At 40.1% G+C, this 70,714-nt stretch overlaps 3 protein-coding genes across 6 annotated transcripts in view; 2 read left to right on the top strand and 1 right to left on the bottom strand.

Annotated features, from left to right (window-relative positions):
• KLHL41 (kelch like family member 41) overlaps nucleotides 1–14,579 on the top strand; it is a 14,858-nt gene extending 279 nt beyond the window's left edge. The window contains exons 1-6 of the mRNA XM_075180698.1: nucleotides 1–896; nucleotides 2,964–3,121; nucleotides 3,210–3,317; nucleotides 10,928–11,113; nucleotides 12,533–12,679; nucleotides 14,248–14,579. The exon at nucleotides 1–896 is cut by the window's left edge and continues 279 nt beyond it. Coding sequence (XP_075036799.1) covers nucleotides 1–896; nucleotides 2,964–3,121; nucleotides 3,210–3,317; nucleotides 10,928–11,113; nucleotides 12,533–12,679; nucleotides 14,248–14,356 — 1,604 coding nt within the window. The 3' untranslated portion in view covers nucleotides 14,357–14,579. The remainder of the gene's footprint in view (nucleotides 897–2,963; nucleotides 3,122–3,209; nucleotides 3,318–10,927; nucleotides 11,114–12,532; nucleotides 12,680–14,247) is intronic.
• A 3,309-nt stretch (nucleotides 14,580–17,888) lies between these two features.
• Nucleotides 17,889–46,014, bottom strand: FASTKD1 (FAST kinase domains 1). Of its 4 annotated transcripts, none has more exons than XM_075180697.1 (15): nucleotides 45,926–46,014; nucleotides 39,227–39,696; nucleotides 39,071–39,139; nucleotides 38,747–38,872; nucleotides 37,637–38,035; nucleotides 36,772–36,882; nucleotides 32,927–33,058; nucleotides 30,875–31,358; nucleotides 29,609–29,723; nucleotides 28,613–28,741; nucleotides 26,063–26,194; nucleotides 24,580–24,684; nucleotides 23,239–23,359; nucleotides 21,605–21,719; nucleotides 17,889–18,022 (listed from the first exon to the last, which is right to left on the bottom strand). In XM_075180697.1, exons 2-15 carry the CDS (start codon nucleotides 39,553–39,555, stop codon nucleotides 17,933–17,935), a joined length of 2,457 nt encoding a protein of 818 aa, XP_075036798.1. In that variant the 5' UTR covers nucleotides 39,556–39,696; nucleotides 45,926–46,014; the 3' UTR covers nucleotides 17,889–17,932. The 4 variants fall into 4 exon arrangements, with proteins under 4 accessions (XP_075036798.1, XP_075036797.1, XP_075036796.1 ...); XM_075180696.1 differs by lacking the exon at nucleotides 45,926–46,014 and adding an exon at nucleotides 44,557–45,127; XM_075180695.1 differs by lacking the exon at nucleotides 45,926–46,014 and adding an exon at nucleotides 41,687–41,791.
• PPIG (peptidylprolyl isomerase G) lies at nucleotides 45,981–66,403 on the top strand. Its single transcript, XM_075180693.1, has 13 exons — nucleotides 45,981–46,118; nucleotides 48,193–48,261; nucleotides 48,556–48,630; nucleotides 48,825–48,932; nucleotides 49,017–49,061; nucleotides 50,243–50,330; nucleotides 50,877–50,906; nucleotides 50,999–51,144; nucleotides 51,869–52,058; nucleotides 52,396–52,557; nucleotides 56,893–56,959; nucleotides 62,224–62,360; nucleotides 64,542–66,403. Exons 2-13 carry the CDS (start codon nucleotides 48,201–48,203, stop codon nucleotides 66,064–66,066), a joined length of 2,634 nt encoding a protein of 877 aa, XP_075036794.1. The 5' UTR covers nucleotides 45,981–46,118; nucleotides 48,193–48,200; the 3' UTR covers nucleotides 66,067–66,403.
• Nucleotides 66,404–70,714: the final 4,311 nt, after the last annotated feature.

The following is a 70,714-nucleotide window of genomic DNA, read 5'->3' as shown; positions in this document are numbered from 1 at the left end:
AAAGTGAGGAAAAGAAAAAAAATATGGAGTTAGACAATGTTGAGCCAGGTGTAATGGAAGCCATTCTTAAATATCTATATTGTGCCGATATAGACCTTAATGATGCAAATGTCCAGGATATATTCGCATTGGCCAGTCGTTTCCAGATCCCATCTGTGTTCACGGTTTGTGTCACTTATCTCCAGCGACGACTCTCAGCTGCTAATTGTCTGGCTATCTACAGGTTGGGTCTTCTTCTGGACTGCCCACGACTTGCAGTCACTGCCCGTGATTATGTTTGTGATCGATTCAGCCAGATATGTAATGAAGATGATTTTCTCCAGCTTGCCACACACGAGCTAATTGCTGTCATTTCCAGTGATACCTTAAACATTGAAAATGAAGAAGTCGCGTTTGAAGCTGTGATGAAATGGGCTAGGACGGACAAGGAGAACAAAATAAAGAGTCTGTCGGAGGTCTTTGACTGTATTCGGTTTCGCTTGATAGACGAAAAATATTTCAAGGATCATGTAGAAAAGGATGACCTAATTAAAGGGAATCCCGATATACAGAAAAAGATTAAAGTCATTAAAGATGCCTATGCAGGAAAACTGCCTGAGCCACCCAAGGACAAGGCAGTAGATGGCGATGTTGGGGATGAAGACTTACTTCCTGGTTACTTGAATGACATTCCGAGGCATGGCATGTTTGTCAAAGACCTGGTCCTCATGGTCAGTGACACGGCGACAGTGGCTTATGATCCTATGGAAAATGAATGCTTTTTGGTAGCGCTTTCTGAGCAGATTCCAAGAAATCATTCCAGCATAGTCACTAAATCAAAACAGGTCTATGTCATTGGAGGTTTGTATGTGGATGAAGAAAATAAGGATCAACCAATACAGTCCTACTTCTTTCAGGTATGTAGTTCTTTTTCATTGTACCCAAGAGACCATTGGTTTCATCATGAGACTTAGGGGTATATTTACTAAACTGCGGGTTTAAAAAAGTGGAGATGTTGCCTATAGCAACCAATCATATTCTAGCTGTCATTTTGTAGAATGCACTAAATGAATGAAAGCTGGAATCTGATTGGTTGCTATAGGTAACATCTCCACTTCTCCAAACCCACAGTTAAGTAAATCTAGCCCTTAATCTTTGTTCAGGAGGAATGTCATACATGCTTACCTGCTCTGCATTTTTAAGGTAAAAAATAACACTGAAATGACCAACTTACTAAATTAAAGGAGATGCTCAACTTTGGACATTCTGTCCTACACTGTGCTCTCTCTCTCTCTCGCATTCCTGTGTAACAGTCAAATGGAAGTCCTTCTACTACTATTGCTTTACTACCACTGCTGCATCTACTCAATGTAGTTATTGTTAAAGAGATCTAAGTTGTGAACATAGTACCTGGCTGTATAGTTGTGACAGGGAGCCACCTTTGATAATCATTTGAATTTTTACCAGGGCCCCAAATCTTCTAGTGCCTCATATCTTCAATGTGGTAGTTTCAGGGGCAATAATAAGAGAACAGTAGAGTTTTCAGTGCAGTGACACTCATCTGACTGCACCATGGGAGGTGGAGGTACTATTTAGGACTCGATTTCACTATAACGAGTAGGAGACATGTGTGTGCCAGATGTGCCCACCCTAATGTCGGGCCTATACCCTTCTTCTAATGCTGACATTGGCATCTAAGTGATCCTGTGTGTGCTGACCTCCATTGTGGAGGGGCCAATTTAAACTTATTTTGTGGGAAAATGTTTTGTTCCTATCGATTCAAGCAGGAGCGGGTATGGGTTTGGCACAGGATATGATCTGTACACCCTCTGGAGCAGTGTGGCGGTCCTGATCAGTGAGGGAAGGGGTCAGGTGGATGATGTTATGAGCATGAGGGGATTAATGGAGGATGATGATGAGAGGGGTTAATGAAGAATGATGATGAAAGGAGGTTAATGATTCAGGATGAGATGCCAAATATTGATGGAGGACCAAGGTTCATGATGGAGGATGAGGGAATAGAAATGGCGGGGGTTATTTATGGAACATGAGGCGCTAATGATTAGTGGAAGACAAGTGATTATAGGGCTAGTGATGGAGGATGAGTGGTTGATGATTGATAGATGAATGTTCGCCTATAAAAAAAAAAAAATCCTTGAGTGAACGCCCTAATGAAAACACTTATGACGAATATGAGGTTTGGAGTTTTGTTTTCTATAGTAATAGACAATATTTACTCAGTAAAGCTGTTTCACACACAGTTTTTCACCAGCTTTGCAGGGAAGATATTTTATTATATAATATGTTTGCCTGTACATTGTGTTAGTGAAACGGCTATCTGGCCATGCAGCCATCGTGCCACTGCATGAACGGAGCCCTGGCTGGTCGCTAAATCTTTGACCACACGTGTTTGTACAAGTGTGTAAAAGTGATCCCGCCGCCGGGCAGTCAGGCGGAGTGTCCAGATTGGCCTGTGTATGTCCAGCTTTACTTTCACATTTATACCATCACTACTTGTTCACAATAGATAAAGGTAGAAGTTATTTCCACCCATATGTAGACCAAGTCACCTTTCCCCTGACCTCTCACCCCCGCTAGGTCGTTCTGAAGAATCAATTCTTCAGAAAGGTGAATCGTACTAGCCAATGGCTCCTATTGAGAAATGTGATGTAGATTGGAAACTACAGTCAGTGACGGAAGTGATAAAACTAAATGACATCAATATTACTATCTCTACCTGATGATGTATATGCAGATTATATACATTCCCATATTACCTCTAAATATGTATTCTATAGTATACAGTCGAGATATTACATGATTCACAACAAATAGCAATGACAATTAATTTCACCTTCATGCTCCATTATTTGAATCAGAAAGGAATAGCTAGAGAATAACGTAAATATATGATTCATATAAACAGTAATTAATATTATGTAATATATGCTTATTGCTGACGCTGTTGTTCGTCTGCATTTCAGTTGGACAGCATTGGCGGTGAATGGATTGGGCTCCCACCTCTACCGTCAGCCAGATGTCTTTTTGGCCTGGGTGAGGCTGATAATTGTATCTATGCCATTGCTGGCAAAGACCTGCAGTCTGAAGAGTCACTGGATACTGTGTTCTGTTATGATGTTAAGTACGTTGTATATAGTTACCAAGCCCACTCACTCTTTGCACATCTTCCCGAAATGTTAAATGTCTTTATCGTCTTTATCCTGTTTCAGAGCAATGGCTTGGAAAGAGGCGAAGAAACTCCCACTCAAGGTTTATGGACATTCTATAGTGTCGCATAACGGACTGATCTATTGTATTGGAGGCAAAACAGATGAGAAGTAAGTGTGATAAGTCATAGGTCCTGATTCATCAATGCACGTATCTGCCGTGTTTGAGCGTATTGTACACAAAATCACTCTGCGCCTGCCCAGATCTGGGCCATGCGGCCGTGAACGCAGCCCTGTCCGCTCCATATTCAAATGCAAAAGACGCTTACTACAGCCTATGATTTCGGGGAGTGAATGGGTCAGGAAGGGGCGTTTTGCCGCAGTCAATGTACAGTAAGGGCGTGCCAAACTCAAACGCACGCAGCCACGTCCGAATCCAGCTCTGGCCATGTTAAAATTACTTGGTTTTCTGCCGTATCTCTTGTTCCAGCTACAGGGTTAGTCTAAGTCCTGATGAGTAATGATGACCAGGGCCGGACTGGCCATCTGGCAATTCTGGCATTTGCCAGAAGGGCCGAATGCCAGATGGGCCGGTCCGCCCTTCCGCCCTGCACTGAAGCGCCGGCAAGCTGTGGGGTTTTTTTTCATTCATGTCGCGGCCGCGCGATGACATCATGACGGCGCGGCCGCGCGATGACGTCATGACGGCGCGCCCGCGTGATGACGTCACTCGCGGTCGCTTAGAAGCTAGGAGGAGCGGTTCCAGCAGCGCGGTTTTATGCACATGGGAACACACCTGTAAATTACTGTAATGACAGCAGCCAGCAAGCAGGTAATGCATTTTTTATTTTTTGTTAAGAGGTCTGCGGTGTTTCATTGTCAGGAATATTTATTCAATGGTTGATTTTTGTTGAGAATGCTTAATGCTATATGCATCCATTTACATATATATTTTTTCTGGACTGATTTTTTGATTTTTATTTTTCATTTTTCATTTTTTTCTGCAGACAATATTAACTTTTATTATTGTGTGTGTATGTTTTTTTACATTCTGTGTTAATTTATAACTCAGATATTTACAATTATATATATATATATACATACACACACACATATATTATATATGTGTGTGTATATATAATATATATATATATATATATATATATATATATATATATATATATATATATATTATAAATTTATTTTAAATAATTATAGTTTTGTGCATTTTCACGGTGCTCCAGGTGATTTGCACAACAAGGGAATTGATCAGGGTGGGCAGAAGACAAAGGGCTAGGTTTACTAAGCTGCGGGTTTGAAAAAGTGGGGATGTTGCCTATAGCAACCAATCAGATTCTAGCTTTCATTTATTTAGTACATTCTACAAAATGACAGCTAGAATCTGATTGGTTGCTATAGGCAACATCCCCACTTTTTCAAACCCGCAGCTTAGTAAATATAGCCCAAAGTGTGATACAAAAGTTTGTGCTGATGCTTCATGTTGGACTGCACCAGCAACGCCACTTCAGCGTGCAACAATATTGTGCATGGAGCCGACAGCAGGTGGGCCTGTGGGTTTAAAAATTCCAGGGCTGATTTTTAGTCCCAGTCTGGCCCTGGTGATCACAGTCCCGTGTGCGTGCTATAACATGTGTTTGCAATCAGGAGCAACTGTAAAAATGTATTTTATGCTGACTTGGCATTCTTGGCGCCCTTCACCTTTGCCACCATAGCAGCTGCACCCACTGTAGTTCCAACACGGCTTAAACAGGTTCTCAACTTTCAGACAACTCTATTATCCAGGCAAGCTTAATTGCTTTCCTTGCCCTTGGATAAGACGACAGATAAGCTATAATAATAGATCTCCATGAAGGTAGAGTTCCCTTTTAGTAGATGGTCTGTTTGACAAATGCTGTAAACTACAGCGACCAATCAGAGACATTAGATTTTACTGTAGTGAAAGTTAGGCCAGTGCTACACTAGCACTGTGTCATATAATTAGTGTCATATACAACAAGTTACTTTTCTGAAAGCATTCAATTTTTCTTAGTTTGATTGTGTATGTAGATTGCACTTCCCATTAATGTCGATAGGGTTCATTTATGAAAGTGCAAATGTGCAAGGCCACAGTGCTAGCGTCCTTTTGTGATATCACTCACCTAATTTTGACGTTTGCGGTGGTGCCTGGGGCAGTTCAAAATGTTTGCACTGTCCAGATGGAGAGTAGGATGAATGTGCCTAATTTTACCTCAACATGCAAAGATGTAATTTCATTTTGAGGAACAAGAATATTTAAATGATATAAAGAATTGCAGAGCGCACATTTACAGAGGCATTCTGTGTCTGAAGGGAGGGAGCACACCGTTTTCTTACCTGCAAAAAAGACAAGGACATGACACTTAGTGGTGCAAAATCGTGTGCCACACACTGTTGCAATGTAACGCAGTCACTGTAGCTAGCTCCACATGACGCCATATGGTTAGAACATGCAAGCAACAAATCGGTAATGCAGCTAAGCACTTAGATCTGTGGTGAGCAGCGCAATATCATACGTGGCCCTTGGTCCCACAAGAGGGCTGCACTTTACCTTTGCTGGAATCACCAGATTACATTATGAGATCAAAGCACCAACATGAATTGTTCACATAGCTAAAACGGTAGGTAATGTGTAAGCTGGTAATATCTGCTACAAATCTATTTTAATACCATTATAAGTGGAGCAAAAAGGGAGAACTACACTGGCCATAAGTCCTTTGAGGGCATTGGTGGGTGCCTGGGACATTGTTTCTCTCTACTGCCTTGGACTAACTCATGCAAATATCTGCTGTGGATTAGTGCATAGCTGTGTTATTTGCACCTTGTTATTAAATAAGTCTATTGAATAATGCTCAACCATTTGGTCTAGCTCAGGGGAGTATGTTGAGGAACACACCGATTAAAGTGCTAATGATAAGGCTTGCAATTAAAGACCTAGGGCTAGATTTACTAAACTGCGGGTTTGGAAAAGTGGAGATGTTGCCTATAGCAACCAATCAGATTCTAGCTTTCATTTATTTAGTGCATTCTACAAAATGACAGATAGAATCTGATTGGTTGCTATAGGCAACATCTGCACTTTTTCAAACCCGCAGTTTAGTAAATATACCCCCTGATCCACACACAAGAATAACACTGTACCATTATGTGATTCAAGACCTACCCAACAAAAACATGTTTTATATGTTTTAACCTCTCCATTAGTGAAAATGTAACAACTGAATCAGATGACCCTCAGGAAGTAAAATTTGTTCTGGTACTGGTATAAATGACTAAGGACTAGATTTACTAAAACGTCTAAAAAGCAAACGTTGCGGTGTTGCTGTTAACAACCAATCAGGTTCTAGCTATCATTTTCAAGAACGTACTAGCTAAATGTAAGCTAGAATCTGATTAGTTGTTATGGGTAACACATCCACGTTTCCTTTTTAGACATTTCATTAAATCTACCCCTAATTCTCGGTAGAAACTTATTCTACACAGGATATAATTGTTTTCCCACAGATATCTTTTGTCCACGTGATAATTGCTTAGCATTGGATATGCATTAGTTTTTTAACCACTGACTCGGAGTGAAGCGCAGGAGCTATGTTGTATGAGTTTTGGAAAGTTATTATTTTCTTGTGGCATTTACTACTTGCTGTAGACTTGTATGGTTGATATGAAATGAATTGAGGAATTACATTCCATATACTATCAATGATAATATATAATATCTAACATAAGATGTTGTTAATACTACACAATAATTGTATACACTAATTTGGTGTAGTGTGGCTCTTATTATTATTTGTCATTTTATAATTTACTATCAGAAATCATCACACTAACAGACTAATACAGACCAGAACTAGAAGCCACTAAGCGCATAGAACTATTCTTTGTTCATAGAAGAATATATTGTATCTTATGGTGTACATATTGACGTCCTGTCAGTAATCCCACTGAAGCACACAAACAATCAGACTGCAGAAAATGGCAGACAACAGAGAACAATAGCGTAAATTCAACTGCACAGCACATGCAAACAGAGTTTCATCTAAGGTTAAGAAATTATATATTTATTATTGTTTATCTTGACATAGAAATAGCATTAATAATTTTTGTTTTGTCATTAGAAAGAACTTCATTTACTAGGGTGCAGCAGTCTTTTTTCTGCACGTAAGGCAAGTGCTGAGTTCTTCTCACACAACAGGAATAAGCTCCAGCAGCGTTCACAGAGCCAATCTGCAGTCATGTGACAGGAAGGCGGAGCTTATGCTGCCTCCAATGCGCAGGCAGAGACTATATATACTAATGTGGGCCTATGGCATAGTTGCCTACTCTCCCGGAATGTCCGAAAGACTCCCGAATTTTTAGGAGTTATCCCAGACTCCAGAGAGAGCAGGCAAAAATCCCAGATCCAGATTTCGGCGTTGTTGAAGATGACGGGGGCGGGGCTAAACGCGCCATCGTGGCCCTGCCCCCTGCTGTGATTGGCTAAAATTCCTTGATTGACAGGGGCGGAGCCTAACGGTGCCCCACGCGTGGCCACGCCCCCCTCGTCGGACCCCCCTCCCGGAAAGCTGCCTGCAAAAGTAGGCAAGTATGGCCTATGGCTTTGGATATATATACGTATATAAAAACACTACACACCCTCTCTTCACTTCTGTGTTCTCTGCTATGACAAACAGGGAATTGAGGTCATGTCAGAGAAGTAACTAGAAAATAGTCTGCAAAAGATTGTGTGGCCCCAAACCCCCAGGGCACGATACATCCGGTCCCACCCACCGATATCTGCTCAGTCTCAAAACAACACACAATGTACTAATGACATAGCAATTTGACATAGGTACATGGAATATATATATATATATATATATATATATATATATATATATATATATATATATATATATTATACACACACACACATTAATTTTATCCTTAGCCGCTGCTGAATCCCAGTGATAGTGGTAAAAATAGATATACGGCCAGACTGAGATCAAATTATAGGAGCCAAGCCCCCCTATACGGATGCCCCCCCCCCCCCCCCCTAGCAGTCACTATGGCTGTTGGGGCTATAGCTACATCCTTGCAGGCTAGGGTTTCAGCAATCTAGAGGGGGTTTCATATGTGCCAGGTAATGAGCTAGGACAGTAAATTGGCTCTAGTCACAGTCCTTCCTGGCAGCTACTAGATATGGGATGAAACAATTACTCCTAATTTTGTTTCTGCCACCTTAGAAGTTTATGCTATTTTGGGATTAAGGCCTAGATTTACTGTTACTCTAAGGAACAAGCTGGTGAAGTCTGTCAGACGTTTCTTGGTTTACTGCACCTGTCCCAAGCTGGGAAGTCTGGAGCGGACGGAAGAGACTGAGGGTGTCCTCAAGGCGTCTGGTCTATGACAAACCACTACAGTGTGAATACTGCGCTACAAATATATTCTGGTGCAGTCACCCATCACAGGAACAGTTATTAGTCATTCTGTAGACTGAACAAAGAGAATATCTGACTGGGTGTTATAGCACATATGTATTGTATCCATTTTATTATCTGATTGGTTGTTATGGATACAATACATATGTGCTCTTTTATTATCTGACTGGCTACTATTTATACAATGCTTATATGCTATTTTTTGTGTGATTGATCTGTACGAGTACAATTCATGAACCATTTTATTCATTTATTACTATGGGTACAATGTATAAGTGCTTATTACATAATCTTGCAAAATTTTATTTCATCCCCTCACCCACACTCAAAGACATCCCTCCCATCTTCAGGGAGAAGCCCTGCTGGAGTCAAATGTATCCCTGCCTCCTTTAGTGAGAAACCCTGCTGGGGTAAAACTTATTCCCCCTCTTTCAGTGAGAAGCCCTGCTGGGGTAAATCTTATCCTCCCTCCTTCAGTGAGAAGCTCTGCTGGGGTAAAACGTATCCCTGCGTCCTTTAGCGAGAAGCCCTGCTGGGGTAAAACTTATCCTCGCTCCGTCAGTGAGAAGCCCTGCTGGGGTAAAACTTATCCTCGCTCCGCCAGTGAGAAGCCCTGCTGGGGTAAATCTTATCTCTCCCTCCTTCAGTGAGAAGCCCTGCTGGGGTAAATCTTATCTCTCCCTCCTTTAGTGAGAAGCCCTGCTGGGGTAAATCTTATCTCTCCCTCCTTCAGTGAGAAGCCCTGCTGGGGTAAATCTTATCTCTCCCTCCTTCAGTGAGAAGCCCTGCTGGGGTAAATCTTATCTCTCCCTCCTTTAGTGAGAAGCCCTGCTGGGGTAAATCTTATCTCTCCCTCCTTTAGTGAGAAGCCCTGCTGGGGTAAATCTTATCTCTATTAATAACAGAAAAAGAGAGAAAGAAAGAGAGGAATAGTATGTTGTGGGCACTCTTTTATACAAATGGTTGTGATATATTGGTATAATAAAAACAAATAAACTTTATTGTTGATTATATTTAAAAATTGTCACAGCGAAATATTAAAAAAGATGAATGTGATATTGAAACCTGTATTAATTCAGTTAAAAAGATAGAGTACTACCAAGCTGGCTTGCTGCTATTAATCTATGTGATTAGCGGCTAACGAGTATAATGGAGTACACTCAATTGATATAAGTCTATGACTAGGAGTTCCTATAGTGGGTCTCTGCTGCTAAATATCAGCAGGGATCCGTTAATAAGGCTGATAAATAAGCACTATTGGATGGGATGGATCTGTGGTTCAGATAAACTATTTGGTACAAATAAGCCCTTTAATCCCTTAATTGGTGTCTATAAACCACAATTCCTAATTTTCACTCCGATAGATATAACTTAATAATGAGTGAAAGCTGAAGACTCAAAAATGCCTTTCTATTACTTGGTTGTAATAGGCTGGTTTCTAAACACTCCTGTTAGAATCAATCTAAGATCTAGATGCTAACAGGACCTAATCCTGATCTCCTAGCTAAGTATGTACTGACTCTCAGCCTATGTTATTTGTTAATAAAATAGAGCAGCAAGCTCAAAGCTCAGAAGCGAAACGCGCGTCGGCGTTACGCTGAGCTTGCTGCTTGGTAGTACTCTACCTTTTTAACTGAATTAATACAGGTTTCAATATCACATTCATCTTTTTTAATATTTCGCTGTGACAATTTTTAAATATAATCAACAATAAAGTTTATTTGTTTTTATAATACCAATATATCACAACCATTTGTATAAAAGAGTGCCCACAAAATACTATTCCTCTCTTTCTTTCTCTCTTTTTCTGTTATTAATAGCTGATACATAGTATTGGAGCACCTCCCCTATATGATTAAACATTATGTACGTAATTAACCTTCAAGGGGTTTAAAGCTTGGTGCGGTGTAAAATCGATTGTGTTCTGTAAATCTTATCTCTCCCTCCTTTAGTGAGAAGCCCTGCTGGGGTAAAACGTACCTCTCCCTCCTTTAGTGAGAAGCCCTGCTGGGGTAAATCTTATCTCTCCCTACTTCAGTGAGAAGCCCTGCTGGGGTAAAACGTACCTCTCCCTCCTTTAGTGAGAAGCCCTGCTGGGGTAAATCTTATCTCTCCCTCCTTTAGTGAGAAGCCCTGCTGGGGTAAAACTTATCCTCGCTCCTTTAGTGAGAAGCCCTGCTGGGGTAAAACGTACCTCTCCCTCCTTTAGTGAGAAGCCCTGCTACTCCCCCCACTACCCCATCTTTGGCAGGACAGCCAAGCATGTTTACTAGTCCTTGAATAAATGTAAAGGTATTTCTTGAGCTTTGCTTTTTCTCACAATAGGAAATGTACTGGGAGAATGTTTGCATTCAATCCCAAGAAAGGCGACTGGAAGGACCTTCCTCCAATGAGAACAGCCCGCTCAATGTTTGGTGTTGCGGTTCACAATGGAAAGATCATCATTGCCGGTGGTGTCACAGAGGACGGTCTAACGGCATCAGTGGAAGCCTATGATATTGCCAGTAACAAGTAAGTATGAGGGAGTCGTGTATACATATCAGTGTAGTGCTGGGTGCATCGGGTATATCAGTACATTAGGTCCTGGGTGTAGCAATCCAGTTTTAATAAATAAGATTTGTGCTAAGAGGGACCAGTTATTGGTTCTAAAAATAAATACATATAATTTAGATAAAAGGTAGAATTGTATGGAATCCGCACTAAGCTGTTAGTGATAACAAGCAGGGTCACCCGCTGTTGCGCGGGTCCGATTTGTAATGTGTAACAGATTTTTTATATATATTAGTAAAGTATTGGGTAAATAGACCAAAATTGCTATTTAGAAAATAAGATTTGTTTTGTTGTTGTTAGAGGTTTCCTTCCAGCAGTCAAACAATTGTTTACAACCATAAAATGTTGTGTCAATATTTGTCGCCTTGTCGCTATGTTGTATAATAGTTATTTAGTATAGAAAAAGTAACCTATGTAAGATTATATATATTGAGAGAGAGAGATTATCAGTCATCCTTGAAATTTAGACCACACACAGGGATACCAGGGTACTGTATGAAATAAAGGATGGTCAAAGCTGCCAAATCTTCTATAGTTGTTTAGGATAGAAAAAGTAACCTATTAAGACCACGCGACAGAGCGTCTGCTCACAGACACAGGCTCCCAGCATGATGTGTGAAGAGAGAGGTGGGAAAATAAGACTGTGTTTCAAAGCCTCTCTACTCACTACATTATGTGTCATGTGACTGTGGTTACCAAGGTAGTGCAAAAATCATAAATCATTAATAGCAGCCCAAAGAAAAAAGAACAAGGGAAAATGGTAAATATGAAACAATAATCTTCTTATACCCTGCAAAAGTGATTTATGTTTAAAAAAAAAGTCAGATTTTTTATATTGAAAACATAATTTTTTGGTTGGAAGCAATTGTTTGACTGACAACACGATATAACAACGCAACAAAACAACAAATCTTATTTTATAAATAGCATTTTTTGTCTAATATATAAAAACGGCTACAAATTACAAATCAGACCCGCACAACAACGGGTGACCCTGCTTGTTCCAATATAAAATCTAAGTTTGGGTGACTGTACCCAAGACCTGGACATCCATGAAGCCTTTAGCTGTGGACATATGACAGCTGAACTCAGGACAAAATGCTCTCTCTAGCGATTTATCCTGTGGAAAAAGAAATTACACGTAACACAGCTAAGTGTGGATACAGTCACGGTATTGATATGTACAATCATTATCGTTTAACATTACTTTTCTTATTTTGTCAATTGACTTAAAGTGGTTATGAGGAATTTTCTGATGAATTGTAAGGTCTTTATTTATGGATGAGATGGGTCATCTATAAAACATTAAGTGATGTTAGTTGTTCTTCGACCATTAGTCTCATTTTTCATTTATTCTTTATATGTTTGTATTATTTTTAGATGGGAAACAATACAGGAATTCCCCCAGGAAAGAAGCTCCATTAACATGGTCAGTTTAGGGGGCTCTCTGTATGCTATTGGAGGATTTGCAATGGTTCAGCTAGAATCACAGGAGTTTGCACCTTCAGAAGTCACCGATGTGTGGAAGTAAGTCCAACCGATTTGACCACCATGAACATAGCGAGGTCTAGACGCCCAGAACAATGTATACTCTCTATAGATTGCTTGTTAATCAGCTCATACCAACATAACAATGGCTCTGAAAAGCACAATATTACAAATGGGTTTTTAAATGTTGCTGAACACTGTGGTTTTTCTATCCCATTGTCCGTTTCCCGTGATATTACTTTGTGTCCTGTGCAGGCACCAGTCTCTAAAGGGTTAGGAGCTATGTCTGACAATCTTCTGTGAACAACTATAATAATTCCAGGGCTGTATACTTCATTATATAATTATTATTCCTGAGAAATTTTTAATGCAAAAGATATTCACATTTTTACTGTTTTATTGTTGGAACTGCAGATTGTTTTGTTTTTCTTCTCTTTGTGTTACTTTTCACTACACACAACAGGTAATTAGTATTATCACTTAGTCCGAGCTTGACTATATGGGTGAATGGCCCAAAAGATGAGTGAGAGCTAGGGGTAAATTTATCAAACTGCGGGTTTGAAAAAGTGGAGGTGTTGCCTATAGCAACCAATCAGATTCTAGCTGTCATTTTGTAGAATGTACTAAATAAATGTTAACTGGAATCCGATTGGTTGCTATAGGCAACATCTCCACTTTTTCAAGCCTGCAGCTTGATCAATTTACTCCTTAGGCTCCTCTAGCAACAAAGTGGACCTGAACACACAGTGACTCGCACTCAATATTGGAAAGGGAAAAACATGAGCCTGATCGTTTATCAATGTAACAATGAGAATATAATACCGCTCTGTATTTTAAAGGTGTTAAATGTAGCCTACATTTAAAAAATGCAATGAAATAATGAAAATAACTGTCCCTTTATTAGTATTTTACAAAAGCGCTACCGTTCAATACTTTTCCACAAGAGAAGGTGTGAGATTATGCTCTCCACAAACAAATCCAGGAATTACATCATAGTATTCCATTTTCCTGATTAAAGAAAAATAAGTTGTTCTAAACAAATGCAGTATTTTTAACTTTTACTATATACGTGTTTCATAATCTTGTCAGAACATAGTTTAGATACAGTTTGTTCAAAGGAGGAAGCAATTTTCATGCACACCAGATTTCCTGTGTGGGAGAATAGTGAAGAAATACAGTATACCATAGTTGATATCCCTTATGGCTGATTAAACACTTGTGCTAACTTAGCTAACAAAATTATATACAATTTTAAATATCATAAAAAATTTTACAATTACATATGGCAAGTTTTACCCTTATCTATGAAATTTATATTTTGCTTTTCATATTTGATGAGTTTGTATTTTACTTTTTAGATGTGGCTGCCCTTCAAGGAACACCACAGGCCTGAGTGCACAAGCGGCAGCCATTGTGTGTGCTGAATCAGCATTTGTGAGAATGAGAACCAGTTCACCAGGAAACGGTGACAGTACTGTGCTGTGATGTTCTTCAGTGATATCACTGATAGGCCACATTCTTAAAATGCTGATACAACCCACAAAATGGCCGCCATCATGTGTTTGGACAACATTCTGATCAAGTCCATTTCTTTATTCTCTCCTCAGGTTTGAAGACGACAAGGAATGGAGCGGAATGCTGAAGGAAATACGTTACGCCTCAGGAGCCACCTGCCTCGAATCGCGCCTTAATCTTTTTAAACTAACAAAGCTGTAAAAATACAACATGGTTTTTAATTATACAACTAAAAATTAAAAAAAACAAAAAACAAACAACGTTTGTACAGAAATTTATAGTTAAACGAATAAAGGTTTTAGAGCCCGACATTTACTCACATAACAGATGTTGTGTCAACGGAAATTAGTAAAGAATTATTAATCTATCTCAGTGTATATTTTTAGGTAGTTTGTTATAGGAAATAAACTTAATTTTGACTTCTTCCTGTTTGTATGCATAATAGCCTCGTATTGATAGACACGTTAAATTAGCTCTTTTGTGTTGTTACAAATGTGCAGAACCACATACAATATCATTGGGCTAAATCTTAAAGGACACCAAGCTCTCGTTTTGGTATTCTCAGAGTTGATATGACTAATAATACTTAGAGTAAGAAAAACAAACTGATGACTAACATATGCATGTTGCCCACGAACCCAGTTCAAAAACATATCTATACAACAAGATGGGAACATTACCTAGGTTTGGATAGGAGCTTAAAAAACCTGGTAAAAAAAAATGTGGGGGACACTGCTACCATGGATTGCAGGGTGGGATCAAGGAGCTGGCATTTAAATAGTTAAATTTTAATATCTTGATAGAAGCTTCTTCCCCCTGCAAACCCTGGTAATTCCAGTTCAACTTTAAAAGCACCAAGAAGGTTAACAACATACTCTCAACAACACAGTGCAACAATCAAACCAAAACACTGACCATAAGAGTTTCAACGAAGTGTCCCCCAGATGAACTCAGAGAAAAGAATTGAACGGCAAGTACAAAAATCCTATTTTCTATGTCGTTCTATCTGGGTGGGGAACACGGTTACCATGGGACATTCAAAAGCTGCCCCAAACCTGAAGGTAAAACTTACCGTCCGATATTTGCATCCCTGGATGCCAAAACCCGAAAATGATAAAACACTGAAAAATATAGAAACAGACCAATTGGCCACCTTGCAAACCTGTTCTGCTGGAGCCCCATGCCGGACAGCCATGGCAAGCACTCACTGACCTAGTGGAGTGCGTGGAGACAGACACGGCTGTTTGTCCAGAAGTAGAATAGATCTGCAGAAAGGTAGATCTAATCCATCTGGCAATAGTCGACTTAGAAGCTGGCCAGACTCTTTTCTGGGCATCATATAAGATCACCAAAGGGTCTGTGTGACGAACACTGGACGTTCTCTTCAAGTAGATACAAAGAGCTCCCACCACATCCAGCAGAATAAGATTTGAATGGCCAAAGCACAGTCAGGACAATCACCTGGTTCATATAAAACTCGACACCACCTTTGGCTGAAGACTGTCGGGTGAAGCGTCCATTCTCCCGGGAGAACATGATGGCTGCTGAGGAAGTCCTCCTATAGATTCTCCACTCAGGGGATGACTCCTTGGGCACTTAAACAGAACTGGAGTGACTAAGGGTTGCAGAGGGGAGGAGCTTCTGTCAAGAAGTTAAAAGTTAACTATTTAAGTATATAATTATATAAGTACCAGCTTCTTGATACCATCCTACAACCCATGGTTGGCAGTGTCCCCGATAGAACAACAGAGAAAAAAAATTAGACAATGCAGAAAACCACCAGACCATATTGAACCTTTATGGCCAACTGTGGACAGTTTATTGACAGACCTATGAACAGATCTTCCCTGACACCACCCTTGACTTACCTGGTTGGCTAAGTGACTGAAAATATTCCAAGTAAGGGAAACTGGCCCATTAACCATTTTAACATCAGCAAGATGCCTTATTACTCTTACATGAATCGGTTTACTACGGGAACATGTTCTTGAGAAAAAAATCATAATTGATTAGATTATTAAGGATATCCTCACAAGGACTATATTGAGATTTGAATTCATGCCGACGAGTGTTTATTGCATGCAAAGTTGAAGGACTCAAAGTATTACATTGTAATATATTATCACCTACTGAGAAGTGTATTATAAATGTGTATTGTCTGCTTTCATACTGTTACAATGACTTTACAACTTAGGAACAAATAGTTGCGCCAGGGGCAAAATACCAACTTAATTTTATTGATTCCTGGCAGTAGTTGATAACTGCAGAGCCCCTTCTTAGATACCCCTGTATTCGCCTCCCCTAACATCCCCTTCCTATCTCCATCATTACGGCAGTCCATCTTTACCTTACAACACAAGGGTAACTATTGCTTATACTCTTTCTTGCATGAATGAGCCTACTCCCAATATAAGTGCCGGGTTGCTGTAGAATAGATTTCCTCGTATCTAGTTTGAGCGAGAGTGTGGACCAGATTCAAAACATTATTGAAAACCGGTTCACTAATGCTCATTTAAAAAAGAGAAAGACAAGACAATACCCATTTGTGCAAAAATATAGAATAAAATAGTAGAAATGGATAAAAACCTTATTACAAATAATGAATATATCCTTCATAATTTAACAGATTCCCCGAACACATACCTGCAAATTAGAATATTCCTATTGCATACACAGAATGGATGCAGTTATTTTGTGGGCTCAACCAACATTCAAGAGAATGCAGCCTATAAATTCCCCTAGTGACATCACATCAGTGAGGCATAAGCCCAATACCTCAGTGATTTCATTAGTTCCCAGGGATATAAAAGGCTATTGTAAGAGACTATTAGATCAGCCCACTGAGTGTCTCTCTGCACTATTAAAGTTATTTTATTGTTTACCAATAATCATTGTCTATGCGATTTGTGCGGTTCCAACTCACAAAGCGATTTATTAGCAAAAGAATAACGGTTAAATAAATAAGTACAGCCGATACATACGCCGCGCCCTGCTGGATCCAGTTTACAGTCATTCAATTCTGAAGTCTGTGGTCAAAGAGACTGTAAGCTGTTTCCAGAGAGCAATATATATACATTTGGTGTTACAGTAAATACAATACAGATGACTTGACATGTTTCCATAGGTACAGGCTTCAGGACAGTCCAGTATAGTGTAGTTCATAGGTCAGTTCAAACGACACCCTCCAAGGGTGGGGTCAGCTCTCCAAGGGTGGGAGTCAGATGCATACTAATCTTCCCGCCGAAAGCTAGTTCAAACTGGTCTATTTACATTATACAAACGATACCATCCTGATCATTAATTCCCTATATTCCATAACTAGCATACACGAAGTACGATCTTATAGCTGATGGAACCGGATCACTAAGGATAAATAGGGGATTAGAAGGACCTTAAACATATGTTTCATGTAACTTGAACCTTGGATCTCACTAAAGTACATATAACATTATAAAACTATAAACTCAAAAACATTTGTCATAAACGACTGTGGGTTGGAACAGTTATAAAAATGAACTATGTACAAGTGAATGTGTAAGTGTATGCGTGTGTTATTTATCATGTGATTGCGTCACGACACGTGGCGCACTGATCGCAATCGCAATCGTAAAACATTATCAATATACTTTCTTTCATCCAATTATTCGACTTTGACAGCACGATGTGTAGGTTAAAGTTCATATGGTGGATTTTCCAGTCAAAAAAAAAAAAAAAAGAACAACATTATAAGTCATTCAGTAAAAATCAGTTTTTATTGGCAAAAAAATATACATTTTATCAGTAATCAGTAAATATCTTCTTCCTAAGGTAAGCTTTCTGGGTCTCTTCTGATTCTAATGTCTTCGATTTCCATTCATAGAAAGGGATCTGTAAAACACAAAAATGTCTACTATATAACTGTATATATTTACGGTAGCATAAATAAGTAGGCAAGAGGTCTACCATGGTAGGAGACGACAATATGGATGGTCACTATCCGTCATTCATCTTCTGTTTGACATTAAAATATCAGTGATCAGGCAATGACAAAGTGCATCGATGGCCTACATACAGCGGAGGCATTTTGTGGGTTGAATCAATATTCCTAAGAATACAGCTCATCTTCCTACCAGGGCACTGTCCTGGTGATTCAGCGTTGTGCACAAAGTGTTCAATCCTATGGCACATTCACTGGATCTACTGGCTTATATGACAAGGATGCAGCAAATCATATTACTTATTATATAAAGCAATAGTGTGGTAAGAAAAAAAACAACAGACCCCATGGGACGAATGCTAGTAGTTACATAATTTTCTTTCAACCTATATACCTCCCAAACGCGATACACGTGGAAAAACCTGCAACTCTATCTAGAAGGGACTACGTTTCCAGTACTTGTGAAGGACGACAGACCTGATCGACACCCCCATCGAGTTAGAAGAGATGCTGACAGCTGGACATATATAAGCTTTGTTAGAACGGCAACCTGCTGCAAATATTACACTCATAAATCATCCTATCAGATAGGTTCCCTGCACCTTCTACATGTGAAGCAATAATTATAGTAATTGCTAGGCCCAACACAGACTCTCCCTCCTGCATATCACACAGGAATATATCACTTCAGAACTCCAATATAAAGATACAGGCCAAGGTCCTAACACTATTATTTTTCTGTTATAGCATTAATAGTACATTCTAAGCAACCAGCTTCATGCTTGGTAGGTCTACATGTATTAATATTAAACTTCTTTTTATAAAGTGAAATAGGCAATAGAGCGGTTTTGGGATTAAATGCAGCCAAATCTTTTGATACAGTACAATTGGAGTACCTGTAGGTGGTAATGTGTAAACTTGGGATTGACCCTACCTTTATGAAATGGGCAGGTGTCTTTCATCCCAGTTCACAGTACTAGAAAGGGGAGCCCATTATTTCCTTAATACTACCCATGTCATCAGGCCCATTGGAAATTCTACTGATGATGGTGGATGAGGTCAGGGGGTTGCGATGTGACTGGTGTCATAAAAGTAAAGAGGTATGCAAAGGATACCCTGTATGTTTTGTGTGACACTAATACCAGTTTGTAGGTTGCCCTTGAAATACATAAAACCTCAAATACATTCTCTGCTCCGACACTAAACTGGACTAAATCAACATGGATGCCCACTGACCTGCTTCCAGCTCAGCTGGATGGTGAGGCGCTACAAACTGTATGTCAATTCATGTAATTAATAAACCTAAGTCATGGTATAAAGCTTTCTATATCAGGAATGGTGAAATTAACCAAAATGGTACTAAAGCCTTAAGTGTTACATATAGTTCAAAACTGTCCAGGGTTGTTGCCTCCTAAGTTACCTATTAAATTTCCTTATCATATCATTTAAAAGGACATTATTGGGCACAAGAGAAAGTCCATATAGATTTAGCAACATTGCAGAGCTCAAAAGAAAGTGGGGACCTGGTGATTCCTAACATATAGTATTTACTATCGTACCACCTATAGACAGACCGATCACCAGGTAGGAAGCTGGATTCAAGAACAAACCTTATGGTGCATATTGTGGGAACAAGTTGCGTTGTTATCATTTTACGTCTTAATTCCATTCCATGAAGCAGGTGTATCATACCCTTACCATGTCTATCATGTGGGCCAAAGGAAACTGGGTGCTAACCAACTATTTATAACTATAGATTAGTGAAATTAAAGGGTTTGTGTCTAAAGGTGATAGTCTAAATAATGCAAGAAGGGTTTAAAAACAATATTCTGAGGTCATTTCAAGAACTTAAAGCTGAACCTGCCTAGACAACAATTTTACATATACCTCCAATTTAGACACACAATCAGTCACCCAATAAAATGGCTGAATACTTCTTTTTAACTGAACTTGAAGGTTAGTTCCCTTGAGGGGGTAGAACAACTTATATTGTACTTACAACGATTTTATGACAAATGAGCCGGTAGGCCGATCTACCAGAAAGGCTTAAATAGGAGCTGGTGATTGACCAGATTCCTGAAGGACAGTGGGCCGATATAGTGATGAAACACTCATCATGTTTGCCTAAACCCAGCACATAAACCAACACTGCACAGGACTGATTTCATCCCAGGAAAACACCAAAAGACAAAATATTGCATCTCAGCCAGTGCCGAGTAAGAGGTGTTATGTATTGCATCAAAGTTATCTGTAACCCAAAGTACATTATTTCTTTGCTGGGTCACTGAGCTAGCAGGGAATAAACGTAATATCACAGCTGTGTTAACTGTGAATAAACAGTTACTTCTACCTGTGAGAAAACATGGGATATAAGTGGACGTCTGCAGACTCACCCACTGTTCAGGAACAGAGAACAAGGTTGAAAAATTGTTCTGTACATAGGAACAGGCCCGGCGCTCCCATTAGGCAAGGTTAGGCACTTGCCTAGGGCGCCGGGCTCTGGAGGGCGCCTGGAGGGCGCCACAGAATTCTAAAAGACTTTAAAACTGTGCGGCGACCGCTGAACATACCTGTCACGGCCGCCGCACAGCATTCAGATGCACGGGGAGGGGGGGGGGGGAAGAGGCTATTTTGTCACCACCGCCGCCTCTCTGCTCCGTCTCCTCCCCTCCAATTACTAGTGTCAGTGAGTGGAGGGGAGGAGACGGAGCAGAGAGGCGGCGGTGGTGAGACAAGGTAAGGAGAGGAGGGAGGAGGGGGGGAGGGTGGCGATTTTTGCGGGGGGGGGGGGGGGGGGGGGGGCGCTTTTTTAAAAATGCCTAGGGCGCCGTGGGCCCTACCACCGGCCCTGCATAGGAAATGTCATATAAAGTCCTATACTTTGATATGGGTGATGGGGAGGGCAGAAAAGGGTGACATGGCTCAGGTGTAGCAATTAAAAAGTTAGTGGTTGTCATTATCATGCTAAATATCCTAGATCAATAGAGGGTTACTAAATACCAATACTGAGCTTCAACAAATTTGTGTCAATGTTACTTTCTTTGTACTATAGTTTATTTTATTGTTTTTCTGGGTGGAACAGTTTTTTTAACAAAATATTTAATATACATTCATTATATACCAGCTTTCTATTAGCATGGTGGGAATATTTTGAAAGCTATCAATATCAATATTAATTAGGACGTACTTCTCATTGGGAGCAAGCTTCGACAAAGTCGAGTTACTGCAAGAAACCTATCAGCGTTTGGTCAAATGAATTGGACTATTACATGTCGGCCTATCACGTCAGTCAGTTTCTACTAAGTCTACCAAAAGTGTTCCATTGCCCTGGAGTTACAGCGTCCAAAGGAACATACATATTTATATAGAGGTGTACAGGTTTTTTATTCTTGTGGTTTCTTGTGAAGCTGTAAATTCAGCTACTGGTATGATTACGCTTGTTGTGAGAATAGAAGTTCCTGAGCTGAACTGCACTTCAAAAACACAGACAACAAACATTTCTATTACAATGTAAGAATTATTCTGAGCTGTACCTGAACTACATGATACCCCAAAATCTCCAAATGCCTTTTCATCATCACATAAGGTCCTTTTAGATGGGAAGAATATTTCAAGGTCGTCCTGTGATTAAGTAATATCACTGCAAATCTATAATAGCAACACAAAGAGTATTTAAGTGCACAACTGTCAAGGTTAAACAATTAAAGATTCAGGTTCTAAAATAGAATCTTCGCCAGTGGTCATATACAACACTAAATATATAAGAAGCACAGAACCTGTGCTACTGTATCCTCTATCCTACTAATACAATCTATAAAAGGCACAAAGAAAATAACACCGCTTGGTCCAAATACATGTGGGTATATCAGCAATGGTTATATCAATACAATAAAACTGAACAAAATAAAATAAATACAAATCGGATCTAATGACCGAATTTAAATTATAAAGAATTGACTTTCAAAATGCAATAAAAATAAAACATTATTCTTTAACCTTCCCTTGAATAACATACAACACATACATAATCAAATATATTCAACATAAAATATACTGAATAAATATAAAAATACACACTCACGAATATATATTGTATATTTATATTATGTTTTCTTTGTGCGTTTTACAATTGTAAGGATTGTTATGACTAATTATAATATATATATATATATATTTTTTTTTTAACTAAAGCGTTTAAGCTCCCAGGTTTTGTCCTGAACTCGAGGTGGTGATCAAATGATAAGGCAATTACAGAATTAAAGTTATGGAATGTGGAAATGCATATTAATAAGTAGGATTGACTGTTCTGCTAAAGTAAATTTCACATACCCAGTCGCTAGAACCAGTTTGATAAAGGACTAGGCTAGTTCATTTGAACCATCAGAACCCAGGTCTTATAGGCTTCAAGAATTTTGTTCTCAACTACATTAACCTTATGACGTCTAAGTACATTCCCCAGGACCGTGAATTGACTAAGTAGGGTAAAGCAGGGCCCAGTGAAATGGTTTGTGAGGCCAAGTATTACACAGATCATATGCAGACAACCAAATGCTCGTTCACTATGAAGAATATGCATCTATAAATATAACTATTGTACGAATACAATTCTGTTTGCTTATACTTTAACAATAAAATCAGCACTGATGATGCCCAGGTAGTTGGTTGTAAAATGAAGTAACTGAATGGTAAAAAGTGGAAAGATGTGGATCATTCTCCTTTAAAACATTTTTAAAGACTAACTCCATCTAAAACATAAAATTCTATAAACAAAACATTAATGTAGAATATTACTAGGGTCCGGCATGACCTCAAAAAACCTCTGGGTCCCCTGATGTCAGGACAACCTGCTCCTTGTACGTTAAACTCTCCTCAATTACCTAGTACTGTCCAGACTGAACCTGCTCTTACCAAATGTTGTTCCAATGCTTTGCCCGCAATAAAAATATTTGGGGGGGGCGGATAATGGGAAGAATGGCTCATCACCAGTAGAGGGCTGCATATTTTAGAATGGGGGGGAGGGGAGGGGGGCTGGCAAGATGACTCAGCAGCCTATTTGGAACATTTTAAAGGGAAAAAAATGCAGGTGACCCAGCCCAAGGTAGCCCAATACGGGGCCGGCCCAGAGGCAGATGCCCCCCTGCCCATCCTGTCCCTGATCATCACTGACCTTTGAGCTCCTTCTGGTAATGGCTTGTTTTCCTGTAGCGGATTGCTAAGCTCATGTTCTTCACTGTTCTGCTCCAAGTACTCGATTGGCTTTTTATTGTTGTCCAGGATGTATTCAAAATCTACAAAAACATGATGTTAGAGGTCGCGTCACGCTGTGGATTTCTATCAGCGATTATGTCAGTAACAATCAGAGCTGAAAATTCTACAACTATGCTCCCATATATACATACCTCCCAATATCAGAGGTACCAGACAGGGTGTGTGGACATGCCACAAAGGGGCGTGCTAACCTATGTGATGATCTAGTCTGCCCCCTATTCACCGCCCCATCCCTGCAAACACCCATACAATGCCACACACATCAGTGAATGGAGGATAACTCCCCCAACTGTTCCGTCAAAACCGGACACTTGGGAAGCATGTGTATACAATACAGTTTAAAAGGAGGAAGTCACACCAGCTATTTTCAACTGCAATCTCCCGAGTGATTTAGGTTATAAAATACTAATATTTAAAATCAATGGTATCTGACAATCAGAGCGTATTTACTGCTGATAAGCAGCTTTTTTTCCCCTCAATCACCTGAAAAAAAAAAGAACTCAATATTCAGAGTAGAAATTTATCTGTGAGAAAAAAAAAAAAAAATTGCTCATAAAAATTAGATGAAAAACCAACAATGCCACAGTACCCTAAAAAAAGAAACAAAACTGTTAGGTACAGCGGGATCTCTTCTAGGTCTCATCTGCACCTCAGCCCGCTGACATTAGATAATTATTACAAGTGAATTCTTATTTCTGGGGTGTAGGGGAGAGACCTAGATAGGGTCAGCTCTTAATGAAGGAAGTCACTAGTGATGTCACCAGGTTACCATAGCAACCCGAACATAGCAGTTCCACTGTCTTATTTTCATATTGTCCCCATCTTTTTTTCATAAGCTCCCCATCTTTTCTAACTATTTCAGTAGGGATGACATAAGTTGCATGCATCATGTGGCAAATGCATCACAAAAGGTTTCTCAGAAAAGATATCATGGATTACAGCAACCATCTTAATTTTATAGCCCTCTTAGACCCTTCCGTGTCTGCAGAATGCGCTGACCTTTTTTACCTTTTCTTGAAATATATTTTACATTATGCTTTTTTTTGTATAAATTGAATGAGAGCATTTTTAGTTGAGTAATATTTCAAGCTGCCAAAGAATGTAGGTGTCCCTTTAATCAGACTCTGCAAGGCCAACTCATCCCGAGATAGCAAAAACGCACCTTTCCAACACTCTCTGTTGTGGACTTAATACTCAATATATATATATAAAAAAAAATCATTATATACCAAAATCTTACCTATAGAATAACAGTATGGCGTCATCACAGACATTTTTGTATAACGGATTCCTCCAAGAAGTTCTCCCAGTAAGTGTTGAATCTGTGTGTGAGTGGAACTTATCTCTGCAGGAAGAAACCATAGATCTTATGGAATAGCCGGCTATGTTATTCTGCTTGGAGACTGTTATTTGCAAAACAACAACATGTGTATGCCAGGCGAATACACAGGTACATGCCCCATTACGCGCGCTGGAAGTGCCGCCGTACAGACGCTTTGCACAACCATCTGGGACACTGTAGCTGGTGACAGGAATGCCGACAATCCTCACTTGGACCATCCCATTAATTCATTACAATATTACCTTTTTACACTTTGTTGGCATTTCCTAAGTTACAGGAGTAAGGGCACATCAGGGATCGTTATTTCATGTGTCACAATTGTGCAAGTTAATGTTTTAATTACATTACTGGTTAATGTATGCATATAAACGGACTCTGGTATAAACTTCACCTGGATGATGCAAATGGTATCCAGGGGAAAATAATGGCCCAATCCCAAATTTGCCACCTCCAAGAACATGTAAAAATCAAGGTGTTTTGCAGCCCGCAATTGGCTCAGCGGACGCCGGCCCTTCTCGATATGCATCGTATCTCCTTAGAATTCTACACCCACATAAGAAATTCTCTTTTTAGCATTAGAGAACAGTTTTACAGATAGCCAAAAGGAATCCTCAATTACATAATAGGTTCTGGATGGCGCTCAGCACTCCACTGCCGGGATAGGTAGAAGGGAAATGCAGTACAAATACAGCGAAGGCAGTGGACTAAATCTGACCCCTTGTGGTACCGGCCTGAGAAGGAGCGGCTCAATACCCCCTGGATATTCATGTCTTCACAGAACCCGCTAGGCGACTCCAAGCTTCCGAAGAGACATGGGATAGCCGGCGATGATCCATGGGCCTCCAGCAGTCAATATCCCCTCCTCACTTTATCTGTGGCTGAGGCAGGGTACAGAGATGAGGATAAGGGGCCGTGGTGGGAGCAGGTGGAAGGAGGGGGATGTTAAACAAACAAAACCCTGCTATGCTCTACCGGAGGCTATCCCTCTAACAGTACAATATAATACATTATATATAAATGAAGCACAGAAGACCCGGCACCTCCTATGCACGGCACTGGGAAGAACTGAGAAGGAGCAGGTGAGCTATAGGGTGGTGGAGGGGTCAGGTCTCCAGTATTAACATATCACCTATGTATCCTCCTGAGATGGAGAAAACTATTTTTGGAAGATATAGCAAATATAATATATAGTCAGTATTTTTTTTTATATATTATGAATCATAATTTAATAATTCATGGTGACAAGTACACTTAGTAACTTTTAATATCATGACAATGTAACAAGTACAGGAAGAATGGGGACTAGCTATGATTTTTGGAGCCATGGGTTTTAGCATTAGAGACAAGAGAAATATGTAGGAGAGAGGGATCGGTCACTCACCTCTTCTCTGCATCTGTTCACAGAACGAGGAATGGAACCAGGGAATCAGATATTCTGGGTGCTCAATACAGACTGCACGATTTAGCTTCATAAGATGCAGTCTTACGTTCATGCTAAGAATAGGTGGGAGCGCTGAAATATACAAGAACATTTGCTGGTTAAATCCAGTGAAGTCATCCATCTCTTGTATCTCATGCTTTAGGTGAATGAATGCAACCACTTAATGACTAAGGCTGGGTACACACTACAGTGTTTTTAGCTGATTATCAGGCCAATCAAACAATAAAAGACCGTTTGGCCCGATATTGTATTAGTGTGTACACTTCAACGATGAATGATTATTGTTCCAAAGAACCTTGTATCGTTTTATTTGTTTTTTAAACGGAACTAATAATCTTGTTCAAGGATGTTGTTCCAGTTCTGCAGTGTGTATGCACTCAGGGCCGGCAGTGTCCATAGATCACTATGGAGTGTGCAGAGTCACCATCTTTTCAGTTGATGGCTATGACAAATGAAGAGCACAGATCTGAAGGTAAATCTTGTAAAACGTGTTTAGTGTGTACACATGTATCGGCTGCTGATCGGGGCTCTTCCAGTTGTTGGTAAAATCATTAACTATATCTTATCAGGAGAAATTTTCTGTACTGTGTACCCAGCGTAAGTTCACGTTGGCAACTTATCTTCTAGGGCATCTTTGTTTTCTAGAACCCGGTACAATGACAGCACAGACCACGGCCGGCCAAATGTGCTACAATGCTGGCCAGTTAACACAGCATGTGTGCACCCTAAAATGAGCCCAATGTTATGCGAGTCCATTCATTAGGATACGAAGCAACCTGTATCATGTACGGCAGTAATTCTATGATGTATCTGCTGTACTGACACAGCTGGTAACTTAGTAGTGTTGGGTAATTGTGACTGGATCACTGTTAAATAACTTGTGGTAGAAATTTATTTAAAGCGAATAGCGCAGGCCACTTATTTTATGTAATTGCATTTGCACTTATTTTTTGATATTGTTTATATTGTGGGATAGGTAATCGTTATTTCTGAGCCCGGGGAAGAAATTCGTCTCTTGTCTAACTTTGCTATAGGAAATGCCTATTTCTGATGCATATATCTGACACAATGAGCCTGTGTTTACCAAGCCTTTGGTGTATTGTGGCTTGGGAAACTGTCTTGTTGTGAGTCCCTTTTGTTGTTCTGTGTGATTATGAATTCCGAACGGTCTGATGAAAGGCCTGTGTTAATCACATCTTTTGAGGTGGGAGGTTTAACTTGGAGACAGGAAGGTTTAATTTAAAACGTGCTGCCACATTTCCTGCATCTCAAACATGCAGGAAATCACAGCAAGGTTTTTAAGAATTTTAAAGCTAAGTATAAATACTAGTGGCTTTGCAATGTATGTAAATTTATGTTTGTATAAATAGAGTATATCCTGATGCTAAAAATAGCATGTGTCTGAAAGGTATAAATGCTCTGACCTGTACACTGAAATGTATCATTCTTCTGACTTCATCTGACCTGACCACTGATACCCTAAATCAGTGTGACTGTCCTTGTCAGGACACTTGAGCAAATAAACCATCTTGCTTCAAAAAAAAAATTTAGCATCAGGATATACTCTTTTTATATAAACATAAATTTACATACATTGCAAAGCCACTAGTATTTATACTTAGCTTTAAGATTCTTAAAAACCTTGCTGTGATTTCCTGCATGTTTGAGATGCAGGAAATGTGGCAGCACGTTTTAAATTAAACCTTTCTGTCTCCAAGTTAAACCTCACACCTCAAAAGATGTAATTAACACAGGCCTTTCATCAGACCGTTCGGAATTCATATTCACACAGAACAACAAAAGGGACTTACAACAAGACAGTTTCCCAAGCCACAATACACCAAAGGCTTGGTAAACACAGGCTCATTGTGTCAGATATATGCATCAGAAATAGGCATTTCCTATAGCAAAGTTAGACAAGAGACAAATTTCTTCCGCGGGCTCAGAAATAACGATTACCTATCCCACAATATAAACAATATCAAAAAATAAGTGCAGATGCAATTACATAAATAAGTGCCCTGCGCTATTCGCTTTAAATAAATTTTTACCAAAAGTTATTTAACAGTGATACAGTCACAGTAATGCACAAGAAGTTGAAGATACACCAGTCCATATAAGTATGGTAACCAGGGGATTTGTTAAAGAATAGAGGGAAAAGCAACTTGTTGTGATTTACTGTGCAATCATCATGAAAGACCAAGGTGAAGTTGAGATCATGACGCACACCGTACATGGTATAAAACCTCGCTGTGGCCACACTATTGGTTACATATAATCATGGAGGTGTCATGAGGGTTCACTGGACAAACATTTGTTTTGAATTTTATGAAAATGTTAGAAATCACCATAAATTTTCCTCATGGGAAAATCAGCTGTGTAACTGCACTGCCATAGAGGTCTAGTAATCACCCACAAAGCCTCTAATGATTGCAGTACGCACAAACACCGGACACAATGTTGTATGACCATAAAATACGATAGACTTACTGTTCGCAGAAGCATCCAGTTTGCTGAGGAACGGAGCATTGAATATAGCATTCATTAGAGCTTTTGGAAAGTACACAGACAAAGCAAAATTGTAACCAACCAGCGTCAAGAAGGAAGGACTGAATGAATCTGTATGAAAACAAGTAAATAAGAAATATATGATTAAATTAGTTTATGGGTCAGTGTGTCCCTGGTAGATACTTAAGAGGTGTAAAATTTTGATTGATTGATTCTCAAATCAATGAAAAAAAATCCTATTTCTGATTATGCAGAAGGGGGTGTGAGCAGAAGAACCAATAGGAAGCTCCGATCGGTCACACTCCCCTCCACAGACAATTAAAAGTGGTGAACGGATTTCAGGTTAGTTTGGCCTAAAATGAATGCTTGAGCGGTTTCATATTGAAGACTGTTGGACACAACAATATTCTCTCTACAGTTTGATCAGACCCTCACATTACTACAATGTGCTGTTAAAGAACCGTGCTACTTCTACTATCTAATACTCTGAGACCTCCCACGTGTCTTCATTCCCTTCTTAAAGTAATGACACTGCTGTCACATTTAGCCCTGTCCTTACTAAAATGATCACACAAGAGAACAGAATGACTACCTCCCAGGAGATTAGTACACACGTCTACTGAAATACTCTGTGATGCTGTGAACATACTACCACTCCAACAGTCTGCTCTAGACCCACAACATCAAAAATGACACGTAGACAACCAGAATTGTCAGATTCAGAATCAGATTGTAAGAAAACACAAGGTGGTTCATCAAATAAATTGCATACACATTATATAAACTTTCAAAAACACATGTATCTGGAACAAGAGATATAATATATTTTTTAAACAATGGCAGATAGTGCAAAGAACGTAAAAATGATAAAGATATATTACTCTTATAATTAACTATGCACAGAACTATAAAACCTTCAAAAAATTAATTTTAACACAATGCATTGATAATAAAATGACATTATAAACATATACTTACCCAAATGATCCAGTACATGTTGTATGCATATATTAAAGAACTCATTTTCCTGAGAGGGCTCATACTTCAAAATACTGAAAGGACGAGTAATTAAATAAATGGAAGACGGATGTATCTGGAAGAAAAATAAATAGATGTATGTTGATATTACTGACGGATAAGAGAAGTAATATTGTCAGTTTAAAATGACCACTAAGCCCAAGATGTGTGATTAAGTACCAGTAAAGAACACAGTATAATCCCCTGACCTAAACCTAACCTGAAGGACTCTGTGACTGACACAAAGGGGAGATGAAGTCAGGTCACGAGATGAACCTCATTTTGCTCATCATGCAAAAGCACTTGCTCTTTTAGCAACCCCCCCCCCCTGAAGTTTAGATGGCAAAATGGTAGTGGCTAACCAAATTAGGGGAGTGTCTAAGGGGGAGAGCCTATGGGGGGGGGGCTGAGGGTCATGTGCCTGGGTGTGTCATCATGGAGACACTATAAAAAGTCTGCGCTGGTTATGCATCTTTCTATCAAGGAAAGAAAAGTAATAAAACGCCCTACTGAAGCAACGTATATGCAATTCATAAAAAGTCATTAATGAAGCAAAAAAATAAATTATATATATATCTATCTATCAATAAAAACAAAAAAACATATATATTGGGTTTGGTGTGCTTTTTAGGGGAGCTATATTAAAAGTAAGGCACCGACCAGATTTGGCCAAAAAGTTCCTAAAGTCTCTCTGTAGTAGAAACGCAGTTCATGGTCCTCTATAGATAGTATAGGGCCCTTCTCATCTATGTAAAATGCATCCAGGTGTCTCGGGTTCCTGCTGGATAGACATCTATAACACCATGGATACGTCCATGCAAGACAAGAGCGATTTACATAAATTAGAGAAACTTGGTTCCATTGGCTAGAGTTCAAGGAGACTCATTCCTACTGTACCCTTATAGAGCATGAATAACTTCTTCTTTGTATTGTATAAGACAACTACACCGGAAACATCTGGCCAGATAGGACCATCTGTTTCACCTTTTTTTTTTCCCATTTCTTCAACACAAATCAGTGTTGTGGTTTTTCTATTTATCGGTCTAGCCCCGAGGATCCTCACCCCTTCCCCCGATCTGATTTTTTATTAAAGGACAATTTGAGGATTGTTTTTCTTCATATTGTTTCCTGTGTATTGATTTATGTGTAGGACTATTCCTCAATAACTTTAAGAAAAAAAAGTAATTCAGAGAAGAGAATCAGTATTTTAGTTTACGCAACCGTTACCTTTGTAATATCCTCCTGGATCACAGCAGTAATTTTCTTGAAAAATGAGTCTCTTAGAGTGTTCGTCTGCATAATGAACACAGAAAGCTTGGTCACGTTTTTCCAGGTGACCTGATGGAGCAAACGCTGGCAGCTATCCAGTATGCCCTCTCTAAGATCTTTCCTCATCCAATGCATGGTCTCAATGCGCCTAAACTCATGTAGAAGCAGGTCAATGTTCTCCATTTTCTGAACTCTCTGGAGCCCGTATTGGTTCAGTTTCTTGAGGAGCTGCCTGTAGGTTTCAGATTGATACTTAGTAATGTCAAGTTTTTGTAACTGTGCGAGAAAAATAGCTATCTTCTCCAAACATGGTAAGGTGCATTGTGGGATTACAGCATCAAGCTTAGAAACGATAGCGTCATCCACTTGGTCAACGGGTAACAAGGACAGGGCTCTGATCACTGCCGACACTTCAGGGGGTTTGAAAGTTGACATTATATTCCTGCAGAAAGAGTTTCAAGTGTTATTAAGCAATACTAGATTAACAAAGGGACATAAAAAGGTATATATTTTATATATATATATATATATATACATTGTTGTTATTTTTATTGCCTTTGTTTCACTTTCTCTATCCTCTGGTTTGCACTTGTGAACGCTGTATCTGCCCTCCTACGTTAACAACTTGTATGTTCTCTGAATAAATAACACAGCCTACCTACTGGTTTTATGTTGTTAACAATGGGTGCAGCTGTGCGAAGAAGTGTTTGAAACCTCAATACTACACTAAATTTCTTCAACTTTGGGGTATATTTACTAAACTGCGGGTTTGAAAAAGTGGAGATGTTGCTTATAGCAACCAATCAGATTCAAGCTGTCATTTTGTAGAGTGCACTACATAAATGACAGCTAGAATCTGATTGGTTGCTATAGGCAACATCTCCACTTTTTCAAACCCGCAGTTTAGTAAATCTAGCCCTTTGCCTTAGAAAATCTTTGGATGGTGTGCTTCAAAATGTAAAGTTTGGTTAATAGGATTTTTATAGGCAGCAGATATTTATGTAGTTATTGATGTACATGTAAGTTCATGATCATTCTCAGTTCAAGGCCTATCTACAAGTCCAGTCACTGACACCAACTACAATCAGTCCTTATGTTACAGATATATGGAAAATTTTGTAGGAATTGACCATGTTCAGTGGTGCAGGATTTAAATACAAAGCTGATAATATAACCACATATCTCCTTTACTGCTATATAAAAGATTTTCATTAATCAGACCAGGTTTATTTTTAATAAATGTCTTGAAATACATTGCATAAGGGGTGTGTAGGACCTCAAAAAATAAATTTAAAGCTACACTACCACCTAACGTGACGAATTTTAAAATGGCTGCACATCGGGGGTGCGAACTGGAGAACCAATGCGAATCTCAATGTCTGTGATTCCAGCAGCTCATTGGTTTCTCCCACTCACACCCCCCTCCATATAGACACACAGCCCAGTTCTTCAGGCAGGGCTGCAAGATTAGCAACGGAGCTTGGGGCAAAATGGCGGCACCCTGGGTTCTGAGGAGGTGGGGGCGGAGCTATAATGCGCCACTGCCTTTCAAGATGGTAGCATATTTTTGAATCAACAGCATCCTGCTGGGCAGTCCTCTTGTAGGGTTCTTATAAGGCTGCTTCATATGCAGCAAAATTGACATTACTACTTATGGAGGGGCAAATTTTTACAAACAGACAACAGGTATCTGTCGTATGTGATGCTTAATTTACCATTAATTTGCTGTGGGATGACAAAGGGAGGGGACATGCGTCAGAGAATTTACTTGCCTTTTCACTGATACGCCGACAAACTCAATCAATGAACGATTCTGAAAAGAGTAAACCCTATTCCTTTAGTTTTTTCCTGCTTTCTCTAATAGCCTAAAAATTGAAGCAATGGATCTCACGAATATATTACCAATTAATCTACACAGTGAGAGAGGCATGTAAACAACAGGGGACTAATAAAGCTTTATGTTTTGAATGAGGATATCAATCTTCTCTGACAAAAGAATAGTAAACTTGCCTTTTTAAATGCATTTCTAGTTCTTTATACAGAGATGCATTTTGGTATTGCAGCTGCACCAAGCCCTCTGTTATGTGATGTAGTTGTACTGGTTTGCAGATGGACAGTTGTTTTTGCAGGAGTGAGGCGATTCTAAGGAAAGATGGAAATAAAAGATGTAAGAACATGAAAAATATTAATATATCTCACTATAGTTTATTTACCCCATTATTTACTGCTAGTATAGAGGGATGAATACATTTATAGACAGCCATGAAAGATAACCTTACCGCTGCCAGTGTGACAGAGATAATACACTTCACATTTGTTCATACACAGTCACTACATCTTACTGAGCAGTTTCATTCCTGTCTTTCTACATCAAATTCAACGCAGTCAGACATTACTAGTAGAGCCAGCATCAGCCTCTTCTCCATGCAGCATTCTGACACATCTAAAATCACCTCACAAAACCTGAGTGAGAGGCCGACTGCTTTCTTTTGTGTCATAAAAAAAATAAAAAAAGAAGAAGAGTATTTTAATGCTTACGTTCAATCCGTTTCTCTGGTGCCATCTGGAGGACACTGCTACCATGGGGTTGTATGAGGTGGACACGGGAGCTGGCACTTAAATTGTTAATTTAACAATTGACCGAAGCTCCTCCTCTCTGTAAACCCTGTAGCTCCTCAGTGTAATGCAAAAGCCCCAAGAAAGGGAACCCTAAGCACAGGAAACGTACAACCAGCTAAAACACGTAAAGGGATAGAATCAGAGAAACAGATTGAACGGAAGTATAAATATCCTCTTTTCTCTTTCATCCAGTCTTGGGGACACTGCTATCATTGGGACGTTCCAAAGTAGCCCCCTAGGGGACGGAACGCTCTATCAAATCAGCACTCAAAACCTTGCAGCCTAAACTCGTGACAGAAGATGCAAAAACATTAAAAACTGTGAACAGAGGACCAAGCGGCTACCAGGCAGAGCTGATCCACCTAAGCCCTGTAAAGTGCAGCCCAAGGTGTTCCCATAGATCTAGTGGAATACACAGCGATTCACCCAGGAGCAGAACTAACAGAAACAAACAATATATAAAAATCACTGCGTCAGCATATACATAAAGAAGAAGTTTGTGCACAATATAGCTGTATTAGGGTTAAGCTCACCACCTGCCAGCGTCAAGGCATCTCCTGTAGGCGAGTCCCTAAGCTCAAGTTTCTGAGCGCCGGACAACATTTTTCTTTTATTTGCACATTAGTCTTATTTTTCCTTGGCTGCCGTCTCAAATGATTTTATTCACTTGTCCACATTTCATTAATTTAAAGAAGCGTGCCTTTTGCTACTCACTGTAGCCTGGCATCTTCCTGCAGTAAGAATATGGCAGTTTGCAATGGCTTCTATAATTAAGCCCGCAAACTGCCTTCTATATTCCGGTGTTGGCTGCCTTGATCTGCAAGCAGACCAAATCCCCCTCCACTGTGGGGTACTTGGTCTGGTCCGCGGAGATATTCGGCACCAATTTGAAACCACAGCGCTCTATGCTGTCACTGAATGAGAAGCAACCAAGACCGAGGCACCCTTAGTTTAAGCTCTCACTTACCACCCCTTTTATGTCTGTAAGTGGGAATAAAATTCACATAACTCTATACAAAATAAAGAAAAATGAAGATAAAAAGGAAAAGAATATACATTGCAGAGAAGCCTTAATTAAGTCCAACTCATTGGGTACTACAAGGGTTGCAGAGAGAAGGATCTTCTGTCAACTGTTAAATTAACTATTTAATTGCCTGACCCCCCTCATACAAGCCCATATTAGCAGCGTCCCCAGATTGGATGAAAGAGAAACATAATTAAACAAAAAAGTAAGTATAACAAAACATAAATTTAACACAATAATATCAAATGTTTTTAATTTGTTTGTAATAAAACAACTACTAATTTATTGGTCTCATACCTTTATACAGTCACGGAAGATAATTCTAATAGCCTTATATTTCAGGGTACGGGGTGCATTATCTCATAAATATTCTTGTGGCTGCATTTCACTTCAAATAACTAGTTACATTCATAAACAGAAGTCTAATGCTACAAAAATAACCCACAGACAACAAAACAATCAAATATACACGCACACATAAGATACAAGCATGGAGAATCTGGCACAAACAAGACAATTGCACTAGTTCTCTTTCACCCCCTAAAGGTGCCTGAATTCTCAGAAGATGTCACTCCAGAAAATTGGTGTTTAATTTGTAAATAAAAACCATGAGTCCCTCTCTTTCATTGTAATATATATATAATAATCAGTACTGCTCTTAACTCATAAAATCTTACTATACCTGAACATTTAGTGGGTGCGCATCAGTGTAATACTTTAATTAGGATAAAACTCCAAGTAAAAATATGCATTAGCATTCCTTAGGTGCACATATCTCATGAATCACCCATGTAAGCAAGCTATGCAGCCATCTGTCAGGGTTCAGACCAGAACTCTTTACTAAGACTCCAAGGGGTATATTTACTAAACTGCGGGTTTGAAGAAGTGGAGATGTTGTCTACAGCAACCGATCAGATTCTAGTTATTTATTTAGTACATTTTACAAAATGACAGCTAGAATCTGATTTGTTGCTATAGGAAACATCTCCACTTCTTCAAACCCGCAGTTTAGTAAATATACCCCTTGAAGTCTTAGTTCAGTGGTTCAGTCATGACAGATGGATGCATAGCTTGCTTACATGGGTGAGTCTTGAAATGTCTCCAATTCAATCCAGGGATTTAACTGTTGGGCTACAAGGGGTAAATGTATCAAGCTCGAAGCTTGAACAGTGGAGATGGTTGCTATAGGCAACAATCAGATTCTAGCTATCATTTATTTAGTACATTCTACAAAAGGATGGCTAGAATCTGATTGGTTGCTATAGGCAATATCTCCACCTTTCAAACCTGCTGGAAACTCGCAGCTTGATGAATTTACCCCTTAGAATCGTTTTCATCTGACCGACACATCATGAGCTAGATCAACATATGGCATCAATACTTTTTATTGCAATAAAATTAGCACAATTGTGCCTCCCCTATATTTCCATAGAATTCATATATATATTATATATATATATTATATATATATATATATATATATATATATATACACACATACACACACAGTATATCTCTCGGATTCTGCAGCACTCTGGATTGTCTGCACAAGGTAAATGAAGAACACATAAATGTTATGCGAGTGAGATAATGACTGGACTGTACATCCTTGTCCAAATAAAGACTTGTTTCAGATAATGTCACTTTTCCTTGGGCCAAGTGAAGTCGTGCTCAGGAAATTATTATGTATGCCCACACAGTCAGTGGTGTTGTACACAGGAGACCCACAAATTAAACTTTCTATTATAAATCTAAAGCAGGTGGGGGATCTGTTATACGGAGTGCATGGGACTTACACTAGTAAATATTCCCTAAAGCAGTAACCCCTATCCTTTCTAACTCGTTTTAGATGGTGGGTAACAATGAGGTGCTGACTTGAGGTATCTTTGGTTAGTAGATTAAGGGATTCTCCATCATTTGGAGCACCATGCCTAAAAAAAAAAAAATCACTAGGCTACAATTAACTACAAACCCTGCATTTCTCCACCTGTACTACCCTTCTTGTGAGCCCCTGAATGTCGGATTGTGATCTTGTGCGAGTATGACATCACAGGACAACAGCAATTATTTACTTTCTAGATTAGTAACCTTCTGGATAACATGGATTTCATATCTGCAGAACTAAAATACGGTTCTCCCATTTTATGATGTACATAGGGATCAGCATTTTGTAAAAAAAAAAAAAAAGTATCACTATAAATAAAAATATTACTTTTCGATGGGGGCGGGATTGGTACATTCCATTTCTGCCATTGTTTTCAGAATAGCAAGTAATTGGCTAAGGTGCATTTCATCTGCAAAGGCCAGTAGCTTGTCTTCAAGTCTGCGGAGAAAACAAAATATAGGATTTAACAAAAAAAAAAAATTTAATTTCCAATATTCATGTTACGGATGTCACATACATTAAGTAATAGCAAAACACATATTTTAAATCCGTGATGGGCAACCGGATATACATTGGGGGCCACGTGGTACAGTTCTCTAATAAACGGTCGCATATTGCCTTTATCTCAGTAATAAGTTAAAACAATACATCATCATTTATTTATATAGCGCCACTGATTCCGCAGCGCTGTACAGAGAACTCACTCACATCAGTCCCTGCCCCATTGGAGCTTACAGTCTAAATTCCCTAACATACACAGACAGACAGACAGACAGACAGACAGACAGAGAGAGAGAGAGACTAGGGTCAATTTTGATAGCAGCCAATTAACCTACTAGTATGTTTTATGGGGTGTGCGGAGGAAACCGGAGCACCCGGAGGAAACCCACGCAAACACGGGGAGAACATGCAAACTCCACACAGATGGTCATGGTCGGGAATTGAACTCATGACCCCAGCGCTGTAAGGCAGAAGTGCTAACCACTAAGCCACTGTGCTGCCCCATATTTACATTTAATAAAAGAAAGAGACACCTAGCTGTAATAACATATCAGCAGGAATTTAAACTGACAATAAAGCAGGAAGAATCTGTGGGCAGTAACTGCAGGATCAGAGGGCTAAGACTATCGAAAGCATGAATAAAATTGTTTGCTATGCACCACAGCATATTTGTATTTTCCACAACACCTACCTTTTATTTGTCTCTTGTGATGCCATACGGCTTAAGGCAACAAAAAGTTTTGCGAAACTGGTAGCGTTATCGCACTGGTCCACCATCGCCATCAGCTTCGCCTTTGCCATTACTAGAAAGTCTGTGTTGTAAAAATGGAGATTTTGATAGATTGCAGAAATGCTACACAGGTGCTCTTTATCAAACGCATGTATATTCTGTTTGAAGAAGTGGTCGCATTTCTCCAGCAGAGAGGCACAAGAATATTTGTATTTAGGGAAAAAATCCATAACCCTGCGTGCATGCCGAAAATTAGAGGCATTGAATTGTTCAATGAGGGTTTCGGTCTTTTGGATCAGTCGCTCCTGCAGGTCCGGAGAGCTTACGGAGTTTAAGCTGGTCAAAAAATTGGAGACTGTTCTGGGGAGCAAGAGAGATTATTTACAGTCAGAATTTCAGGCATTCGTATTAATTCGATGAAATCTAAATCCTAAAAATAAAAAATTATTTGAGCATCTACTGCCAACTACTATCCTGCACCTATTTCAGGCTCCGACGGGCTCTCTGCTCCGTCTATCATTAGGTTTATTGGCAGGAAGTTTGATGCACTGAGGAGAAAATGTACCCGTTTAAAGAATTCGGCAATTGTATTCTATTTGAATTGTATACTTTACCCGACCCTGCTTTGTAATATTAAGGAAAATCCCTTCTTTTAAAAAGTGTTGTTCCACCTTCACGTGACTCTTACTTATTGGCTTGTACACAATCATTTCTATTGGTTACTAAACACACTGCCTTTTCTTTCTACCTTCCTGTGCTTTTTACCAATGTCTGTCTATCACGAGACGAGATGCTATTTGTTGGGTTTGAACATAACAAAAAGCTGCTATAGATAGATAGGACAACAACAATAAACAACTCTGCCTGTTGATGTACAGACATGGCTGAAAAGCAAAGAGGAAGTCGGAAAGGTGAAAAATGTATATGGCAAAAATTGTAGTAGGGCACACACAAACCAATGAATTAAATACATCTGAAGGCCTAAAACCTTTTAAGGATATCTTACATTGGGATTACTAGGTCGTCGCTAACTCTTAGATTGCTGTCACTTTACCGATGCTACATACTTACATGGGATCTTTTGTATTGTCCAGTCTCCTGTCCACGATGTTGGCTATTTGTCCCATAAGTGGGCTATTGGTCATATCTTGTCTCTTCAAGCAATATGCAAATTTTGACAATGCTGGAAGGTCAAGCCTATAATAAACAAATAAATATAAAACACCTCCACAAGCTGCCTCGGTGATGTCGCTGGTGAATCGATAACCTGCACTCTCTTGTTTATCGGCATAGCCAACAAATTGGCAGCCTCTACTGTGCTAGCAATGGATATACTTAAAAATAAGGACTAAATAAGAAATCATTTTAACAAAGAAAGCATTGAACTAAACTCACCATTGTAATCTTCTCCAGCCTTCAACTGTCAGCTGCTGAACTAATGAATCGTGTGCCTCCACCTGAAAGCTTGACATAAATGTAATAAAAAAAAAGAAAAAGTTATTTCATGTATGTAATCAATAACAAAAAAGTTCATTTAAAATTATTTATTACCTTACTAGAGCATACAAGACATCCACCAGGTCATTATCATTCATTAGGTCTATGTTATGTTGTGCTAAAACACGAAGTGCAATAAATTCCGGGTGATCTCGAACGTTGCTCAAAGTAGTCCACTTATTGGGTTTTCCCTCTTGAATATTCCAAAGTAAGTTCATTGCACAGCCCACGTGGTCTATTGTAAGTCTGGACCTGTTCATCCCAAGCAGCTGTAACACCTGATATTCATTGGTGCATTTATTCAAATTGTCCAGCAATAGTTCAGTTCTATGGGCCTGAAACAGCCGCACTGAGAAACGGAAGGCACTGCTCCAACGCAACATGGTTGCTCTTCAGGACACTAATTTAAGGAGGCCCAGAGAGAAACAACTTTCATTTTATGGCAGGTTCCTCTTCCAATATGATCAAGAGCCAATTTAGTTCACATTGGCATAAAAAACTATAACCAGTTTCCTGCGCTGATCCTAGAATATAAATGTAAAAGTTTAAAAATGTTACTCTTACATTTTAAGGTACTTTCTGCACAGGAAAACATATTTCTCTATATTCCTATAGGTCAGGCCAGGGTAACCTGAGGTTCGCCTAGTGTTATGAAACTACACACCCCAGCATGCTCTGCTCGCAAATAGCCAGACAACAGCTGACAGGGTATGCTGGGATTTGTAGTTTCACAACACCTGGTTGTCCAGGGATGATATAAGAATTAAATATCAGAAGCATGCAGTTGGTAAGCTAAAATGGAATGTCAGATATAGACGGCAATCAATTAAAATTTCAGAATGATGAATGGTATGACTACGAAACAAAAGTGTATTCAGGGACCATTTATGAAAACTGTTGCTAATAAAAAAAGGTGCTGTAATCCATAGTAATCAGATCTGTGATTTCATTTTCTAATCTGCCCTAAAAAATTACTCACAATTTGATTGGTTTTAAGGGGTTACAGACCTTCCTTTCTATGCACACCACTCCTTTTTCAAAATAATATTTATTTTTTATAGTAGTGATCAAAGTAGGGCACATGATCGTGATCCACCAGAGAGAGAAAGGCGGATTTTTTTTTCTCAGATGTCTAAAACTTTGATTTATTTATTAAGTATGCTATGGTAACTGTATAATCTACATAATCAGATCTTACCAGTACATGTAGGATACGGAGATGCTGTTTAATCAGTTAGTCACTGAGGCATTTGATTTATATTGCTTATTGTGCGGAAGGGACGGATGTAAGTCCATAAGAAAATCTATTTCTAATCAAAGTCCAGCAAATATATATGCACAAATATACATAACATGTGATCTAAAAAATTAAATAGTACAAATGCAGATGCACAGAAATCTAAAAGCTACACTGCAAAAATCAGTTTAATGGAAGGTTATTGATGAGAAAATGGTATTCCAAAGAAAGATCCATTTTGCCATTTGTTTTTAGAAGAACAAGTCCCCATCTTCAAGAAGGATGTGGGCACTGCTTGATCATATTTATTGGTTCTTGATAGGGCATTCCGTGGTTCTAAACTTTATTGATTATTGTTTATTTGTATTCCATGTTGCACAGTGCTTTCTAGAGAGTATTAAATCATTCACATCAGTCCCTGTCACATTGGGTCTTAAAGTCTAAGGGGCCTATTTATCAGTATGTGCATTTTCGCTCCGCTAAGCAACATCTGTCATCGCAGCGATGACTTAATGGAGCAATTTACCATTAAAGTCATGTTGGGACATCGCATCCAATCATAGACGGTTGTAATGAAAACTCCGGGTTCTGACGTGGAGTCCTTACTGCACATGCACAAGGAACAATATCGGTAGTAAATGCAATGCTCTCAACAAAGGAGCTTGATAAACTTAACAGGACCAATTTCCATTGAAAATTACGGGGACTGCAGAATTATGCAATACTTTGCCAAATGCAGAAGGTACTTCTGATATCACCTGCGTTAGGAAGTTGTTAAATTGCTACTAAACTTAAAAATGGCTAAACCATGCAGAAACGGCTTAAGGCTTGATAGTATGCCTCTAAATACCCTGTAACATAGACATAGAAACACACTAACCTACCAGTATGTTTTTTTAACTGTAGGAGAAAACCCAGGCAAACAAACAAACATAGAAGGTGTCCTGCATTAAGTAGAACCCATGGTAATAACACTGTGAGGCAGCAATACTAACCACTGTGCCACCCAACATATTGCAAGTCACAAGAGCAAGAGGTCAAATATACTACAGATTCGTTACAATTTATTATGTGGTTAACCACCTTATATCTGCATAGACGATGCATGTATAAGCTTGAGCAGTTTTAAATTGTCCCTAACAAATGTATACAATACTTACAACTAAAGGTTTATACTTTACTTAAAAGGTATGCTGCTCGATCTTAAATAAAATGCATAAATAAAAACAAGACCAAATCAATAACAGGCCAATAAACTTACAAGGAGAGTAGCATACCTCCAATAGATTTAGCACGGTGACAGGGGCAGGCTTCAATACATGTGTCACATACTGTCGCGTGTAATGACGTCATCCTACAAGCCCTGTATCTATCACACTTAGTACATAAACTATAACTAACCTCTTCAATGCGCATGCGCGTTAAGTCTGAAGGTCAGGACCGGCGCAGACTTTTGCCAGTATCTGCAGATTGACTTTCAGAGATGATCGATCACGTGTGGAGCAGTTCTAGACCACACAAGTCGATGACCGAAATCGCGATTCATTTTCCCTGTAGACGAACAAAATTGAACTCGATTCATCATGTTTTGCTGCCCAATCTCTGCTGGCACCTGCAGTGTGCTCGTGTCATGTATATGGGGTCTCAATAACTACCAAAACAGTGTGCATAGTTCCTAACTGTCCCTAATTTTCATGATTTGCCCCTTGAAATGCATGTCCCTGTAAGTGTCCTTTTCTTAACATTTTCTTATAATAGTGTCTATCTGTACATACTACTATAGTACAATTCTGCTTATTTTCTATATTAAAATCAATTATTTACTTCTATTATGTAGGTTTTAAAAGTAAATATTTATTTAAGGCTGCACTATCACCTAGTAAAATGTTTTATTAATGTGCCCCCTAAGCTACATGCAGTCAATTTTCCTGGGCCTCTGCCAATTCAGTAACCAGGAAATCAGTTTAGTTGAACAACTTAAAATCGTGAGGTAAAGGAGTGGTAAGCAGTAGAACCAATCAGAAGCCGCAAAATAAAAAAAAAAAGATTGAGATTAGGAGCTATATTTTTCTAAATTGCAGGTTTGAAAAAGTGGGAATGTTGCCTATAGCAACCAATCAGATGCTAGCTTTCATTTATTTAGTACATTCTACAAAATGACAGCTAGAATCTGATTGGTTGCTATAGGCAACATCCCCACTTTTTCAAATCTGCAGCTTAGTAAATCTAGCCCTAGGTCTCTCACACTAGCAAAGAAGCAAAATATATATGATAAGCCCCTGCTAATGTATTTTTTAAATTTGGCACTATATAATGTTACATGTCTTTTAAAATGGGACAAAAGTGTATACTAGACCACTATATAATGCAGACCCGTCTGAGAGTTCTTACTTTGATTAGTAAGATTAGTGTCTGTATCAAGATCAATCCATACAGTCTTAGTGTCAAAATATTAAATACAAGGGAAAGCACTCCATAGACAGAGGAGAAAGAGAACCCAGGCTATCTCAACTGCCACCTTATGACTTACAAACAAGGGAATGTCCTTCCCTATAATCCTGTTATACCAAAACCAGGAGTCTGGCGCAACTAAACAAAACAAATTAGGTGTGCCAAGGGAAACAACCCTAATACATGCCAAATAACTGAAAAATATAAATTAAAGATGGCGGGATAGGTCTAAAATAAATAATTTATTATATCCAATATAATTAAAATCTGAAAATATATTTAATATACGTGAAAAATACAAATACATGAAAAATTCATGTATTTGTATGTTTCACGTGTATGAAATATATTTTCAGATTATTTCAATTATTAATTTCATGCATGCTTCTTCCTCTGCATGTGGTCGGGATACAAATGCGTCCAAATCTACATTAACTCTTTGATGGATAGATGCCCGTAAAATCTGTTAAACATTACTCCCTCCCTTCACTATATGACTATAAATATATACTGTACAACATAACATGTAAATCAATGTTAGTACTGTTGACATGTTATAATTTCCGCCTCTTGAAAATTTAGGAAAGTTGAGATGTACCGGCCTCGACTAGGCTAATCATGGGACCAACATTGTAAAGAGTTTCTGTGATGTGCCTCAGCTCGTCAGGTATACAAGGCAGTGCTTGGCACAGACTAATCCGTTACCAGCAGTCTGTGAATAACTGTGAACGGCTGTGTTTATTTTTTTTGAGCATGCCTACTGGTGTGAGTATATCTACTACTAGGATGATTTAGTCCAGTGTTGGCTAACCAGTGACACTCCAGGTGTTGTAAAACTACAAGTCCCAGCATGTTATAGGCAGCACAGTGGCCTAGTGGTTAGTACTTCTGCCTCACATCACTGGGGTCATGAGTTTGATTCCCAACCATGGCCTTATCTGTGTGGAGTTTGTATGTTTTCCCTGTGTTTGCGTGGGTTTCCTCCGGGTGCTCCAGTTTCCTCCCACACTCCAAAAACATACTGGTAGGTTAATTTGCTGCTATCAAAATTGACCCTAGTCTCTCCGTCTGTGTGTGAGTGTGTGTTAGGAAATTTAGACTGTAAGCTCCAATGGGGCAGGGACTGATGTGAATGAGTTCTCTGTACAGCGCTGCAGAATTAGTGGCGCTCTATAAATAAATGATGATGATGCTTTGCCAATATATAGCAGCTTACTGCTGGAAGGGTATGCTGGGACTTGTAGTTTCACAACACCTGGAGTGTCACAGGTTAGCCAACACTGACCTAGTCTGAGGTAAGCTTATCTTATAGTTGAAAAAAAATATTTGCCTTTTTTTCACATAATCTGAAATGTAATATATATATATATATATATATATATATATATATACACACACACACAACTAGGTCTATAAAAAAGCAGAACCTTTCTATTAGAGCCTGAAGCATCCAGGTTTGTGTTAACACTGTTACAAGGGAGGGGGGGGGGCATGTCCAATGATCTCAGAGAAGTCATCTGCCCAACAAATAAAGTTTGGCAGACATTGGAACATGTACCAGAACAATGAACCAAAGCTCAACTGTAAATTTTCTACTAAGACGGCTGTCACATCTATCGGGAGGAAGAGGTCTGCACATAAGCAGCAGTGTCAGCATAATTTTAATGCAACAACAAACTTGTGTTGTCAGCTTTACCTTGTCCTCTTTATTACAGTTTTCAGCCTCAGAATCAGGTTGATTGGCATTCCTTCCTTTACAGCGCTCAGGTGCAATCATAGAACCCAAGGCCACACCACATAATCACCACACCAACTCCGTTACAGCAGTTGCAGTTCCCAATGGCTTATACAGAAATAACTGCATCATGAAATTGTTTGGAGGGTTATCGGATTTGGTTATTGCAAATGTTTTTTTAGTCAGTTGTTCTATTTCATGCCAGAGTGTAAGAATGTAATTGAAATTGGCGGCTCTTATATACCTCTTTTACAAAGGCTTATACACCATCACCTGCCATTGCTACTTTTGGCTTCAGGGAGATCCAGGGTGAGGTGGGCTTGTGGAAGCAGGGCTTGATTAATTGCAAGATTTTGGCCCTGCCCCTAAACCCATACTTGCCAACTCTCCTGGAATGTCCGGGAGACTCCCGCATTTCGCGAGAGTCTCCCGGACTCCCGGGAGAGTGTGCCAATCTCCCTGATCTGCCCACTTCCTAGTGAAGTGGGCAGAATTCGGTTCAAACGCCGTGATTCACCGGGAATCGCGGCGTTTGGCCCCAGCCCCGCTGTAAAATGACGCGATTTGCATCATTACATCACAGGGGCGGGGCTAAAATGACACAATTTTCAGGGCCCCCGCCCCCTACACGCCGGCCTCTCCCTGGCAGCTCCCGGAAGAACAATTTTAAATGTTGGCAAGTATGCCTAAACGATTGTCATCACTGTGGTCAATCATAGCAGGGGCGGAGCTAAGATGACGCAATATTTGCGTCATTAAGCCTCGCCACTTATCTATTGCGGGGGCGAGAACCGGGAGGTTGCCCTGCTCTCCCGGGTGCCCTCCCAGAAATGCGGGAGTATCCTGGGCATACCAGGAGAGTAGGCAACTATGCGTTAAAGAAAAGAAGCTACCGGTAATTAATATCTAGAGACTGAAGTGTCTTTCATATTTCTGTCTCCATTACTGAAGTCATGTTGTCTTAATTGTCAGTTTTTTATTAAATCTTGGTCTCCATGAAAATGGCCACCTTCATAGGCATCAATACATGGGCATAGGACACAATTTCTGAACTGTGTCATCATGCCACAGATGGTGAAGCCAACCACGTCTTGTACTGGCTCAGCATCAGGGAGAATGCCAGGCTCTTCAGGGAGTGAGGGAGATCACCCCTATTTCAGGGAGTCTCCCTGACATTCAGGGAGAGTTGGCAAGTATGCTCTTCATTGGTTGTAGCTGGGTCAAGCGTCACAGTCACTACAAGCCGATGACCGAACTTACGATTGGTCTTATCGCGTTTCTGACAATTCTGGTCATGTGACCGGAGCGGCCATCTTCCTGATAGACTTACTGCGGTTGTGGGGAGATTTGCCTCGGCGCTCGTTAGCTCATGTCTGTGTGGTCTCCGCGCTCTATGCTTAGAAGGGAGGCTGGGCCCGTCCGGATGGTGTCCGAGTTGGCTTCCCGCACTTCTCCTGCGCCGCTTCTGTGAGCTTGGTCACAGTGTAGTAAGAAGAGAGCCGGTGTGCACCCTCCAGGCTGAGGTGAGTGAGGTCTCCGGGCCTCGCAGTATATAGACCCTGCATGGGGGCAGCTCGCCGTGTGACATGCTGAGGGGGTGTCCGCGATCCGTGCTGCAGAACTGGGCAGCCTGTGGCCGGCTAGCCGCTGTGGAACTGCAAATACCAGCGTGCCTTGCGCTTCCAGAGCGGGTATAGAGCCGCACATCCCGGGTGCAATCTTCCAGCACAGCCCTGAGGGTTCAGGCAACGTGTCAGACTGCTCTTATTCTATCTGCACTGTATGTTGAAATTATATATTGAAGCAGTAATCCCACAGACTTTTTCCCCCTTAAAATAGCAAGATAAGTACCCTTTTTAAGCATGCATCTGATGTCATGTTCTCAGCTCCCCACCTACAAATCATTATCTCCTTTTTAAAAGCTCTCCGGTTGGCAAACAGAAATTGCTGCCAGCAATAGTCAGTTTGTCTGCCACATAGGTTCACAGCTCTTAGCTTGTCATTTGATGGTAGAGAAGGAGGATGTAACATTGCAGATAGAACTCAGAGGGGTGTTCCAAAGCCTCTCTGCTCAGAATCATATTTTATAGGCTGCAGAATAAAACAGTGGCGAATGGTTAATACCTGCATTATTCTTGTAGTCTGACACAGTGATTTTATGTTAAAAAAACAAATCAGCACTTGGTATTGATTTGTTAAGTTGACTCATGTTTGTATGCCTTTTTCAGTAGCTGTTGTACATTATTTGGTGAGTGTTTATCATCTGCTTGATTCAGTTTTGTCATGTAATTTATTACTTTACTGTTAACAATTAAAAACTTGCTAACATGTGTTGATTGTCAATCAGTAATGCTTTTCCCTTTAGTTATATTACTGTTTAATTACTTTTATAATAATATAATTGTTACTAAAGAAGGACCTGCACACAAGATTAATTAAAAAAAAGGATAATTTTACATGGGGTTTTATATTCGCCTCCCATCCTCACTAGTAGGCCACTGAATTGGGTCACCGATTGTAGCAACATACCACTTCACCATACCTGCTAGTGTTATGTTAATGTTTCTGGGTTTTGTACTTTTCAAGGTTTGTTTACTGATACAACAGGGAAATATGATTCTCTTTCACAAATGGGTGCTTTAGCTGCACTTCCTATTGGAAGCTGGTTATCCATAAACAGATTTGTCACAGCCTCTAAATATTGAGTGTTTCTCACAATCAGTGGTTGTGCACAACAGTCTTGTAGCAGACGGCCCTATTCTTTGTACACAGTGGAATTCCCAGAACATTTTCATTTGTTGCTTTACTTTGAGTGCCAGAATTGTTCTAGTTTGTCTTATAATCATTCTGAAATTGAATACTGTCATATTTCTGTGTCAACTATTCCTAGTCACTGAATGAAATAATAAAGAAGGTATCCAGCTAGTAAATGTATGCTTAAGCAATCTGCCTCCTTTACAGATCAATTTTGTTTAAAATGTCTATTTATTGCTTTTGGAACATTTTAATACAATGTATCAATAAAACAGTCACACTTATCTGTAGTCGCACCCAGCCATATTCAAATTCTAATGACCAATATAAGAAAAGGCATATGCAACTGTGTTACAGCGAGCAGAAATATGCTATGCCATAAAGTTGTGTGTATATAAATTATATTGCAAAACATGAACATTCTTTGAGTTATGTGTCATACTTGATCTTACAATTTAAGTGTGCGTTAGGAAGATCTTCTACTGATGTTATGGTGGTTTGTACATGTTATGTAGTGGTGGTCCTGTAGTGTTTGTGTGCGATTTTAACGATGGTGTACTCTGTCTGTTTGATCACTTTTTCAAAAGCTGTTCTGTTAGAAAATTGGATGGAAACATTTTCCAGACCTGTCTATATGTTGCTGTCTAATGCACACAAAAAGTCTCATAATTATAATTAATGTGTGTGTGTGTGGCTAGTATAGTCTATATTTTTTTTGCAGACTGATTTTTATCTTGCCAAAATAAATTTCAAAAGGCAAAGCTGGTGGTTAGGATGTCAATGATACACATTTATACATGCTGATACACCACCTAAACATGTTTTCTTATTTTATTATTACAGAGAAAATCATGGGGGTGAAAGTGCAGCGTCCTCGTTGTTTTTTTGACATCACAGTTAATAATGTAACAGGTAAGTCTGGCATGGAGAAAATAAGGTAGAATTAACTTTCCTTTTAACTGGGTCTTAAATGTATCACATAGGGAACTAGAGCTAGTAATGCCATCTATGTTCTTATTTGCTTATCCAATGGATTTCAATAATATCCTGGCGCTCATGAATTGACTAAGTTAAAATAAGTTGAGTTGACTCAATTCATACCACTGATCTCTTTGGCTGATGGTGATATATTTTATATTATGAGATTGTAACACACTTCCTTGAGAATGTTTTTTTTAATTTCTTCTAATTATTTTTTTCTAATAGTTGGAAGAGTTGTCTTTGAACTGTTTACAGACGTTTGTCCCAAAACTTGTGAAAATTTCCGCAGTCTCTGCACAGGTTGGTTATCTATCTGTGTACGCTATTTGTATTGTATGTAAGAGGAAATTGTAGCATGAGGACATTCAATGGATATTTTTGTTTGACTGAAAACGTTAAAATCCCCCATACAATTTAATGGTTTTACTTTGGTAAATGGTACTTTTACTAATGTTCCTTTGTTGACAAATAATGCTAATTGTTTTCTCACCTAGGTGAAAAGGGCATTGGAAAAAGCACACAAAAGCCGCTGCATTATAAAAACTGCTTGTTTCATAGAGTGGTGAAAGATTTTATGATCCAGGGAGGTGATTTTAGTGAAGGTACGCGCTACTTTCTTTTTTGCAATGTCCTGTTTTATGGGTGTGCTATACTTGTATTATATCTCTTTATCTTTGCATTTTCAGGAAATGGAAGAGGCGGAGAATCTATATACGGAGGATTTTTTGAAGGTAATCAAAATAACTAGTGGGTAAATTTATCATGCTGTGGGTTTCTGGCAGATTTGAAAAGTGGAGATGTTACATATAGCAACTAATCAGATTCTAGCTGTCATTTATTTAGTACATGCTACAAAATAGCTAGAATCTGGTTGCTATAGGCAACATCTCCACTTTTCAAACCCGCTGAAAAGTCACAGCTTGATAAATTTTACCCCTAGGTTTGAATAATTAATTTTTTAGCATTTGTTCTCTACATATTTGCAATGTAATATGTAAGGAAAAAATAAGATGCAGGGCTCTGTTATATATCATTTTAGAGCCTGTTCTTTGTGTATACCAAATAGTCATTTAATCTGTTAAATGTGTACAAAAGAACAAACTTTATAGGGTACTTGGTAAGCCTTTACCATTATATAAACCAATGACCTTACTGAAGCACGTAGGGCTTATAGCTGACAGTTGCATTTTTACCTTTCCTAAAACCCACTTCCTTTGCTGTTCTTGATGACTTGAAGTAGCCCACAAATATGACATGGTAACTCCAATAATAATTAAAATGTGGGCACCCCCCCTCTAAAACTACTGTAATTGCTTTGCTTTCCTGTCTCACACAAGCCTAATAACTACTCCTGTTGATAAATGCAAATAAAATTGTTTTGCATTTTTATGTTTTGGTCTTATCCCTTGCACTTCCTAAAATCATGAGAACTATGTCTGTTTGACCAGTTGTTAATCTTTTTTTTTTTTTTTCTTTGATCTAGCATCGCTAAACCAGAAATGTCTCGACATTAAGCTCTTCCCCAGAGCTAAAAATCTGGGTGGAGTAATAAAAATAAATAAATAAATATATATATTTTGTATGCACCTGCTGAAAACTATGAATCAAACCGAGTGGCTTATGTATTTCTACAATTAATATGGAAACCGTAAATCCTTTTTATGCTTTCCAGGGCCTATATTTACTAGCCTGAAGGTTTTAAAGATGGAGGTGTTGCCTATAGCAACCCATCTGATTCTAGTTACTTATTTAGTGCATTCTACAAAATGACAGTTAGAATCTGATTGGTTGCTATAGGCCACATCTCCACTTTTGAAACCCACAGTTTAGTAAATATACCCCCAGGACTCTTAGCACCTGTTCAGTGTCAGTACCAGTTATGTATAGTAAAATGGATTCTGTATTTCTCCAGACGAGACCTTCTCTGTACAGCACAATAAGGAATTCCTGCTATCTATGGCCAACAGGGGCAAGGACACCAATGGGTCACAGTTCTTTATGTAAGTATTTGTTGCTTGAGTACTACAGATGTGATGTGTGATTGGAAAACATCCAGGATACAGAACCTTTCTAAATGCGAAAAACATACTTGCATGAGCAAAGTTATTTGTTAGTTTTCAGGGATCTTCAACATGTCCCCTAAACCAGGATTCTCCAGGTCAGGATGCAGAGATGTATTACAGGAAGTGAAAGTTGTTTCACCAGAGACTATTCATCCTAATAGACAGTTGTCATTGATTAGTGCCACAGTGCTCCAGGGTGTCAAATACTGGGGAAAAGAGGGCATAATACCAGGAAGGCAAAATAAAATAAATGCAATCCTGAAAACAAAGGGTAGAGAGATCCTTGCTTACAATATAATTGATGGTATTCCCAGTAATTATTTATCCAGCAGTTGACTGCTCTGACATTTCCCATTACCAAAGCCCCTATCACTGCGGCAATATGTAGAAGAATTGGGGAGATTGCTCTTTTACTATTAACAATAAATATGATGGTTTTCCAAGAAGTAATGTTTTTTTCCTTATTTTCCTGAACCATTTCAGAACAACAAAGCCAACACCTCATTTGGATGGGTAAATATATTTTTTCTTATCATTAATTTGTACAAAGTTGCCGTGTATGTGTGTAGATTTGACATAAGGCTGTGTCTCTCCATAACCTATAGGCTTCATGTTGTGTTTGGGCAACTCATATCTGGGCAGGACGTGATAAGGGAGATTGAAAACCAGAAAACAGACGCTTCCAGCAAGCCTTCTGCAGAGGTCAGGATACAGAATTGCGGAGAGCTCGTTCATATACAGAAGTATAAATGTGAGGATCTCTAACTATTTTCTGTAATTGTAGGATATACAGTTTTTAGAAACACTACTAGCTTCCAAGCTGTGTTATGGTGCTTGGGCAATATCAAAATGTTTAGGGGAAAAACAATTTGTCGTATTTTTAAGGTATGTGTGATTTCAGAAATACCAAAATATTAAGTTAAAAGTATTGATTGAAATTAAACACCCGTTTGTCAACCAAGAGCGTGATGCTGTGTCGTAGGATGTTTCAGTCCAAAATCAAGTAGACGTTTTTCAACCGATAGAAATTGCAAATTCTACATGGACTTTCATTAGTCATTGGCTGATTAATGTATTGTGTCTTTTGACCTGACTACAGCAGCTTTGCACACCGGCTTCATTAATGATTGTACTGGACTTTCTGATGATGACCCATAACTTAAGTCACAGAAGTATAGGTGGTTTGGTCATTGTCTTAGCTGTCACTATGAAACTTAAACTTCTGTGTGCATCAGTAAATGTATAAATTTTGTGCTCGGGCATGGACCCTTTTAAGAATTCTACAGCTAGATACAATGTTCTATTAATATAGATACATGACCACAATTTCATTGTTCGGAAGGATTAAATTAAATGTATTTTGCGGGCAAGTGGGGCGTAATGAACATGTTTTCAAATCTGTCTCATGAATGAAGTTTGTCATGCACGTGTTTTGTATCGCCATCTAATTCTTCATCCTTCAACTCTATTTTTAGCTAAGAAAGAGAAGAAAAGACGCAAATCATTATCATCCAGTGGCACCGAAAACTCAAGCGAGTCCGATTCCTCCTCTGATTCGTCTTCTGAATCTGAAGAGGAGGAAAAGGCTAAAAAGAAAAAAAAACATAAGAAAAATTCCAAGAAGCAGAAAAAGGAGAAGAAAAGGCGCAAAAAAACTAAGAAAAGGTACGTTGTTGTGTTTGAAATTCTGTATTCTATTTTCACAAAGCAGAGAGGAGATTGAAGTGTAGAGCCTTAATTTCTAATGAGTAACACGGGTGTAATGCACATGGCTGCCCTACAAAAGCCGGTGGCTGAACTATTCCTGTTCTGTGTTCTGCTAAGTAGGCAATTAGATCTGCACCACTGACTCTCCATAGAGACTGATGATTTGTATGATATTCTCTTATATTATAACATTTTATTGACTAAAATTGTGGTGTTGTGAATAAAGTTGTGTGTGGAGTTTTTTTTGTGTTTTGGAGTTGTGCTGGTCCTAAATACTTTCCTTCTTTCCTGCAAGTTCTGAGAGTGAAAATGAAGATCAAGAAGTTCAAGTGACCTCTACTGTCCGTCCAGAGGAGATCCCCACTGTGCCAGAAAACAAGTTTTTAATGAGGAAGAGTCCACAAAGAGCCGACGAGAAAGAAGGCAGAGTAAATGACCGGGAGCGTGAGCGGGAAAGGTAGGCTAGGTTTTGCTTTTTAAAGATCTATAGCTGTGCCTACAAAACTGTGCACCAATATCTCTGTAACTTAAAGTAAAAACAGGAATTAAAACTGTGTTCACTGAATCGCTCCCATACAATCACTATTGCAGTGCATATTATAAGATGATTTTTACACACCTTAAAATCGATTTTTCTTACTCCATTGGGGGACACTGCGAGACATTGGGGACATACCAAAGCTGCCACTAAGGGAGAAAATGCTCTGGAACGGCTGCACACAACACTCTGCTTCCAAAACTTGCATCTGCTAATGCAAAGCCCTGCAACCTGTGGACAAATGACCAAGTTGCCGCCTTGCATAGCTGCTCCGCTAAAGCTCCGTGGTGGGCTGTACATAATGCACCAACAGCTCTGGTAGTGTGAGCTTTTAAAGAAACCGGGACCGGTTGAGAAGCCTGGACATAAGCAATAGTGAGAAATAGTGGACCTAATCCAGCGTGCAAGAGACTGCTTAGAGTCTGGCCAGCCCCACTCCTGTGCATTATAAAGAACAAAAAGGTACCTAGTTCTGCGAGCAGAGGCCGTGCAGTCAACATAACACCGGAGGGCCCGTACCATGTGCAGCGACAGATACTCTTCATTAGAAGAAGACGATGGGTGGAAAGTTGGGACCACAAATCTCCTGATTTAAGTGGAACCTAGATACCACCTTTGGGACAAAAGAAGGCTTTGTGCGAAGGACCGCTCTATCCTCGTGGAAAATTAAGAAGGGAGAAATGCAGGAGAGTGCTGTCAATTCAGAAACCCGACGAGATCGCCAGTAAGAACACCCGTCTTCCAAGTAAGATGGTGCAAATCAACTGACTCCAGTGGTTCGAATGGAGGATGGGCAAGTGAATTGAGCACCAAATTGAGATCCCAAGGCTCCACTGTGGGTGAACGAAGAGGGGCTGCACATGAAGGACCCCCTGCAAGAAGGTCTAAACATCCCTGAATGTCGCTAGTTTGCATTGAAAATAGATGGAAAGTGCTGAGACCTGAATCTTGAGGGACCCCAGCCGGAGCCCCTTATCGAGGCCGGCCTGCAGGAAAGACAGTAGCCGAGGGAGGCTAAACCTGGATGTGTGTAGACTGTGGGACTCTCACCAAAGAATGTATGCTTTCCAGACTCTATGGTACATGGCCGAGGAGGACACCTTCCCGGCCCTAATCAGAGTACTGATGACCTCCGGTGAAAAACCCCTGCCCTTGAGAATTAGTGTTTCAACAGCCACGTTGTCAAAGCTAGACGATCTAAAGAGTGGCAAAGAAGAGGAACCTGAGCGAGAAGATCTGGTTGCATTGGCAGGTGGAAGGGCTGTGCTGCCGCCATTTTCAGAATGTCTGAAAACAATGCCCTGCGTGGGCAATGAGGGGCTACCAGAATGGCGAACACCTGTTCTTTTTTTGAACTTTTTTAGCACCTGCGAGAGCATGGGTATCGGCGGGAACAGGCACACCAGCTGAAAATGCCTTGGGACTGTCATGTCATCTACGAACTCTGCTTGAGGATCCCGAGACTTTGAGCGGAATTGGGGAAGCTGATAATTTAGCCTGGATGCCATGAGGTCGATCTCTGGCATGCTCCAGTGCTTTACCAGGAGAGCAAAGACTTGTTTTTTGAGAGTCCCTCTGCCTGCTGAGGAAGTCGGCCTCCCAATTTTCCACGCCCGGAATGTAAATGGCTGATATATTGGAAACATGGTGCTCCACCCATACCATGATCCTGACCGTTTTCCACATGGCCCCTGCACTGCGTGTTCCTCCCTGGTGGTTTAGATATGCCACAGCCGTTTCAGTGTCCAACTGAATCTAAAGAGGCTTTCCTGACAGAAGTCTCTGTACCTGAGTCAGCCTCTTGTACACCACTCTGAGCGCTAGGACGTTGTTAGGGGGGGTGTCCTCCTGGAGTGACCCTGGAATCTCCTAGACCCTGTTACCCCTCCCCAACCTAACAGGCTTGCGTCTCTCGTAACTAAGGTCCAAGTCCAGGCTCAATGAAACTGACCCTTCTCCAGGTTCTGCTTTGATAGCCACCACACTAGGAAAAGGCGAATGGGATAGGACAGGCGGATGATCTGCCTGTCTAGATGCACATGGGAACCTGACCATTTCTGAAGGATCTCCCGTTGCAGCGGGCGAGAGTGAAATTGTGCAAATGGCACTGCCTCGAACGCCAACACCATCGTCCCCAGCTTTTTCATGCAACCGAGAAGAGACCTGTTTCTGCTTTAAGAGGGTCCTGGTCTTGCGCAAGAGAATGAGGACCTTGTCCGATAAGAAAACTGAGTCACTGTGTCGAACAAGAGGCTGAGGAATAGCATTCGCTGTTGCGGAATGTGAACGGAGGGTCTGATCGCACTTATCAGTGGGGTCACTTAGTGAAACCCGCTCCTGAGTCGGAATAGCCGAAGAGGAAGACAAACGTGCCACATGGGTGTCAACCTTAGGGGAAACTTCCCATTTAATGGAGTCTTCCGGCGGAAGTGGGTAAAGAGATCTAAATCTTATCCGGCATCATAAGCTGCTTATTTGGCCTCTGCCATGCGTCCGACACAATCTCCATCATCTGAGGAGATGGTGGAAAAGCAGCCACCTGCACCTTGGTTTTCTTAAACAGGGAGAACCCTGAAGGGGCCATGGGCTCAGGTTCATCAAAACCTAAGGAATGTCTGATACCCAGAATGAGGTTATCTACATTCTGGGCAGGGGTAGAATCTACTGAGCTGAGTGAGTCATCCTCCTGCAGTTAAAAGTCTACTTCACCCTCCTCTTCTGTGGAATGCTCAGAATCCTGACCACGGCCCTGAGATGCATCAGAGATGATTCTCTTGGCCCTGTGTGATCCTATAAACAGACGTTCCTCTTGAACTGATTGGGATTGTGGAGATGTGGCTGAGTCCGCTAGTGATTGTGTAGAAGTGTGTGATACAGAAACCTTGCGTACCTCTGCAGATCGTATCATCGCCCTGGTGAGCTCCGTCATGGCTGTTGTCAGTGACTTAACCCAGGGTGGTTCTTCCATAACTGTGGCCCCCTGCGCCGGGGCACGTCACTCCTGGATTTCAGTCTCGCATGCCGTGCAGCGAGCATCCTGGTTAGGCTGTCAACAGATAATTTAGCATTACATTTGGCACAGGTATAATGTAGTGCAGACATAGCAGAGGATCCCTTGTTTTTGGACGTCCCCTTCTCAGTCATATTTAAAATGTATACAGCTAAAATACAATATACACTATAAAGACTGTATTCTTAACGTTTATAAAAGTCTGAGTACTAGCGTCTGACTACAAAGGAAACGGATCTTACCAGGTCTCAATACCAGGTAAATCCTTGTAAATACAGCAATCCCAAGACACTGAACAATAGTCCTGATTGTGTAAACAGCCTAGTAAAGTAATAAAATTAATAGTAAAAATTACAATGAGTGCAATGATACCAGTAGAGGAGAGGCAGTGCAGAGGTGCAGCACGATAATCTCCGTGTTCCACAATGAAAAATGTCTGCTTCCACACCAGGAAGTAAGGAGAACGTCCTTCCTAGAGCCCTTCCTATGAATGACTGCCTCCATGAATTGCTGATGCCTTTGTCTGGCAATCAGCGTGCATTATCCGCGCCATATATGGCTATCATTGTAGAGTCCCCACGCGTAATGGAAGAGTGCCCAGGTGCGTGTGGTCTATCAAACCAACGGAGTCGCCTCCTAATAAGTGCGACCGATATGCTGCCGGCATGTAGAGTGGGCGGGGAGCAGAGGCTGATGCCGCATCACTCCTGTCCACCTAAAGTACTGGGGCTGCGGCCGTCTAAATGAGCGAAAGAAAATCCCTTCTCTGCCCCCTGGAAGGGACTGACTCTTTCTCTATAGAGGGTTGCAGATATATAAAATATGGCCCCTATAGCTCGTTTCTAGGGGGATTGCCAACAGAGGTGCCAGGAAGGGAGCCTCTTACCTGCGCCGGGAGTCAGAGTGAACAGAGCTGAAGTCCTATTCACTCCTCTGGGTCTTGAGATCGAGTCCCGCGCTGCACCTAAATAGAGAGTAAAATAAAAACATGAAGAAACCAAAACGAATACAAGTATAGGCAGGAGCCTATACCAAAGTGACCTATCTCCTAAGGCACTAAAAAAAAAAAAAAAAAGAGGCTACAGGAGAGTTTAGGCTAAGTGTCTAAACTCCTAGTCCCACCTACTATACCGCAATGTCTTGCAGTGTCCCCCAATGGTAGGAAAGAGAAACTTCTGTTTCTGCTCTTTACTTATTTATTGTGAATATCATTTAACTGTCTTTTTTTCTTTTTCTTGCAACAGTTCACTTTACCAGAGAACGCTTTTAGTAACCAGGTCTGGAAGAAAAATCAAGGGAAGAGGTCCAAGAGTGAGTAGTTGGGGTTTTTTTTGTTGTTTTTTAAGCCATACTTATATTGTGATTTAGTTATTATAGTTTTTTATAAAAAAAAGTTTCCTCTTGGCATGTGATCTTCCCAAATATGACCTGCAAATGTTTAAAAAAAAAAAAAAAAAGAAAAAGAAAAATTCAATCATTGTTTTTATAGGTTTAGCCATGTTTTCTGTGTTATAACTAAAGCAAGATCTGCTTATTACATAGTAAGGTTGAAAAAAGACACTCGTCCATCATGTTCATTCTTTCATAAATTCTAATCGTGTTGCTCCAGAGAAGGGCCAGACAAAACACCCAGTGTGACAGCATCCCCCGGGGTTATAGGGAGAGGAGCGTTGGTGAAATCTCTTATGCAGGTGGTAGTGCAGCTTAAATGGTGTCCATGGTCCCAGCATACCTTGTCTGCTATTGGCTGGCTGTTTCCTGGCAAAGCATGCTGGGGCTTGTAGTTTCACAACAGCTACAGGTTGGCAGGCCTGGTCTATTGCTTCACAATCTCTTTTCTGATACTTATTTCATCCTTTGTGGATACAGATGGGGAAAAAAAAGTTAAATCATCAGCATTACCAGCCTTCTAAAATAATTTTTCATACTTTATCATTTAGTGGCACAGTATTTTTAGATAGAGAGAGAAATGTGTGTGTTTAATATACTTTTTGTTTATGAATTTGAACAATGTTTTTGGATTTGACTTTTCTTCAGCAGTCCATTATTTCAACTTTTATTCTCAAGCCTGATTTCCTTTTTACTAGGTTGCTAAATTCCTTGTACTTTATTATATTCCATAGTCTTTAACAGTTTTTTCCATTTGGGTATACGTTTTTAATGTACATTGTTTGCATCATAAGCATCAAACACTGTACCCAGATAAAAATATGTGAAATACAGTGCTCATTGTGGAACTCAAAATGTATTCTAACCAATCTGGAAGATTGATTTAGATATGAAACCATTATTTTATTGCATGGCAAGGAAATTTCATTTTAAAACTTTCCCTTATTAATTTTTTGTAATTAAGAACTACATCTCTATACAGTTTCCTGTTATTTGAAACTGTGATTAGAAGGAAATATTGATATCATGTAATAGACCAAAAGGATTCATTAGAGCTTAGAAGGGATTTCTACTAGACAGTATTTCTAAATTACACCAAGAGTTAAGGATTTATTTTTTTTAAACAAGGTTTCTCCTTCATTCTGGGGGATACTGTAGACGCTGAGGTATAGAGTGAGGTGAAATGGAGCTTTAAATTAACTGGCAAAACCTCAACCGCCCCTATCTAGCGCCATGGCTTCAGTTTCTGTTAGTGCCTGCAAGAGGAGGGCTTTTGTGTGATTTTATTATATTTTATTTATTTATTTTATTTTGTGGAGCACCAAACTCGAACGTAGCGGCAGCAGGGAGTAGGCAGCCGAGGCATCTCAGTAGGTGCCGTCTGCCTGCTCCCAGTGTTGGATTGTCTCCGGAGGGCATCTGGTCACCTCCGACACCACCGATAGTCACAGATCTCCGTGACTAAATGCTCTCGGGCGGTTCCGCACCAAACTGCGATCTGGAGGTTGTGGCTTCCAGGTAAGTTAGGCAGCAATTTTTACTACAAGCAGTTAACCCCTGTTGTTGAAGTCTGCACTGGAGGAATGGGTGAAGGTTCGAAGGTGCCAGAGGGAATGGTCAGGTGCTGGTTCCCTCAGGCAGTCCTGCACTAGGCAGCAGTTATAGGTCAGCTTGCTTGTTTTACTAGACCCTAGGGGGAGGTGCAATCCCTACACTGCACTTCCTTTTTGTCAGGTGTCAGCAAGGGAGCAGCAGCCGTTTTTTGGTGCAGCAGCTACTGTCTCCATGCTGTCAGACCCTATTGCTGTAGGGGCATTCTAGTCTGGGGGTGGTAAACTGTGTTAGAGGGATTTTTTTTTGTCTTTTCTACTCCTCTTACTCTCTCTACTATCAAGACTGTCTGGCCTGTCTATGTTTTGTAGATCCACACCCTTCTTATGCTTTGCACTGCAAAAGGAAAGTGTTTTTTTTGTTCTTGTGTTTGTTTTTTGTTTGTTTTTTCGCTTGTCCTTTTCTTCCTCACTTTTGTATTATGTCTGGGAAGGGGGAACTTTCAGCTTGAAGGAGGAACGACGGAATTTTTCCTGCTCTAAGTGTCAAAATTAGAGTGTGCACCAAAGAGGATCCAGGTAGAGCGCGGGCAGTGGAGTCTTTGGAGCGTTACTTTTGGTAATTAAATATTCAGGACAGAGAGGAGTCTGGAATCACAGAAACGTCTTTAAGAGGCTAAAGAGACAGATTGTTTCTTTACCCTTGTCCTCTCCTTTGGAGGGCCCAGTTTATGAAGCATGGGTTCAGATTCTAGGTTTCACGTATCTTAAAGACCCTCTATCCACTCCATAGCCTTTTCATGACAAAATGGGATTCTATTCCTCAGTTAGATGCTTCTGTAGCTCATCTGTCAAAGACCACTATCATCCCAAACCCGAATGCTGCTAACCTTAAGGATAGCCCAGATAGGAAGCTTGAGCTTTCCCTAAAATCCATTTTTATGGCCGCAGGGTCCTCTCATAGGCTCAATTTAGCCGCCACTTTGGTAAATGAGGCGGTGGAGAGGTGGTCAAAGCATTTGACAGCGGGGCTGCATTCAGGATACCCAGGCGGATTTGCTCAGAAGCCAGATGGGTCCTTCAGAGGCTTTAAGTGAAGGATGGGCCTGAATGTCCACCTCAGGGTGTGGACAAATTCAAGATGGAATCGGGTTTGTAAGCTGTAGCAAGAATGCCGACCTACACATTCTAATCTGGGAGGGGCATCGGTGGCTCCTGAGGTTTGCTGTACAGTTGCAACACTTCCAATTCCGGGCCCTACCCTTCAGTCTATACACATCTAAGAGAGTCTTTACCAAAATCCTGTTCATGGCAGCACTACACCTGAACGACCTCATGAGCAAGGCAGCTTCTCTGACCTTGCTTCTGTCACGTGTCACGGAGACAGCACAGACCTTGGAATCACACGGTTGGATAATCCATTTAAAAATACAATCTTATTGCTTCCCAGCAGGTGTTCTTTTTGGGGTGGTTGTTTGACACTCCCCTTCAGAGAGTTCTACTGCTGAACGGCAAGTCCCTCCTGACTCGCAGATTGGTTTTGGTGCATTTTTGTATAAGGGTGTTGGGCAGGAATTAACTAATCTCAAAGTGGAACAAGTCTCGCTTGGAATTTACTACTCCATGCATCAGACTCCCCAGGTGTGCCAATCCCTTCTTTGGTGGTTAAAGAAGACCACGTAAACAGTGCTTGCCCATTCACAATATGCGATTAGATCCTGATAAGCAGAGACCAACCTCAGGAGCAGGGGGTTGGTTACCTGTCAGTACCATTTTCAGGGATTTTGGATTCCGGAGGAGGCAAAGCTTCCAATAAACATACTGAAACCCAGGTTGATTTTTTTCAAAGCCCTGATAGGAGTTTAGTCCATCGTAAGAGGAAGGATGGTGAAAACCCAGTTCGTCTACACTACAGCCATGGCCTATCAATCACCAGGGTGGCACCAAGAGTGCCCAGGCCATGAAAGAAAATGGTTGGATCATGGTGGGCAGAACAAAATGTTCCATCCGTCTTGGCAGTGTTCATTCCAGGGGTAGACAACTGGGAAGCAGACTTTCTCAGTCGGCAGGCCCTTCATCTGGGGGAGTGGTCTCTACACACACACGTCTTCCAGCAGTTGGTGGGTAGATGGGGTTGACTAGATGGCATCCTGGGTGAATCACAAGTTGGAGACCTATTGCTCCAGAGCAAGGGACCCCAGGCATTGTTAATAGTTGCGATGTTGGTTCCCTGGGATTTTCCCCTCATTTGCCTGTTCCCTCCTTGCTATCAGAGTTCACAAGAAGGTAAAAAGGGAGGTTGCCCTTGTGATCCTGGTGACTTCAAACTGGTCAAGGAGGTTGTTGTACTCCAACCTTCAAACCATGACAGAAACTCCCTCCAAGACCAGACCTTCTAAGCCTTTCTGCACCAGAGTTTACCTCGGCTGACTTTACCCCTGGAATGAACATTTAACAGTGTGGCTGTTCAAGCCATGATCCTTAAAGCCAAGGGGTTTACGGATGGTGTGGTGCACACCATGTTGAATGCTTGCAAACCTCTACAGCTAGGCATGTTTGTGAGTTGGGGGCTCAGTCCTGTAAGTTATCCCACCCTCCTTTTCCATGAGGACAGGGCTGTTCTTCAGACTAAGCTTTTTTTCCAACAGAAAGTTTTTTTAGAAGTTCCACCTTATCCTCTTGTTCTCTACGACGCTTAAAAGAGGGACTTGCCAGCGTCCAAGCAGACTATTGCCAGGTGGAAGCCAAGTTTACATAGGAGTGGGTCAGCTGCTTCCTGGCAATGTGAGGGCTCACTTTACTCGGCCTGTGGGCACCTCTTAGGCGGTGCGGCATGGTGCTTCTGCTGAGCAACTGTGCAAGATGGCTATCTGGTCTTCTGTGCACACATTTACAAGATTATACAGATTTCGCACCTTTGCGTCCAAAGATGCTTGTTTCGGTGCGCACTGCATCAGAGCATACACTCCCTTAGGGACAGCTTTGAGGCGTCTCCAGTGACTCTAGTGTCCCCCAGGTTGTACTTGTGTTAAATCCTTTTCTCTGAAACCTCGGGGGAAACTGGATGCCCTCCCTTTTGACTTGGTTTCGCCTTTTCTGTTTCTTTTTGTAGTTCAAAGAACGTTGTTTGTTTTGTCTTGCTTCCTTCTCTACTCCTTTTGGGTATTTGTCAGTATTTTTTTTTAAAAAAAGGAAATTAAGTGCTTGCTGCAAATGGCGGTATAGAAGGGGGAGGAGTTTAAGCTTTTGACGGTTTTGACTCTATACCTCGGGGTCCCCAATAGATTCAGAAAAAAAGATTTAAGGTAAGTAAATGTTAGTGTGTGTGTGTGTATATGTGTGTGTGTATATGTATATGTGTGTGTGTATATATGTATATATATATGTATATGTATATATATATGTATATGTATATATATATGTATATATATATATATATATATATATATATATAATGTACTTGCAACAGTATTTAAAACATTTCTTAACAATTCCTATTTGGTCTCTACTTTTAAGTGTATTCCCTCTGTCTGTAAGCTTCAATTCATTGGTCCAATAGGTAATTTAGGCACATTGTTTTGCTGTGGAAGACTCTTCTCCTTTAATCGTATTTTGTTTTTCCATCTGTTTTTCTAGCGCTACCGTACCCCCTCAAGATCTAGGTCTAGAGATCGATTTAGGAGAAGTGAGACTCCCCCACACTGGCGGCAGGAAATGCAAAGAACACAGAGGATGAGATATTCTAGTGGGGAGCGATGGATCAAGGGAGACAAGTAAGTTCTTTTGCCATGCATGACCTATCAAGTTTAATCTCCAGTGGTTTACATAAGGTGGCTCATAGTGACTGAGTGTTACCATATAATATTTAAATATGATGAATGATCATAGGCAATTTTGGTTATTTTAGCTCTTGGTTTATATAATTGACTAAATCTAACCAGCATGTTATCTGCCATATCCTTTTGTCAAAAGTTCATATTTAATAGTTAAAAAAAACAAAAACCTCTCCTTAGGAAGATGCTTTTATTTCTTGCATCACTCTGGAACATGGACCTGTGCGTGGGACAGGTTTCTAGTTAACATACTCTGCGCACACATGACTTCGATTCACACACAAAGGTGTGGCGAATAATGTTGCTTCCTGGTACGTTTGGATTTCCATTGACAGCAAAAGTGATCACTAGTTTTACCAGAAGACTTAAGATTTTGTTCATTTTTAAAATAGTCTAGTAAAAGTATCAAATTCAGACACTAAGTTGGGCAACAAAGTATGCAGATTAAACGTAAGCTTGTGAATACAGTGCCCTACTGTTATTCCCTGTATATTGGGGTTTTTACATATATGGTCTGCATGGGCAGAAAGTATTGTGAAATTTCTTTTAGTGGATTGTGAGTGTTTCAAACACCATATTCATTCCCCTTTTAAAGGAGGTGGGAGAGGACTTTGAAGATGCACATGTGCGTGACCCATCCAACCCCATCGTTAAATCAGGGATGGTTTCAAAATGTAATCTATCTTGGTGTAAACCTGATGTTGATGGGGAAACAGTATTTGAATCCCTTTCAATAGGGTGTACTGCCTTTTATCTCTTTTGGTATGTCAAATTCTTATTACACAATTTACATCTTGAGTAGTCTTTGGTATCCTATATCTATAATTGGTGGATGATGTTTCCATGGAGATAATCAAAGCTCCAACCAATAGTGCTGTGCCAAGTCTTCCATTTTATGTATAATTTTATATAGTTACCTGCCTGTACTCACTTTTCCCCTCCCACCCTCTCTTTCATGCTGTGCCTGAGCCCCCAGAGTTATAGTGCTTACTGTTACTTGTACTGTGCCGTTTCACCTTGTACTGTGCCGTTTCACCTTGTACTGTGCCGTTTCACCTTGTACTGTGCCATTGTTTGTCCTTGTACGGCGCTATGGATACTTTGTGGCGCCCTATAAATAAAAATTAATAATAATGTAGAATAATATCCAAGATTGCTAACTGACTTGTATTTGGTAAGTAGATGGAAGCATCTGTAGAAAATATATTAAATGTAAGGCCCTTAGCAAGTGTATATCTCCTTCTGCATGATAAAAGGGACCTGTGCCGCAAAGCGGATTACCACGCCTCTTGTTTTACTGTCAAGGTAATCAACGTTCTCTGTAGCAATAGATCGTAAGAGGTGGATCTGGTATAGTGCAGGTCCTTTGGTATAGCCTTATTTCAATATACAGTATTTAAACTTAAAATGGTGAAACGTATCACATCCCAGGGCATTTCAGGACACACACCTTCTGTGTTTGAGTGCTCCTGAGCCAATCAATGCTTACAAGATGGCTTCTAACATGTTTTGCAGATCCTACACTTGATAAGAGCCACAGGTGCTAGCTGACTTTTTACCCATTAAATGAATGCATCTTCCCAGGTTTTCAATATTTATGTCGGTAACTTTACAGTTTGTAGATAGTCGTCCTGTGTTGTCCTGAATAGGCCTTTTTAAAGTGTCCTCTACTTTTTTTTAGACTCTCTTCCACCACTGCTAAAACCCACTGCAATGGCACCTGTCTAGATGTTTCTATGTTCTGTGTATGATTGTAAAAAACATCCCTCACTTGAGACTCCTGTTGAATACCTGCTCTTTCTTGGAAATGTCATATTGGAAGTCCCAGGGGTCTGAGAATTTCCAACCTGCTATTAAGAGACCTGACAAATATGTATTTTGGTTTAAGGTGGTGAGAGGGTCCGCTTATATTTCCCCATAAGGCTGTTGTATTTTATATTAGGTCTAATGCTGTGTATGCCATGGGAGCTCTCTGCTCAAGCTGCCTTCTGTGATCGGACTCAAGCCACACTCTCTGTTTTTAGTTGTCTCTATCTTGTGAAATATTTAAGAGGTGGTAATTTGTGCAGTCCCATAAATACTAAATGTATAACTTATGGAATATGTTTAATTTCTTTGCAGGAGTGAATTAAATGACAAAGACAATCAGAAGAGTCCTGTGCGAGGAAGAGAGCGGAAACAGTCTGACCAAAGAGCAATGTCAAAGAGTCCCCAACTACGAGGCGATCATGGGAAGAAAAGTAAAGGTCAAAAATCAAGCAGCAAAGACAGGGATTCTAAGAAAGACCCTGAAAATGAGGAAAAACGCAATAAAAACTGGAGTAGAAAAAGAACAAAATCAGGAAGCCGGAGTGAAAGTAAAGAGAACTCAAAAGGCAATAGAGATGTTAGACACGGCAAACATGATGACAAGACAAGGTCAAGAAGCAGGGAGAGGGGGCATGAAAGGGCAAAAGAAAAAGCTAAACGCTCAAATAGCAAAGTAAAAGACAGAAGTAGAAGTAAAGAAAGATCCAAGCACAGTACATCAAAAAATGAAAGGACTCAAAGCAAGAGCAGGGAGAAGGCTCGGAGCAAGAGCAAGGAAAGGGCTCGGAGCAAGAGCAAGGAAAGAGCTAAGAGCAAGGAAAGGGCTCGGAGCAAGAGCAAGGAAAGGGCTAAGAGCAAGGAAAGGGCTCGGAGCAAGAGCAAGGAGAGGGCTCGGAGCAAGAGCAAGGAGAGGGCTCGGAGCAAGAGCAAGGAGAGGGCTCGGAGCAAGAGCAAGGAGAGGGCTCGGAGCAAGAGCAAGGAGAGGGCTCGGAGCAAGAGCAAGGAGAGGGCTCGGAGCAAGAGCAAGGAGAGGGCTCGGAGCAAGAGCAGGGAGAGGGCTCGGAGCAAGAGCAGGGAGAGGGCTCGGAGCAAGAGCAGGGAGAGGGCTCGGAGCAAGAGCAGGGAGAGGGCTCGGAGCAAGAGCAGGGAGAGGGCTCGGAGCAAGAGCAGGGAGAGGGCTCGGAGCAAGAGTGAAGACAAAGATGGACATGAAAAAGCAAGAAGCAAGGATCATGAGTCTCAAAAAACAAAGAATAGATCTAAAAGAGGAAGGAGCAAAAGCAGAGAGAACAGCAGAAGAGCCCGGTCAAGAAGCAGGGATAATGACAGAACCAGAAGTAGAGATCATGCGAGAAGCAATGAAAAAGAGACTAAGAGAAAAGCCTTGTCTAGAAGTAGAGATCGAAAGGGAACCCCTGAAAGATCCAGAAGTAAGAAAAGTAGGAGTAGGGATAGCTCAAAATCTTCAGAACGAGAAGTTGGTCAAAGTAAGAGCAAAGACTCCTCGAAGAAGGACGAGAGTAAAAGCTCTCAGAAGAAGATTTCAGAACGTGAGAGCCATAAAAGGAAGCTGTCTCGGAGCAGCAGTCCAGAGAACAAACAGGCCAGGAAATCTAGCAGAAATCGCATAAGTCCAGATTCCAACACAGTACATAGTACCTACAGAGAGGAGCGATCATCTCGCCGAAGGAGTCGCGAGCGGGAAAAGACAAGATCTTCCCACGGCAAGGAAACAAACAAAAAGTCACGGAGTCGTGAAAGGGGTATTTCTCACACAAAGGAGAAAAGGAACAGTCAGTCAAGTCCCACAGGTGTTGACAATAAAAGTGAGAAATGAAATGTAAATAACTGCCTATACTTGTACTGAGGGACATTCAACTTTTGTTTTGGTTTTTTTCTTTTTCTTAAACAATTTGTTTTTGATATTCCTCGGTCTGGATCATTTGTATTGCTGAAGTTTTAATAAACTTTCGATGAAAGAATTTTAGGTGTAAAACTTTGTCAACCATTTTGTGTTTTTAGATATTAGAGGAGGAGGTTTTTTTTTTTTTTGTATTTTGTTTGTTTTTATCCCTTTTTTGGTTTAAAAAAAAAAAAAAACTTGTGTAAAATATTCACAAAATGCATGTATTCATGTCCTATGATGAAATCGTGCTATTTCAGGCATACTGAGTTACTTACTGTTTTCCTATTTTGATGGCATGTTATAATGGTACAATTGGATTAACTGATAAATTAGCTTTTACTTAAAGATTCATTCCTCCCAAAACTGAAGTTTGTTTTTTTTTTTTTTTTTTGCTGGAATTTGGTCACCCAAAATGAAATACAAAATTTTGCTTAACTACGCTAGTTGGATGCAGCATTCGATAGGCCCGTTATTCTTGTAAAAGTCCAAGCAGGAAATCTCTCTCCTGCCTTTTGCTGGTCTAAGCCACTCCCCTGTGAGCATTCATTTGCATGAATGCTTGAGCTAAATCCACCAAGCACTTATTTTATTTTGGATCTCCTGATTCCACCCCAAAACTTGTAAATTTGTAACTTTGGCTAGATTCAACCTTTAATTTCAATATGACAAACTTCAAGTATGTTTACAAATATATATATATATATATATATATATATATATATATATATATATATATATATATATTTTTTTTTTTAAGCTGGTGGTGTTGGAAGTTTTTGTGTTTAAGTAAAAACCTTGTTTAACATTTCCTTTTTACTGTACAAATATCAAATGCAATTTTACCCTCCATGCCCTTGAACATGTATATAATCAAACCATGGATATCCTGTTAAAGATAACTTGCCACTGAGCCTGTTTTAGTTACCCATTGTATTATGGGACTATGTTTTCTTGTGTTCAGCTGAGTAAAATGTCTTCAGTGATTAGCAACATATGTTTTTTTACTTTGCAATCATACATAAAAACAAGTTTTTTCCTTCTGTTTGGAACTCTGTAATTTTTTATTTGTCGTTTTCTAGTATTTGCTTATAGTGCAGCAATAGCAGGCAGGATAAATGCAGCCATTTTGCTGATTTGGGGTATGTGCAGACAAGCACTTATGTAATGTACTGAATTTCAAATGGAATGTTACGGGATTGCTGTGAAAAGGAGTTTTGATTGAGTACCTACTCTATTGAGGGTCCCTTTTTAAAAGTAATACAATCATCAAATTAAAAAAAAATAAAAAAATCTAGTTCAGTTTTAAAACGTTTCTGGAGAAGAACTACAGATCTAAAAACTGAGCTGTAGAAAGAAGGGACAATTATTCCACATGACTTTGGGGCTAGTTACTATCCTTTGGGGGGTATTCAATTGTTTGTCTGGACCTCAGAAAAACTCGCGCTCTAAAACTATTACTGTTAATACAGTAATTACTCGCTGAATTTCAGCTCGCAGCTCCCTGAGCTTCGAGCTGAAATTCAGCGAGTAAATTACCTATGAACGGTATTTACGCGCAATATTACCGTATTAACGGTAATAGTTTTAGAGCGCGAGTTTTTCTGAGGTCCGGACGAACATTTGAATAAACCCCCTTTGTGTTGTAAAACGATAACTCTGGTGTCAATAATTCATTTAACTTTCATAGCTCCTCTGTCAAAGTAATTGTGTGTAAGGAACACTGAGGAGAGAGACTTAACTGCTGTTATAGTAGTTTAACAAGAAAAGTGACTGGTGCGGCTCTGGAAGAAGAATGGGAAGTTTGTCACAGCAGATGTTTTGTTTTTAATTGGACAACTTCTTTTCTTACCATTTAAAGCAGTGGTGGCCAACTGGAGGCCTCAAAGTTCACATGCGACCTTCCTAGCAATTTCTCTAATTTGTAGCCCCTCCTTAGTGACTGATGTCACGGAGTAAGGGCTGTGCATTCATACAGTCTATGTAGCCGCTAACTCTATGACTGACCGTTGATGTCTTCTCACAGGCTTGACTATCCAGACATAGGTTCACCTGCTCATTGAGGCACATGAACAATACTTGAATCTACTCTGAATGTGATCTCATTCTTCAACAAAGAAATATGTGGCTCCTTTGTGGTTTCAAGGACACTTTTGAGATCCCTTTTTAAAAAAAAAATGTTGCTCACAGCATAAATCATTTTGTTTCGCTATTTGCTTCAAGCCTGTTTTCATTTGTTGGGGGTGTTTGTCATTTCAGAACTCTACATATTTTAACATCGTATGAATTTGAAAGGGATGTCCACCTGCCATTAAAATTGTTTGCAGTATGTTTGTGGATTTAGTTGGCTTGGGGTGGGGAGGGTGAGAAAATGTATATTTCTCATTCATCACATATTGGGGACAACCATGGGATATAGAGGATGCTGTGCGCTGGAGTAGTCACTTCATTCAACAGCGAACTGTAGCTCTGCCCCTCTATATACCTGCAGACATTTCTTTGAGGATGCCTCCCCAGCTCTGTTCACTACTTGCTCCTGGGGGTGGAGAATGTTCTACGGAGCGGTGTCATAGGCGCTGGATTGGTGTCTCAGATTCCCCCTCCCTTCACTGAAGGCTTTCGAGAGGAGAACGATGATTGCTCCTCTACTGGGCACTCCAGGAGCAGATTCGCTCTTCTTTCTGGAAGCTGAAATGGAGCATGCAGTGGTCATCCCCAGTCACCGATCAGGTAAGCAGACCGCACGGTCTCCGGTGGCTGGGTGAGGTCAGGTGCAGGTTCTTCTACTGCAACAGTGGGAGCTTCTGGCTGAAAATGTCTCCATTCTGTTTTTGCAGTCATGCCACTATCCCTATTCTGATTACTGCTTATTATGGGACAGCTCGGATAGTAAAATTTTAGCGAATTGAATCTTGTTACCTTGGAGTTAGCAGCCAGGTGCATACTCTAGCTTAGATAAGGCGGCTTATCAGGAGTTCAGATGCTCTCTGTAAGCCGGCCACAGATCGAATCAAGAGGAGCTCTGGAGCAGGGCCATTCCTACCTTTCCTGGCTACCCACCATAGATAAAATGGCGAGTTCCTCCAGTCCCTGAATATGATGGGGGCTTTTCTGGCGCTCTTTCACATGCCTGATTCAGAACGACAACTTTTGGTCTAACTTCAGCACCATGGACATATTAAACCACCTGCCTACTACTGTGTTGGTTCCCTTGTGCTACCAACATAGCTCTGAACCATTTCGACACACTCCACAAGACCTTTGCAGGTGTTCTATGCACATACAATTTAAAACAGCAAAGTGGAATGACCACAGATAACTATATAGGCAAATAATCAGACACTCTGTGTAAGACAGTTGAGGAGTTGTTTGAGATACACAGCTTAGAAGACGACTGACCCACTTTGGGTCAGTCGTCTTCTAAGCATATTTTCTGTTCACCACGGAACGAAGGCCGTGGTATCTTCGAGTATTCAGCAAGTGCAGTGACCTTACAAACCCCGGGGTTGGAATTATTTCTTCCATTTCTACAGACCAAGACGACAGTGAGACTTACTACTAGCTTCCTGCTGGACTTCAGCAGCTGATTATTCCAATTGGAGTCGAGTACTTTTTGCATTTATTTCAACAGGTAATCCCCTCTTTGTTACAGGGTGCTTAGATGTGAAGTGAACATGCACACATGGCTGTGCGGATTTCAATCACCACTCCGTTTCAACTACATTGGAGGATTTTAATGTGGCGACTCCTCAACTGTCTTAGACAGACTGTTTATAGTGTGATTATTTGCCTATATAGTTATCTGTGGTCACTCCACTTTGCTGTTTTAAATTGTATGTGTTTAGGTGTATATACACCATTTCAATCATATTTATTAAATCATATATTTTTTTTTTATTAAGTTTTGCGCTATTTTTTGTTTTATTTATTTCTACAGTACATGTTCAGCAGATCCAGATCCTGCTTTAATAGCTGCAACTTGGTCAAAGGTTATAGGTTACATAGTGCCTGATATTTTTTAAGTATTGTTTTATTTTGTTATTTATTAGATCTGATAAACACAATGGCCTAGATTTACTAAACTACGGGTTTGAAAATGTGGAGATGTTGCCTATAGCAACCAATCAGATTCTAGCTGTCATTTTGTAGAATGTACTAAATAAATGACAACTAGAATCTGATTGGTTGCTATAGGCAACAACTCCACTTTTTCAAACCAGCAGTTTAGTAAATCTAGCCCCAATATCTGTATCTCTCCAGAAAGAAGGCTGTCATAAAAACAGATCTTCTCTTTGTACTTCCTGAAGGTTCAAGACAAGGTCAAGCTCTTTCCAAAAATACTTTTTATTTTAAATAATTTTAAGAGGAAAGTACGTGAGGTGCCAAAAATATTGAGGGCACATTCCACAAGAGCAGTGGTGACATCTTGGGCTCAAATGGAACAAGCTTCAGTAGAGGATCTGTGCAAAGCAGCAGTTTAGACATCACATTATACATTCTCCAGACACAATCTTCTGACTGTTATAACTGCTGGAGACACACAGTTTGGAAAGAAAATTCCTTACACAATTGATCAACAAAT

Source organism: Mixophyes fleayi, chromosome 7 (genome assembly GCF_038048845.1).
Source record: "Mixophyes fleayi isolate aMixFle1 chromosome 7, aMixFle1.hap1, whole genome shotgun sequence".
NCBI classification, from domain to species: Eukaryota; Metazoa; Chordata; class Amphibia; order Anura; family Limnodynastidae; genus Mixophyes; species Mixophyes fleayi.
The sequence above is the reverse complement of the archived record's forward strand: the minus strand, read 5'-3'. Positions and strand labels throughout refer to the sequence as shown.

Coding starts and splice junctions, on each gene's coding strand:
- FASTKD1 (XM_075180697.1), bottom strand. CDS start 39,555: ATGTTGCGTTGGAGCAGTGCCTTCCGTTTCTCAGTGCGGCTGTTTCAG. Junction 29,724..30,874: donor TCCAGGAGGATATTACAAAG/GTAACGGTTGCG, acceptor TTTTTCTTCCAG/ATACATCCGTCTTCCATTTA. Junction 21,720..23,238: donor TTACCAGAAGGAGCTCAAAG/GTCAGTGATGAT, acceptor TTGCTATTATAG/ATTTGCAGTGATATTACTTA.
- PPIG (XM_075180693.1), top strand. CDS start 48,201: ATGGGGGTGAAAGTGCAGCGTCCTCGTTGTTTTTTTGACATCACAGTT. Junction 48,631..48,824: donor TTTCCGCAGTCTCTGCACAG/GTTGGTTATCTA, acceptor TTTCTCACCTAG/GTGAAAAGGGCATTGGAAAA. Junction 56,960..62,223: donor TCAAGGGAAGAGGTCCAAGA/GTGAGTAGTTGG, acceptor CTGTTTTTCTAG/CGCTACCGTACCCCCTCAAG.